Source organism: Talpa europaea, assembly GCF_964194135.1.
Source record: "Talpa europaea genome assembly, chromosome: 2".
In the NCBI taxonomy this organism is placed as follows: Eukaryota; Metazoa; Chordata; class Mammalia; order Eulipotyphla; family Talpidae; genus Talpa; species Talpa europaea.
In genome coordinates, this window is record NC_140068.1 from 94,280,692 (window position 1) to 94,352,780 (window position 72,089).

General features: G+C 44.6%; 2 protein-coding genes across 2 annotated transcripts; both read left to right on the forward strand.

Moving 5' to 3' along the window:
• Window positions 1-7,372: 7,372 nt before the first annotated feature.
• Window positions 7,373-32,558, forward strand: PXT1 (peroxisomal testis enriched protein 1; the record flags this gene model as incomplete). Its single annotated transcript, XM_084228353.1, is given in 4 exon segments — window positions 7,373-7,465; window positions 7,467-7,539; window positions 24,265-24,395; window positions 32,454-32,558. Coding segments are annotated over 4 exon segments (402 nt in total).
• An 18,809-nt stretch (window positions 32,559-51,367) lies between these two features.
• On the forward strand, window positions 51,368-57,974 carry ETV7 (ETS variant transcription factor 7; the record flags this gene model as incomplete). The annotated part of the gene is made up of 6 exons (XM_084227925.1): window positions 51,368-51,431; window positions 51,870-51,995; window positions 53,762-53,992; window positions 55,920-56,062; window positions 57,658-57,758; window positions 57,857-57,974. 6 exons carry the CDS (start codon window positions 51,368-51,370, stop codon window positions 57,972-57,974), a joined length of 783 nt encoding a protein of 260 aa, XP_084084051.1.
• Window positions 57,975-72,089: the final 14,115 nt, after the last annotated feature.

Here is a 72,089-nt window from a genome sequence, read left to right on the forward strand (position 1 = left end):
TGTGGCAGGTTTTGAGTCTCAGTGGTCCTGTTTAGGGCCAATGCTGTTTGGGCATTTACCCACAAAGGGATAGTTAACTTTGGGTGTTTGATGTGGAAACTATTTTAACTATATTCTTTCTCTTCTTTTTATTGCATACTAATTGTATTCGTTATTTTCTATTAAAGTCTTGTGGACTAGAGTGTGTGTTTTCTTGATGCAGCATATGGCAGAACCTATTTAGAGCAGGGAGGTTTGGGGGCCCTGGGGTGCCCCCTCACCCTGCCCTGTAACAAAAGATGAAGGTATCATTTTTTTTTAAAGATTTATTTATTTTTGTGTAGAAGAACTGGGGTACAGGCCAGAGGTGCAGGAGTGGGGGGTGAGAGGATTCACCAGAAACAGAGTGGGGAGCAGAACAGGCAGACTGACTGAAATACACTGCTGAGGGGAGCAGCAGGCGAGTCAGGAGAGGTCTGCTGCACCATGTGGACAGCATCCTGACTGGCCTGGATCTTGCTGCAGAGGCTTCAGATAGCTTCACCGTGCTGTGCTTAAACCCCCACGCCACCAGGGAGGCCTGATGAAGGTATCATTTCAGGTCACCTTGGGTGAACTTCATGGAACCATTTCAGCTTTGAAATTCTAGGCTTCCTTAAAGAGAAAATCCACACTTCGAGCTTCATTTTCCTGTTCGAAATGGTTTGGGATTCATTCTTTGAGAGTCAGTCATTAAATGCCAAGTGTGGAAAGGGTCTTAAAAATCACACTATCAAGTTTTTCACCACCTAAGGAGGAATCTAAGGTCCAAAGAGGATCAAGTCGTGATTTATTTTCTCTTCCAAATTTTTCCACAATATTCATTGTAACCTGATTCTATCTGGATAGAAAAAGACGTGGGAAGGCGAGTCAGGAAGTGGAATTTGACCTGGGTTTCAACAGTTTCCTAAAGATGACGCTTGTTATGTGTGTAAATATTATCTGTCCAAATAAGCAAAATTGCAAAGATTTGACATTCTTCCTTTTTATGCCTTTTTTGGAAAGGCAGAAAGGCAGAAAATAAGGGTGGAGAAACTTTTCTACCCAGAACCATTGAGCCATTGAAAAGTCAAGGAAGAGTCACACATAATTAAAAAACTGTCATTTAATAATACATTAATGTATTATTAAAATAATTACTTAAAATGAAGCACACCCATAGAAATATTTTACATTTCAAATTAATTTAAACTCTAAAGACAGGATAAATTTCTGTGAAGAATAAACTCTCAATAAACATAATAAAGATTGTTTTATTATAACTAAGTGAGGGGGAGAAACCCCATGGCAGAGAGAAGAAACGGAGCGGGGGCAATACTAACTTAAGGAGAAAAGGGTGGGGGAAGAAAAATGGTGAGAAACAAGAAAAAAGAGTTGGGAAGTAGGGAAAGAGAGTTATCCAGAAGAGCTTAGGGGAGAAGGAAGAAGAATAAGAGAGGGCAAGAAAAACTGGGCACTGGCAAGAAAAGGACTAAGGGCTTCCCTGGTGGCGCAAGGGATTAAGTCTCAACACTACGAGGCTCTCTACAGCCACCATAGCACAAGTTTGATCCCCGGCCAGGGAGGTGACCCACATGGAACAGCAGACTCTCCTGTCTCTCCTGCTGCTCCCCTCAGTAGTGTATTTCAGTCAGTTTGCCTGTTCTGCTCCCCACTCTGTCTCTGGTGAATCCTCTCACCCCCCACGCCTCTGGCCTACACGCCAGCTCTTGTATGCATAAATAAAATAAATATTATTTCTCTAATGATATTGAAGGAGGAAGCTAGGAAATGGGTATAGGAGGCCAGTTAGGAAAAGGGTGCCTCAAGCCCCAAGTCCATTTGTCAGCCTGATTGGCGAGTTTAGAACACCAACACAGTAACACAATGCTAGAGCTAGAGCAATGGACTACAGCTAGTGTGGGGAAGGTAGGTAATGAGGACAAATTCAGTGGGCCTGGGTAGTGTAGAACCCTGCAAACTCAGTAGCCTAGGAGAACACCCAAATTCAGAGAACCTAGGTAGCCTTGGAGACCCCTGTGGGCCCAGCCAATCAGCAAGAGACACAATGCAGAGACTCCCAAAAACCAAACCCCTATTCCTTGCTCATTGTTCCCGATAAGCACCTATTTTTTTGCCAGCTCTCGGGCTACTCACTCAGGATCCCTCTTTGCTAAAAGAGCTTTCCTGTCCTTCCTCTTATCTATCAATCTCTTGCTTTTCTGTGACTTCGGTCTCAATGTTGAAATTTTTCCTCACTGAAGATAAGAACTGAGAAAGAGCTTGCCTGGGGTCCTCAGAAGCCAGGACTGCTTCCAAAACCCTGATCAGTATAGCGACCTGGGAATCTGACCACTTATTAAACAGACTTTCAAACAAATCTGCCTCCTTCTTTAACTTCCTTCTGTGTTTGACCAGCTTCTGATTCCTGAGTCTTTTCAGAACTCCTCAAGTGACCTGCCTTGCTTCTCCTTCTGTCAGCAATAAGATCTGACCTTCCTTGGACCGGCAATGTCCTCAACTGTCCACCATCCATTTTTATAACCTGTGGTTTGGGTGACTCCCAGTTCAAAAAGGTAAAACCTGTGTTTCTGGTCTTTCTTCCCTTCCTTGTTATTTTGAGAGATGTGCAGGCTACAGGGAGAAGGGAGGAATGATATCAGCTATCTTGAATCAGAAAGTCTTCAATTTTTATTTTTAGTTCTTCAAATGCCTTCAATTCCTTACTGCCTTTGAGGTTTTTGCACTTAGTGTTTCAGCTGTCTGAGACATTCATTTTTTCCTCCTTCATCTTCCTTTCTGGCTATTTCCAAGTCAGCTTTTAGTTCTCAGCTTATACGTCATTCATAAGTGAGTCCTTCCAGACCACCCAAACAAGGTTAATTTCACTCCCCATGATATGTTCTCATGTCACATATCGTGACTCTAAGTCCATGTGCTTGATTCCCCTGATAGGTTGTCGCCTCCAAAGGGAAGCCACCATTTCTTGTTGACTGCAGTATTTCCAGGATCTAGTGCAATGCCTGGCATTCAGCAGGGAATCAATTTTTTTTTCATTGTTGATCAAACATATATTACTTACTATAAAGATAAGTAGTTACTTAAAATTCAACAATACTACTTATTATGATTATTAGTTATTATTATGGAGACACTGTACCATAATATGGATTCTTTTCTATCTCCAAACTTATTTTACGAGAACACTTTCAAAATTATACTGACAAAACATAATATATACTCAAATGAATATAATGTATATGTTTTCTATTGTGCTATAACAAATATGGCCTAAAACAACACACATTTATTATTTGACAGCTCTGGGGGTCAGAAGTCTAAAATGGACGGGCGGGACCACATTCCTTCTGGAGACTAGGGTTTTTTCCTCTTTTTCAGCTTTTAGAAGTTGCCTGTATCTCTTGGTTCACAGACCTTTTCTCACATCACTCCAATCTCTGCTTCCATTGTAACATTGCTGTCTATGGCTCTGGTCCTCCTGTTTATGGCTTATAAGTGGCCATTTTATTAGGCCAGGTCAGATAACTCAGGGTACTCTCCGCTTCTCAACAAGCTTATTTAATCATACCTACAAAAATCCATTTTCCCACATAAAGTGAAATATTCATGAGTTCTAAGGATTAGGATGTGAATACCATTATTTCGTCTACCATGTGTAGATAGCAAAATATGAACCCATAGAGGAATTAATTGTTGCAAGAAATGATAAAAACATCTGTAATACATTTAAACTTTTAAATTAGAACAACTGCCAAAGTAGATAAAAAATAATATGTCTCTCTCTATATATTGAAATAAGATACCAGTAAACCAGTGATTATTAAATAGATAATACACATCAGTTCAATAGTTGCTTAGGTAGACTTCCATGTGCTAATCCATTATCATGCTTTTGTGAATCCTGGGACTTCCTGGCATTTTCAGGTAGGAAATCCATTTTTTTTTAAATTATACATTTTATTTTTATATTCCCCATGCAATTACAACCCCCTTATTTTGGCCCCAATCCCTCCCCTTCCCACCTCCCACCCCCCATAGAGTGTCTCTGGTTCATAGTTGTTTGTTGATTTTGATTTTTACTTTCTTATAGTTATTCTTTTTCCTGGTCCCTTATTTAAGTTTTCTGGATTCCTGCTATGAGTGAGACCATCTGGTATTTTTCTTTTTCTTTCTGGCTTATTTCGCTGAGCATGATCCCTTCCAGCGCCATCCATGTTGCTGCAAATTGCATGTGTTTATCTTTTTTGAATGCTGAGTAATATTCCATGGTGTATATGTACCACATCTTCTTGATCCAGTCATCTATTTTTGGGCATTTGGATTGTTTCCATAGCTTAGCTATTATAAACAGTGCTGCTATAAACATAGGGGTACAGGTGCTCTTTGGAATCGATGTTTCTGTGTCCTTTGGGTAAATACCTAGGAGTGGAATTGCTGGATCACATAGAAGCTCTATGTTTATAGTAGGTCAAGAAATCTCCACACAGCTCTCCATAGTGGTTGGACCAGTTTGCACTCCCACCAACAGTGCAGGAGAGTTCCTTTTTCTCCACAACCTCGCCAACATTTGTTGTTGCTAGTTTTTTTAATATGTGCCATTCTCACTGGTGTAAGACGGTATCTCATGGTAGTTTTGATTTGCATTTCCCTGATTACAAGTGATGTTGAACATTTTTTCATATGCATGTTGGCCATTTCAGAGAAGTTTCTTTTAAGCTCTTCTGCCCATTTTTTGACTGGGGAAATCCATTTCTTAAAGCCAATTATCCAATTATGTTAACTATATAGATGAGCATAAGTGTTTTTCTTGTGCATATGTAAAAATAAATTTTAGATAAAAAGTAAGCATGCAGAATAAGTTGGAGGAAAATGATAATAAAAATCTATTTGGGGAAAATCAAATCCGACATTCTTTATCATTTATTTATTTATTTAATTTTTTAAAAAAAAAGATTTATTTATTTATTTATACAAGCACTGGGTACAGTCAGAAGCGCGGGAGGGTGAGAGAATTCACCAGAGACAGAGCAGGGAACAGAACAGGCAAACTGACGAAGTACACTGCTGAGAGGAGCAGCGGGTGCAGCAGGAGAGGTCTGTGCGCCATGTGGGACCCTCGCCGGTGGCTGGGGATTGAACCGGCACTGCAGAGGCTGCGGGCAGCTTTGCAGCCCAGCGCTCAACCGTTGTGCCACCGGGGAGGCCCTAACATTTATTTTAAGATGTTTCATTCTCAGTTATCCAGCAATGCCTCCCCAGTCATTCTGGGGAGGAAATACACACACACACACACCAGGAAGCAGAACAAAGAAGATACTCCATCTCAAATCCTCCTCAATGCCATGTGAATAATAGAACAAAATGACAGTTTTACATTGGACTGATGGTAAGACTGTCAACTGGCTCTTGCAAATAAGAACCTCACCAGGCAACTGCATATTGATTATCAACTTTACCCGTTTGTTAGTTTAATAATTATATCCAGGGCTGATATGGTTCTCCTGCATTAGCTGGAGAGCAGGTCCTTTTCACAATGGAACATTTACTTGAGAAATCAAATTAAGATTATGACCGAGGATTCTAATTAAAATGTCAGGCTGCCCAAGGCACCAAAAATGCTCAGGAACTCACAACCTTTTATCCCACAGCTCCCTCTCCCCTTATCTGGCCCAAATTACAGTACTTGAAAGGTTGAAGTAGCTTGCTACACTGGAAAATGTGGTGCCTTTGGAAAAAATGATGAGTTAGAATTCTATTTCCTTAGATAGAATTACTAGTCAATCTGTTTGATTAAAGAGAATTACATGTCACTGAGAAGTGGAAATTTCAAGCTTCTTGATAGGTTTGTGCTCTTCTACCAAATATGGTATTCATTTACCCCCCTCAGTTCATATAGTTGATGTAGTTACTTATTGACTTGCTCTCAAAGCAAGTCAAGCAAGTCAAAGCAAGCAATTTCCTTCCAGGTCTTGTTTCTTTTTCTAAGCTGCAATACAGCTTTACTGTACTTATGGCTCAATGGAGTAGCTATTAGCCTCATGTAATGACTGAGCACCCAGCATGAGGCTAGCTGGAGATGCACGTAAGTGTAAATACACCCTAAATTTTGAAGCCTACTATTAATGAGACTGTGAGATCATTCATTAATAATTGTTTACATCGATTACCTGTTGAAATAACATTTGAATTTATTTTGAGATGCAGTGGGTTAAATAAAATATATCATTAAAATTAATTTTAATTGTTTTTTTTTCTTTTTTAGTGTAGCTACTAGAAACCTTAAAATTACATTTATGGCTCATGTATTATTATTGGACAACACTGATCTAAGGCTCCTGAAGTCCCTGTTACCTTTTTCAATTGTCCTTTACAGTGTGACCTCTTTCATTGATTTATTCCCTTTTTACTAACTACTTAGACCTATAAGATAAAAAAGAAAGTCAATCCCTGTGGCCAGCCTTTAAGTCAAGAGAATCAAGTGCACAGATAGATAGAAATTCTTTGTTTGATTTTTTTCAGCTTATTGGTTTGATGCTACTATATTAGAATAAAGGGGGAGCAGGAGAATAGTCTTTTTTGGAGTCAGTAGAAATCGACTGTATGTGGAGGATTAAAGAGACTATTGAGTCATTCTGGGGAAGAAACACACACAAACACCAGAAAGTGGAACAAAGAAGATACTCCATCTCAAATCCTCCTCACTCTCTAAATTTTTGCTCTATTTTTCTTTTGGCTATACTAACTTGTACCTCTTTTTCTATGCGTACCGATTTAGACCATTCCCTTGATGGAATGTGACTATTGAAAAGATGAAGAAAATATGTTGGACATGAAGATAGAGGGTGATGTAGGAGATCTACAAAGACCAAGTAACACAGATAAATGTTTGTCTAAATTGATAAAGATCTGGGCCTCCCCTGGTGGCGCAGCGGTTGAGCGCTGGGCGCGAAGCTGCCTGCAGCCTCTGCAGCGCCGGTTAGATCCCTGGCCACTGGCGAGGGTCCCACATGGCGCACAGACCTCTCCTGCCACCTGCTGCTCCCCTCAGCAGTGCATTTCGTCAGTTTGCCAGTTCTGCTCCCTGCTCTGGCTCTGGCGAATTCTCTCACCCTCCCTTGCTTCTGACTGTACCCCAGTGCTTGCATAAATAAATAAATAAATCTTTTAAAAAAAAATAAATTAGTAAAGACCTTAGAGATTAGCCTGTTCCATCTTCCACCCAAATCCACAATCTTTTGATATATGGAATAAAGTCAGCTTATATGATAGCATCAATATTCAGCCAATAAACCAAATAAATACTAAGAAATGGGAGTAGTTCCACTGAAAAAATTTTTTTCAACAGGGAAAAACCATGAAGAAAAAGCATGATGCTATTGTTTATGAACTTAAAGAAGTTCTGAATCTTCTCAAAGTAACAAATTGTTGCAAATCACTGTGGGTGAAACCGTACTCTTCAGAAGGCATACATGACCCGACTTGTGAGCTCCCAGCAGGTTTCAGCCATGTCAACAGATCCAGGTAAGAAATTATTTATATTAAACTAAGATAAATGTTCTGCTTAGCAGGTATTTTTCTTGGCATTGAGGACATAAAAATTGTGCATTAAATAGATTAAATATTAACTGCAGGAAGATAGTGGTAAAACTGTTCATCAAAGTTTATAGGTGGTAAAGATCTAAAACTGACTCTGCTTCGTGGTATTAAATCTCTTAGTCCCTTTTATCCTTGAATCACTGATGTGACAACTATTCAAGATGATCCCAAACTGATTTAAACAGATTAAATTTATCTTTTAATAAAAATGTATCTTTACACTTGCCCTGATAATGTCCCAATTATTAAGGTAGGGAAAATTCAGTTTAGGTTCCTCTGTGGTTTTGCTAATATAGAAAAGAGTATGAAGAAAAGAGAAACTTGAAATTTTGCTTTGCAAAAATGTATGATTCCTAGATTTCCCAAAATGTTGGAAACTTAAAATCTTGTGTTCTGAAGAGCATTAGAATCAGGTTAAAATTTATGGGGTTTTGGACTTTTAGATTGAGAGCATGCTAGACACTTGAAAGAAATTACTAAAACTAGTCTCAAACTACATTCCAACTTTACAAGAATTACCTGAGAAAGCAGAAAATCAAGCAACCTGATAGTCTCTTGCCACTATACCAAATACATGGTATCCATATTTAAAAATAATTCAGTTGACTAAAAGTGTGAATTTTCACATGTGCAGGTGTCAGTTATTTCTGAAATCCTGAAATTCTGTTATTGAATACCGTCTAGAACATATATATATTGTTTTTTTAAATTACAGTGCAACTCATACAACATAAAGTCCAACCTTTCAAAGTACACAATTCAGTATTTTGTTTTTAAGATTTATTTATTAATGCATAGACCAACCGGGTTGTAGGCCAGAGGTGGGGGGTGGGGATTCACCAGAGACAGAGTGGGGAGCAGAGCAGGCGGATCTACTGAAATACACGGCTGAAGGGAGCAGGGGGCGAGACAGGAGAGGTCTGCTGCTCTGTATGTGGATTGAACTCAGACCCCAGCGGTGAGAGTGCTGACACTCAACCCCTAGGTCACCAGGGAGGCCCTACAATTCAGTGGTTTTTATATAGCCACAAAGTTGTGCAATCATCACCAGTATTCTAGAACTTAACATTTTATAGTAAACTTCCCAATGTTGTCTCATTCACTATACTACTTGGTCCTCACAGATTCCTTGTGAAGTTGATGGGTTATCATCTGAGATAGCGTCACCTCAAAAGCAGGGGGGAGAATTATGGAGCTATACCTTTGATTAGTGTTAACAGCCAAACAACTGACCTACATGTTTGTTTTCATGTCTAGAATCTCGTCTTACTATGTATGTAAGTTGTATTAGTTGTTGGTATTTTAGCCGTTGGCATCGATGACTTCCAAACTGTTAGAAAAACGGACATTTCTCCCCCAACCTCCGCCCCACCCCCCACCCCCCGCCCAAATTTGGAGGTGGTAGCCCAAACAGCCTCCCATTTCCTTCCCACCCAGGGGGCAGCAGCGTGTTTCTCCTCTAAGAAGTAGGGGAGCGCAGACTGAGAGGGGGTGTGAGAGGGATTTGGAGCTGTCATTAAAGCGTCAAGGACGCCAAAGTTAGGGTAACAGGAGGTGCCAGGCACTTTAAGGGGAGCACCCCCTATCCCGCCTCCCCGCCTCTAGATGTCGCGCGCCCCCGCCAGCGCCCGAGGCCCGCCTCTTCCCGGCGCGCCGTGTGCACTCCCCATTGGCCAGCGCCTGTCCACGTGACCTCCGTTGCCATAACGGCCCGCGCAGCGCGCTCTTTTCTAGCCTCGGAGGGCTGGGCTGCTCGTCGCGCTGGTGGGCCTAAGGTACCTGCGATCGCTGGGGACAAACTAACAGAGGAAAAAGATAGCTGCGCAAAGTAGAACTGTAATGAGGGAGAGGTGTCCCTCAGTGGTTTTGTTTCAGGGTGCGACACAAACTGAAAATGGAAACCACAACGTTATTGGCTGGAAAGTGACCCGCTGAAACCAAAATTTATCAGTGACACTGGGGAAATCTGCAGATGCGAGCATAACTCTGGCAGGGGAAAACCCATAAGTTTTTATACGGGGAACTTAGAGCTACTTTTTCTTAGAAAAGTTGAGGGGGTGGGTGGGACTTTGGGAAGTCCAAAGTTGTCGTCTGGATAAGGCTTTGGGGGAAATTAGAAACTTTTGGGAAAACAGCAGTAAAAGTAAAAAGGACACCTGTGCACCTCTAAAATGTAATAATTGATAGAGAAGGGCAGAATTAAATGTGCATATGTATGTGTGTAAGTGGTATAAATGGGATATGTAATTGTAGAAGTCAGTAGAATCCAGTTACTCTCCCTTTGAGAGGGCTTCATTTTTGTTTTGCCTTTTTTCCCCTTTTCTTTCCTTTTTTTTTTGTTTTTAATTCTAAGACCAGTTCTCCTTGTCTCCTCTAGTTGGACACATTCTTTTTTTTTTTTTTCATTCATTCGTTAAAAAAAACCCAAACACCCAAAAAACAAAAACTAGGGCCTACTTTTGATGTATTCTAGGCACTGTTCTAAATACTGGAGTAACAACAGGAAACAAAAATGGTAACAACCCCTCCCCTCTTGGAGTATTTCATCTGGTAAAGGAGGCTGATAGTGGTCAATCACACATATATGTTAAATAGAATGTGATAAATACCGAGAAGAGATCCAATAGTTATAAAGTTGGCTTTGTCCTCGCAGGGAGGTTACAGAAGATTTTCCTCAGATGTAACCCTGAACTGAGACCTGAGTGGGCAAAGAGGGCGGGTTGTGGGGTGTGGGGGATGTGTGTTGGGGTGGGAATTGCAGGCAGAGGGAACATCATATGCAAAGTAGAGTTGCTAGTCGCCTCCCTTTCAGGGACTGGCCATCCCACCTACTTCCACTACACATACATTAATCTTGCTTCTTAGTTCTTGGAAGACATTTCTTTTAATTTCAAGTTCTTAGGAATTACCTCATTGTAACGCATAATTGTTGTAGACAGTATGTATCCAATAGGCAAGTATATTAACACACTTTATATATATTATCTCTGATGTTTCACAAAATAAAAATATGCAATGATTAAAACAAAATGTAGAATATGATGTATATTATTAGAGCTAAAAGAGCTATATAGATGTTCCAGGTGGTGAGAAATCACATTATTTTGGAAGGCTCCAAAAAGGCATCTTAGAGAAAGTAATTTTTGAGATATGCTTTAAAAGTAAGATTTGGTCAAATGATGATAAAGTTTAGAGTATAAGGTTCAAGAAGAGTAAGAAAACTGGACAAGATAAGTTGAGATAGATTCCAAGAGCCTTGAAAATCAGTCCAGAGTTTATAGAAATTAAATAGAAATGTTTTAAGAAGTTTCCTGAGATACTTTCCCCTCCCCCTGCCCGTGTTTACCTTGGAAAATTTAAAATTTGCAAAATTTTTGCATGAATGAATGGCAGCTTGTACACCTTTCACATGAATTTGCCTTTTTTAGCCACATTTGCTTTATCTTTTTATCTCTCTTCCTGCGTACGTGCACACGCACACATGCGCACACTCACACTAATGCAGGTACAAATATTTTTCTTTGCTTCACCATTTGAGATACAGTTGCAGACATACTAACTCTGTTACAGGGCAACCCCAATGTGAAATAGGTTGCCTGACTGTGGGTCCTCACCTGTGTGCTTAAAAGGGACTCATTATGAGACTCAACTGCAGGCACACACAAAAAGGCTAATAAAGGGTTTATTTACAAAAAGGGGAAATGAAGGAAAGAATAACTCAGGGAGAAAGAGATAAATTGGTGAATGCGTCCTATCAATTCCGCTGAGCTGGGACCCCAATAGCATGCTGAAAGTCCCCCCAAAAAATAAGGAACCCAAGCCCCACATGTCTAGTTATATAGCCCCACATGTCTAGCTGCTTAACTCCACCCTTATTTCCCAGCAATCCTCCATTTGGTGATGACAACATTATGAGATTTGTAGTCCTTGGTGTCTTGGCTATCTCTGATCTGGGGTGGGGGTGGAGTCCATAAAACCTGTTTATGTGGAGTTTGTTCAGGACCTCCTTTCCCCCGACATCTCTATCTCTAAATCCTCATATTGTCTCCTAAGAACAAAGATATTTATTTGCATTACCACAATACAATTATGACACTACTGAAATACTTTTAAAATTGAATTTTGAATAAGAATTTCTGCTAATAAATAATGAATGTGTTACTAATTTTAAATGGCTTGCAATGGTGGCTGGTACATTATGAGTGCTATATAAGTATTTTAAAAAAATAGATTTTCATGGTTAGAAAGCTAAAGAATATGAAAAGGCATCTGGTGAAAAACCTCTTCTGTATTCCTGTTGCCCATCTATTCAGTTTCTACTCTAATTGCTCTCATTATAAGCATCCATTGTTCTTAGATTCTTGGGTATCTTCTACAGTTTCTTTATGCAAATGTGAACAATTATGAATATGGATTTTTTTAATGCCCCTTGTCTTTTAGACAAAAATAGCCCACTAAACACTCTCTTTGGAGATCTTTATGCATTAAAGCTCTCTTTCTGCATAGAGAGCTTCCTCATTCTTATTTACAGTGGCAAAATATTCTATTGTGTGGGTACATCCTAATTTATTTGCAAATGCAAATATGTTCAAGATTTTGGTTGTAGCATTGGTTTCAATATTACGTGACTGGAAACAATCCCAATACATATTCGGTCCATCCCCTTTGGGGACTACATCTTTATAATCATAATTAACAATATCCATTGAGTACCACCTATGTATATGAAATAGATACATGTCCTCAAGGATTTCACCTTTTAGTTGGTAAGCATGCACAATTTTTATATATTATATATTATTTTAATAAATAATATATATTATATATTATTATAATATATAATAATTATATTATTATGTTGAGTTTCAGAACACAAACACACCTCTTGCTTTTGGCACACTTAATCTTTTGTTGCATCCTTTCTTCAGAGCCTTTCTTCTATACTCCTTTGCCTATCTTATTCAGCTATCCACCAAGGCTTGTTGGTTTCCTTATGTTACCAGGCAATAAGGGGCCCTAAAGCTGGCCAAGGACAGTGCCCAAATAGTTTACCAGCCACTGTCTGAGTTCTTCACCTGCATGAACAATTGCAAGACCACACAGGTTCAGGGAATAATAATAATGGGATTTATTTAACAAATGGGGAAATAAAGAGTCACTAAGGCCACAAGTGGCTGACTATCTCACCCCAGCTAGTGTCCAGTGTTCAAAAGTTCTAAACAAAATGGCGTCCAAGATGGTATCTTACCGCTGCAGAAGAGCTGGAGTACATACTCCAAACAAAAGCCCTCACTACCAAAATGGTGTCCTCCTGCCACTGAGAACCTGAAACACATGGCAGCCAGAGACAATGGGCAGAGACCCACCTCTCCGTGAGAGCAGGAGATGCCACTAGCAGGACACCAGAGTCTCTGAGATGCGCCAGAGGCAACAGCAGACACTATCAGATAGACAACACTGGAAGCAGCAGCAGCAGCAGCCAAACAACCCGACAAACAGCCCACCTTCACACGGCTCAGCAAGGAGCCCGGATCCAGGCCCTCACCGTCCCCTCCAGGCTGTAATGGCAGCAATGCTGCCAATGGATAGCTGCAAAACGTCTCAACTTTTCTCCTCCAAGGTCGGCTGCTGGAAGCTTCTCCAGGTCCTTTGGAGGCCAGCAACAGCAGCTGACCTTGGAAGAGAAAAGTTGAGAAGTTTTGGGCATAGTGGAGTCTGGAATGGTTGACTCCGGGGGCTGCTTCTGCACATCCTTATATTCCCTATCAGAGCCTCCACCCTCACTGGTTCTTCCTTGCTTGGGCATGTTCCACCTGGCTCTGTTCATCCTCACCTGCATCCTCCTAAAGCAAATACTAGATTTTTTATTTCCTAAGTAACAACTAGTTTGTCAGTTAAACCAAGAGTTGTAACATTATACTTTTGGTTGGCACAGGCAGGACTGGCCCTAAACCCATTTTGAAGTAGGTGACATTTATCTGGAGCATCTCCCCACTTGGTTCCTCTTTTGTCTCTCTGGAACCTTCTTTCCTGATTAGCTTTTCTGAACCCTCTTGTATTCCTTTGACTTGCCTTTTTGAGTTTTCTTTAATGTCTTTGAGTTTATTATAGCAGTTCTGAACTCTTCCTCAGATAGGAAGATATAATCTTCAATCCTTTTGTGTTTGGATTCTGAAGAGTTGATCTCACCTTGTGATCTCATACTTTCCTGAAGTCTCACATTTCCATGTATTATATTTTTGTCTGCCCATTTTGCTGCTTGAGGGCTCCCTATATTATTATTATTTTTAATATTTTTAGCAATTTATTTACTTTTGTCTTAACTGGCTTCTGTATGTACCCAGACCTGTTTTGTAGTTGCTGATTAGGGTGAGAAGGGACTTTGAGAGATCCAGATGTTGTGTGCTTGAGTTAGGGTGGGATTGGCTTGTGTTTGTGGTACCCCTAATCACCCTCCTTTCTGGGGCTTGGGATTAGAGACTAGGCAGTCCCTGTGCTCTCAGTACACTTCACAAAATAAGTATCAGTCCCAAGGAGATAACTGTTCTAATATAATCTTTACCGGGGACCCAGTTTGTGGCGCGGCCCAGCCCCTGAACTGGGTTTTCCCCTCTTTTTTTGTGAGTATATCTCCATATAACCTCTCCTTACCTCTCTCCAGGGTCTCTAGCTGAGCTGACTGCCCTTCCACTGGTGTCCTCTACTCCAAACCACAATGTACATGTTCCTTTCTCTACCCACCTCCTGTTCAATGTAGCATGAATCTCCTCAGTGTCAACTCTGTTGAGATTTATACTGGTCTGCACTGACCAAGGGGAAATTAATCACATTCTTATTCAAGAGACTGTCCAATCGGTGTCCCTCTGGCTCATTGCTTCAAGGGCCACAGACTGTGGGGACCTGTCCCAGCAATTGCCCCTGTTGGGGGCTGTCATATCTGCTCCCCTTGGCAGGTACTGCTCCACTGCTTGTCTGGACCTTACTGGGTCTGTGCTGCTTCCAGGACTCACCCTGAGACTCCCTGTGAGCCTGCCCCAGGGCTCACTGAAGTCTGCCAAGGGCAACTGCTGGTAGGGCTACTTTCAGAATCTAGCCTAGAGTTTGCCGAGGTCTGCACTGATGTCTTTGGAGGCCTACTGTGGTGGATCTGCTTCCAGGTCTCATCTGAGGGCTCAGGGCCTGCAGAGGTCTGCCACAGGTACTCTACACAGGCCTTGTTAGTTTCACTCTGCTGTTTGCAGGGCCTGGAGGGTCACTCGGACTCACCTTGCTTGCCTGGGTGGGTGATGTGCTTGGCTATTTCCACTGGTTGCTGAAGTCCCCATCTTCCAGATGTTACTTCTAGTGGGTGCTTTAATCTTGTTTTTCCTTCAGGAGTTACTAGCTTTTTTCTGCTGCAGTCTAGCTGTGAGTATTTGGAAGAGGCGAGCCCCACATCTTCACACTGCTGCCTTCTTGCCCTGCCCTGACCCTCTTGAAATTTCATTGTGATCTAGAGGTGAGGTTTTTATTTCTCCATTTGTGGTCCTGAGGACTTGGTGGGGCATTTTTTTAGGTGGGGATGGGACTTTCTAATCTGAAGTTGGGTGTCTTTCAGTTTTGTGAAGTCGTGTTGTCCTGTTTGTTTTTTTATTGGGCACCCCCCAAACCCCCCCATCCCATTCCCTTTTTCTGGGACTCCTATTGATCAGATGCTTCTTTCCAAATTAGCCCTCCAGGTTACTTATTTTTTTCTCTCTTATATTTCAAATTCTGATTTTTCTCTGAATTATTTTCTTGACTTTATTTTTCAGACCATATTAATTTTGGCAATCATATCTTTAAAATCTGATTTTTAGGATTTTTCTTTTTTCATAGCATTGTCTTTTGTTTCATGAATGTACTATTTTCTTAAGTTTCCCTAAACATATACCTTAGAATTGCAAACATTCTTTTCCTTTTCCTGGATTACATATGCTTTCTTCAGGGTTACTGTTTTGTTTATCTTTCATGCTGTGGTTCTGATTTCCTGTTCTTTTAAAGAACTGTGGAATGGGTAGCTAGTGTGGGTTTTGTCTGATGTCATGTGAGTAGAACTATTTTTCCAGGTGGTGGCAGTAGCGAACAGTTATAAAGTGTTTATCCACTTCCAAACACCATCCTGTGTGCACTTTAATGTATTAGCTCATTTAATCATCTCAAAAACCCCAGTATGAGGTAGCTACTAATGGTATTTCATTAAGTTTAATATTCAATTAATCATAAGGTGCACCATTACTTTGTTTACTACTAAGAAGGTAAATGATGCTGTTGGACTATCACATGGCCATGGACTATAAAACACAATATGATTTTGGAGATTTTAAAAATATCTTAGGCTCAGTGAAATAAGCCAGAAGGAAAAAGGAAAATATCAGATGGTTTCACTTATAACAGGAATATAGGGGAACCAAATAAGACAGCAGTGTAAAAAAAAATAATAACAGTACGAAACACAGCAAAGCAAAAACAGACCATTTTAAATCAGAGACATCCTGGAGGGGAGGAGGAGGGAGAGGGATGAGAGGGAGGGAGGGAGGAGCACAGGGGACTGAGGTGATGGTGGGGGGGTGTGTTGGTGAAGGAAATTCTATGGGGACTACACCTGGGGAGGTGGGGGGAAGCAAATATTGTTTAAAAATGAACAGTGATGTAAAAAACTTAAAAAAATTTTTAAAAAATCTTAGAATGTTGAAATAATACATTACCATTCCCCTCTTACATTTGAAGAAACTGAGGCATAGAGTGATTAAATAACTTGCTCTAAGTCAAATAGTTTTATCTGTAGTGAATTTTATATTTGAATCCAACCGATCTGGCTTCAGAATTTTACCACTGCGCTGAACTGCCTCTCCAGAGCTCCGCAATTCAGAGGGAACTGAAATGAGATATAGAAGGCTCTGAATTGGGGGAATTTTGGGAGATAGGTATGAAGCTGGTTTTCTGGCTGCAAATCCCTCAAATGTCAGGAGAGGCCTTTAATCTAAGGCACCAACATTCATGAAGAAACTTTGGTTTTCCCCATAAGATTTGTTCTCTTCCAGAAGAAATATGATGTATTGTGTGTGTGTGTGTGTGTGTGTGTGTGTGTGTGTGTAGTGGGCTAAGATGTCAGAAGTACAAGTGGCACCTCCAGTCAATGGCATGTCTCCCTCTCCCAGCCTTGGGTTCTTGGTGGGTTAGCAGGATTCCAGATCTCAAGAATCCCTGTGAGGGGTTTGTGGTGTTTTTTTTCTACCTGGCTCACTGACTTGTCTTTATCTTGTATCATCTGCTTGCTGCCTCCTAGAAACCTGTGCAGCTCTCTCACCTGTTCTTGAGCTTGCCTCCCATTTTCCTCACTTTTTTGGTTTTATTCTTTTTCTGAAGTTCATTTTGGTGGGGTTTTGGGAGAAATGGAGATGCCAATGATTGTGCTTTATCTTGAACGAGAAGTTCCTAGACTTCTATTATTTAGTGAACAAAATAAAGATTATTACAAGGATGACCACCACATAATGAAGTGAAATATTCACATTATAACTGTTAGTGGAGAAGCACTTATAAAAACTTAAAAAAAATTTTTTTGCAAAGAAGAACTGGAGTGGGCCACATGTAGTTTGCGCTCTAGCTTGAATCAAACTCAGGCCACAGTGGAGGGTGGTGTGGGTGATAGCGCTGAGGCTTAACCCCTAGGCCACCAGGGAGGCCCCTTATAAAACCTTACAAGCATGTTTGCTTAAAAGTTCTAAATCCAACAGAAATGACAGCCAGTCAAAATCTCTCACTGGATTCTCAACATACAGGAATAATTTTTAAATTTCTAGTACACAGGGGCTTAATAATTGCTTTATAAAAGAATTATTTTGCAAAAGTATAACCTTGAAACTTTTTCCAAATTTCTTATCAGGCTATTTAAACTTTATATTTTTAGAACTGTGTGTGGACATATTAATATTCACCCACCTTTTCAGTATAAGGAGAGATACTTTTTCCCTCTAGCTATTAAAAAGTCAGTACTTGGAAAAGAATACAGTTACGCCTTTTTATTTCATTCATTTAATGATCTTGTCAAAAGACTTCTCATTTCTTTCTTACATGGCCACTTTAAAACTTTGATTTAATTGTTTCTTCCTTATGATCTTCTCATGTTTCTTATAAATGATGGGAGAGCTAATTGTACAAATGTCATGGGACAGCAGACTGACTTTCCTTAACCAACAAATAATGTCATCTATAGGTCAAGTATCAGAACTCCAATCATTTCGCAGTCAACTTTTATAAGGAACAGGTAAATGATCAAAATCAAAAACACAAACCACTAGTATGAGGAACTTAATTTTTAAATTTCACTTTCGAGTATGTCCTGAGGTCAATTTATAGCCAATACAATCTTATCCACATTGTCTGCTCTGGACAATGGTATTTGATATATCAAAAGATAATTATTTGTTGGATTTCAAGGAAGAAAAACTTACTCCATTCATCTCTAGAGCTGTGGAATTTGGTGAGGGTGGTTATGAAAAGGAATTGAACTTGCAAGGTTCAGGATCTCAGAACTGGCGTTCAGTAAATTTTTTTTTTTGAGTCTTGGCTTCTTACGTCTGCTCAGTTTATCTCTCTCAGTTGGCTCCTCCACCTCTCCGTTAAATGTTTCCTTCCCCTTCAAAATTTTTTTTTTTAAAAGAACATTTTATTCTTTTTTTTTTTTTTTAAGATTTATTTATTTATTTATACAAGCACTGGGTACAGTCAGAAGCGTGGGAGGGTGAGAGAATCCACCAGAGCCAGGGCAGGGAGCAGAACAGGCAGACTGATGAAGTACACTGCTGAGGGGAGCAGCGGGCGGCAAAAGAGGTCTGCGCGCCATGTGGGACCCTCGCCTGGTGGCCGGGAATTGAACCGGCACTGCAGAGGCTGCGGGCAGCTTCGCAACCCAGCGCTCAACCACTGCACCACCGGGGAGGCCCTCCCCTTCAAAAATTTTGTTTGCAAATGACCTTGACTTATTATCTTGGGCTCAAAATAATTCTGTGCAATTCCTGGTCCCAACTCTTACCTTAGTCTGCTGAGTCAATAGTCAACAGAAGAAGAGCCTTTTTCCTTCTTGGGACCAGATTCTGTGTTCTTGATTAGCGAGTGGATTTTTTTGTTCTTGGGTGGGCTGTCCATCTCTGATACAATCAACTGTGGTCTGGGGTTGGGGCAGGGACATGAAGGAAAGAATATGATTGTTTAGGCAACTGGGAAGATTCTCTTGGCAGGGGTGTGGGCAAGTGAGATAATGATTCACAACATTAATATAAGGATCCTGTGGTATGTTTTAGGATTCTGAATCATCACCATTGTCCCCTCTCCCCCCACACAATGTGTTATGTTCCATATACCATAGTTAACTGAGTACAATGCCCATTAGTACATTTTATTTTTTAAAAATATTTATTTATTTATGCATACAAGAACTGGGGTACAGGTCAGAGGTGTGGGGGGTGAGAGGATTCACCAGAGACAGAGTGGGGAGCAGAACAGGTGAATCTACTGAAATACACTGCTGAGGGGAGCAGCGGGCGAGTCAGGAGAGGTCTGCTGCACCATGTGGGTAGCTCCCTGGCCAGGCTTCGAACTCGTGCTGCAGAGGCTGTGGATTGCTTCATAGTGCGGTGCTTAAGCCCTTGCGCCACCAGGGAGGCCCTCCATTAGTACATTTTAGAAGGAAATTTTCAAGAAGAGTGAAAGATAGGAAACACCATTTTTCCTGGTTCCTCCTTGACCTGACTGATCTTTCTTGGTAATTTTTGTGGTGAACTCAAATTTTCTTCTTTCTCTTACTACTCACCTCTTCTGCCTTCTATTCCTGTCCTCTCCAACACCCACTCTCTGTACAGACGGATGGTACCATTACTGGTCCAGTCTCCTGAGCTGGAAGAGTAGGAATTTCCATTTTCTTACCACACCACTCCTGTTGTTACTGCTTTACTATTTGCTAAGCCAGGCAGATCTGTTTTTTAAATCCTGGCATTCATATTAACTGACTTTCAAATCCGAGGCAAGTTATTTGGCTCCTCTGAACCACCAGTCCTCACACTTGGCTACACATGGAACCATTTGGGGAGCTTAACAAATACTGATACTTGGTCCAACTGCCAGAAGCCAAGACCATAAAATGGAAAAAGGAAAGCCTCTTCAACACATGGTGCTGGGAAACCTCAATAGTCACATGAGAAAATGAGACTAGACCATTATTTAACACCATACACAAATATTCACTCAACATCGAGTGGGACCTGATTAGCAGTTTTAAAAGCCTCCCCAGGAGACTCCAGGTGGAGCCTTAATTGAGAAACACTGCTCTAAGCCACAGCTTTCTCATTTGCAATGCAAGGCAGTGACCTCTTGGGGTCGGTGGTGAGGTGTAGTCAGTGAGAAAATGCAGGTATGTTGTGGCATGTGGTAAGCTACTGTTAGGAAACTCCTTATCATCCCTCCACAGCACTTCATGGTAGCCACTAAACACATTTCCCACCCTGAGTCTTACCAAACTCCACTTGATCTGAGAGAACTAGCTAGAAAGCAAACTGATCATGTTACTTCCTGCTTAAAACTCTTTAGCTGGTCCCCTGCTCCACTTGATGGCATGCAAACCTTTTACTGTACCTTCTGATTTTGCTCTTGCCTACTCTATTAGCTCTGTCTCTCATTACTCCCTGTCTTTCAGCAATAGCTACTTAAGAGTTTTTGCACAAAACCTCTCTGTCTGTCACCCCCCAGGCCTTTGCATGATCCTTTGTCTGGAATATTACTTGCTACTCACTCTTGGTTTCTTTCCTCACTTCTCTTCCTCCTGCCCTTCCCCGCCCCCTGGCTTATTCTTATTCATCTTATATCCTCCAAGACTCAGCTTAGATCTCTTCCGGGTACTTCCCCTGACTTCTCTGCACAGACCTTGCCCTTACTGTAACATGTAGAATTGTAATTTGTGTCTTTCTCCCTTTTTTGTGTCTTTCTCCCTTTTTGTGTCTTTCTACACTTTTGAGGAAGGGCTTATTCTCTTGGGACAAAGTCTGAAAATTCAAAATTCTTAAATTTTATTGGATAAAGCAGGTTTAACACACGTGAAACTGTATCTGTGAAGACATACTTCTATTTTTTATTATTTTTAAGATTTATTTATTTATGCATATAAGAACCGGGTACAGGCCAAAAGTGCGAGGGGGGAGGGGGTTAGAGGATTCACCAGAGACAGAGTGGGGAGCAGAACAGGCAGATCTACCGAAATACAGCAGGAGAGTCAGAAGAAGTCTGCTGTGCCATGTGGGTCACCTCCCTGGCCAGGGATCGAACTCCTGCTGCAGTGGCTGCGAATTGCCTCATAGTGCTGATGCTTAACCCCTTGTACCACCAGGGAGACCCCATACTTCTATCTATTTTAACCCAAATTTATTTTTTCCTCCCCTACATTCTTGAAGTACTTGGGAATTGTTTCATCACCTACCAGTGGAGTGAAAGCAACTTAAGAACAGAAACCTTGTCCTTATTCTTTAATAGTTCCTCAAAGCACCCTAATAAATGTCCCCTAATAACATTGCTTAAAAACACTCATTCATTCTCCTCTCTCTCTTTCTCCCTCTCTCTCTCTCCCCCCACCTCGCTCTCACTCTCGCTCTCGCAAGCCCTTTCTCTCTCTGCATACTAATGAAAGATCTCTCACATGAAAAAAAAAAAACACAAAAAACACTCATTCGTTGCTGAAAGGAAAAAGGCTTGGAGGAACTCATTAGAAGATCATGGGTAAAAACCCTAAATGGAAAAATCTATTTTAAAAAACTATAAAGGTCTACAAAACAGCATGGTATTGGGACAAAAGCAGTCACACAGAACAGTGAAATTGAATTGAGAGCCGAAAATAACCCATTACATATATGGGCAGTTAATTTTTGACAAAGGGGCCAAGCTATACAATGGAAAAAGAAAAGCCTTTTCAACCAATGGTGCTGGGAAATCTGGGCAGCCACATGAAAAAATAAATGAATCTAGACCATTATCTAACACTACACACAAACATTAACTCAAATTGGACTAAAGACTTTATATAAGTCCTGAAATCATAAAATATATAGAAGAAATTACAGGTAATATACTCCTGGACATCAACCACAGAGTTATCTCAATGGCAAGAGAAATAGAAACAAAAATAAATAAATGGGACTACATCAAACTAAAATACTTTAGTACAGTGAAAGAAACCACCACAGAAACAAACAGAAATAGAAAACTTACTGACTGGGAGAAGATATTTGCTCACCATCTATTTGGCCAGAGCTAAATAGCCAAAATATAAAAAGAACTCATACAATATAACAAAAAACAACCCAATTAAAAAAAAATGGGCAGAAGCTTTGAATAGACACTTCTCCAAAGAAGATATGCAGACACATGAAAAAGTGCTCAGCTTCACTTATTAGGAAAATACACATCAAAACCACAATGAAACATCACCTCCCACCTGTGAGAATGGTCGATATCAAAGTGTCCGGTAGCAGTATGGGTTGGCAAAGGTATCCCAAAAAAGGAACTCTTGCTCACTCTTGGTGGGAAGATTAAATTAGAGCAACTCCTATGAAAAATGGTTTGGATATTCCTTCAAACACTACACACGGAAATACCATATGATCCAGCAGTACGTCTCCTACGTATTTATCTGAAGAATATGAAAGATCTAATTCCAAGATTTATGCACACCTATCCTCATAGCATTATTCACAATAGACACGATATGGAATCAACCTAAACTGTCATCAATGGATGACTGGATAAAGAAGTTGTGGTATAAGTACTTAATAGACATTGAAACAGACAAAATCTTGCCTTTTGTGACAACATTGGTGCACTTGGGATGATTATGCTGAGTCAGACACTGAAAGACAGTCACTGAATGGCTTCTTTTAGATGTGGATATAAATAATCAAAGCAAATGACTAATAAATCACAATAAAAACAATTGTTAGAATCTATTTAAAATATAGTGGTTACCAGGGCCTCCCTGGTGGTACAAGGGGTTAAGATGCAACCTATGAAGTTATCTACAGCCACTGTAGCATGAGTTCCATCCCCAGCCAGGGAGCTACCCACATGGCGCAGCAGACCTCTCCTGCCTCACCTACTGCTCCCCTCAGCACTGTATTTTAGTCAGTTTGCCTGTTTTGCTCCCCACTATGTCTCTGGTGAATCCTCTTACCCTCCACACCTCTGGCCTGCATCCCAGCTCTTGTATGCATAAATAAATAAATCTTTAAAAAAATATATAGTGGTTACCAGCGGGGTAGCAGTGGGAGAGGTGGGAGGGTAGAGGGCATTAGCCTAATAGCAGTTCACTAGAGCTCTGGTGGTGGGTTCGTGAAGATGTACCCCTGGAATTTATATAGTTTTGTGAATCAATGGTAAATCAATAAAATAAATTTAAAAAACTATCAAGATCTAGACCTGCACTAATGCAATAACTACTATACATTTGGTTACTGAGCACTTCAAATATGGCTACTGCAGCTGAGGAACTGAGGTTAAGTTTCATTTAATGTTAATTAAAGTTTAAAAAACAAATAATTCAATCATTGGAAAACAATTATGAATGTTTTCTACATATATATCAATCGTTTTTTACTGTAAATTTCATGAAATCTAATTCCAGATCAACATTTTCCAGTGAAAAGTTAGCACCTGAATTGAATGTGTTATAAGTATAAAATAAAAACTAGATTTCAAAGATGTGGGTAATAAAAAGAATACAAAACATATTGTTAAAAATTTTACATTGATTATATATTATAATGACACTATATATTACTAAAATTAATTTTATCTTATGTCACCACTAGGAAATTTAAAAAGAACATGTAACTCAAATTATATTTCTGTTGGGCAGAGCTGATATACTCCAATGCAAGGCTTTACTTTTTAATTGTTGCATTGGCAACACCACACTGATAAATCGGAGTCCTGGAGCAGGCTGCACAATGCACAATGCTGCTGAACAAGCAAGATCCTGGCCTTTTTATTGATAGACTAATCATATAGCATCAGTTACGTGGGGTAGGACAAGGAGAAAAAGATGGGTGAAACTAAAGAATGTCTTTGTCATTTAGGGCTTTGGGGGGACATGAGTCTACTGACCAGATAATTCTTATGTATTTGATGACCAAGTGTTGTAACCAAAATTGTAACCAAGACCATACTCCTGACCCCCAGCCATGGTTCTAATTTTATCGACAAGGCATTCCACTGATCAGCTTCTGGATCCCTTGTCATACATCAATCAATGCCATCCCTCCTCTACCCCGGGCATTCACAGTCATACCTCATGTGTGTACCTTCCCAGTGTGATCAAGCTTTCTGCTCTTGATTGATTTGAAAGGCATCTTGTAAGGTTTGGCTATGATTGATTGATGGGACAATTCTGACCTTGTATAGGAATGCAGAACTTCAGGAAACAAAGAATGGTGGCTGAACAGGCCACTCAAGTCTAGCAGACCCATATTTAATAATCATTATTTGGTGGAATGCCATCCCTCCCCGTGTCTAAATTATCAGTGACTAGTGATGAATGATTTATAGATAGTTAATGGAGTTAACTTTCTGAACTCTTTTCTGTCAATGCAGATCACAATCCACCTTCTCAGCCCAAGGAGAATAATATTGGCCAGAACCATCACCAGGAGGAAATAATCCACAGGTTAGCCATGCAGCTGAGAAGCATTGGAGATAGCATCAATCACAGGCTGGTACAAGAGGTGAGATTTCATTTTCCCTGGGAAAAACCTGCCAGGTAGAAGAAAGAGCAAACAGAATGGACTGCTGGGTGGTCGGGATGCCTAGGAATTAGCAATTTTAATAATGTCTAGATTTCTAAGCATTAGATCTAAAAATTGTGAACCTCAGTCAAAGTCAGTATTTGCTTTCATGCTTGCTACTCAAACTGTGGTCCGTGGACTAGTGTGGCATCACTTGGCAGCTGGTCAAATGTTCAAAAGCTCAGGCTGGAATCATTTCACAAGGCTGGAATCAGAATCTGTCTTTTTACACACACCTCAGGAAATTTGTGTGCACATTAAAATGTGAGAAACTTGGGCCTCCCCAGTGGCGCAGCGGTTGAGCGCTGGGTTGCGAAGCTGCCCACGGCCTCTGCGACGCCGGTTTGATCCCCGGCTGCTCCCCGGCCACCGGAGGAGGGTCCCACATGGCGCGCAGACCTCTCCTGCCGCCCGCTGCTCCCCTCAGCAGTGTATTTCATCAGTCTCCCTGCTCTGCTCCCTGCTCTGGCTCTGGTGAATTCTCTCACCCACCCACGCTTCTGACTGTACCCAGTGCATGTATAAACAAACAAACAAATAAACAAACAAATAAATAAAAACATGCCTCTATAAAAAAAAAAATGTGAGAAACTTTTCTCCATGTCTTTAAACTAGGAAGCTTGTTAGAATCAGCAGTGGAGTTTTGAGAATATAGATGCCCGGGGCCCTATCTCAAAAAATTCTGATTTAACTTACATGAAGTATGGCCTGGGCATCAGTCACTTTAACAGCTTCCCAGGTAAATCTAATGCTCAATCAGAGAAGAGAACTTCTGTCTTAGATTGTGGTTATCCTCCTGGAACCAACCCAGAGGTTATGGTCTAAGCCCCATTCTTGCTGATTTATTAGTTTCTCCTGATTATTATTTAAGAGATGATAAAGAAAAACAGAAACAAACACGATCACTGAAACCTTAGGGTGATGAAATCCATAGCCACCTTAGTTTTCCTCCAGAACAACCTGTAGTTGGCAGCAGTGAATGGTGACTTGAGGGGCTCCATTGTGGGAGGGGTGGCTGCCTGTCAGGCCCCAGCTGTGATGATTTCTTGGTAGTTGCTGCTGCTGCTGCCATGCTGGCTTCAGGGAGGGCCATGTCCTCCTTTATGCTCTGGCCCAAATGTGGACAATACAAGTTTTCCTTCAAATAAAATATTCCCCAAGACAAAACATGAATGGAAAGACCCAATAGCAAAGCTACTAAAAGTCAAAGAGTGCCTCCCTGGTGGCACAGCGGGTTGAGCACAGTGCTGTGAAGCTGTTTGCAGCCTCTGCAGTGCAGGCTCGATTCCTGGCCAGGCAGGGAGATACCCACATGGCGCGGCAGACATCTGCCTGGCTCGCTGCTCCCCTCAGCAGTGTTTTCGGTCCATCTGCCTGTTCTGTTCCCCACTCTGTCTCTGGTGAATTCTCTCACCCTCCCCTACCTCTGGCCTGTACCCCAGTTCTTGTATAAATAAAAAATAAATCTTTAAAAAAAGAAGTCAAAGAAAACAAACACAAATATTTCGTAAGCCAGTTTCACTCAAATACCGAGTGCCTACTGTACGCCAAGCTCCAGAGCAGAGAGCAGGACAGAAGATGAGGCAGCTCACACGGAACTCTTAGCAGGGGGGAGACAGACAGTAAAGCAGAGGGCCAATAAGCCATCTTGTCAGAAATGCAGGCTTAGAGCAGGATGAGGGGACATTGAGTGCTGGAGGTTGACTTTGGATGGGTGATCAGGGAAGACCTTTCTGGGGAAGTGATATTTGAGAGAATGGAAGTGAGGGAGCTAGTCACCTGGATTGAGGGAACAGCATGTATGGGCCCTTGTGACAGGAACAGGCTTAAGGTACAACTAGGAGGCCAGAACAGCTGGCGTGAAATGAGTGGGGTCTGGGAGTTGGTCTCTATCTTGGGTGTAAAGTAGGTGTTTGGGTTTCACCTGAAGCATAGGGAAGCTTTGGAGAGGGAGGGCAGGAGAATGCTATGAGCTGATTTGCATTTAGAATGGAGATTCCTGCGATGCAGAGTAGGCTGGCTGTGGGGGCATGAGGGACAGCAATCCAGAGGGGACCGTCAGAGGCTGGAGGCAATGGAGGTGATGCCTCCATTGTTACATAACTGCAGCTATCCTTCAGGTGGATTAGATGGGGAGCTAGGATGTAATGAATTCATTTCAATTTCAATATTGAAATTAGAGCCTGTAGGGTTGACTGATGGACTGGATATGGGAAGTGAGAGGAAAAGAATGGCTAACTTGACCGATTTTGTCCTGAGCCTCCAAATGGATGGTAGTGCCATATACTGAGACGGGGAGGACTGGGAAGCACAGGTTTGGGGGACAATGTAGATTTCTGTGGAGATTATTTAAATTTTATGTTAGGCATAGAGACTGTGACACAGAGATGAGCCATAGAGATTGTGAAGTGATGTAATTTTATGAACCAGGCTGGAGCTCAGGGGAGACATTGAGGCTCAGGTAAGGATTTGGATTATAAAGTATCATTTTCTCTGTGGGCTCACAGGTTTCATCACACCCTAGCTCCCCATCTCATCCACATGAAGGACAAACTACAGTTAGGCAACAATAATTAGTACTTACTGAGGGCTGGCTATTTGCTGGGGCCAACCCAAGTATTTCACTTGTGTTTATTCATTCTTACAACTGCCAGTGAAGCTGAGACTATTGCTGTTCTCACTTTCTAAATGAGAAGGTTGATGTTTAGAGAAGTTAAGTAACTTAATGTCCTGACAGTGTCCTAGGTTGCACATCTGGTAAGTGGTAGAGTTAGGAATTGAGCCCATGTTCACTGGTTCCAAAATCCACACATCATGCCACCATACTGCTCAGTATTTGATGGCTATCTCCCAGGAGCCACCGCCAGCTTTCTGCTCTCTCTGACATCTGGACCCAAGAGCATGCGGCCCAGAGAGAGGTGGGGGGGTGTGTGTGGTTTTTTTTTTGCATCTGTAAGTTGTCTTTATTGGGTCCTATGCAGAGAAGACTTTACTTGAAAGCCTTACCCTCTGGTCAGAATGGAAACCATATCAGAATATGACATTAGGAGTTGAACATCCATGGAAGACATACTTACATATGGATTCGACACTCATGGTGTATGAGGTTAGAAATGTGCCAGGTACAAAGCCACTTATTTACTATGTGACCTCACATAAGTTACTAAACCTCCCTGTGTCTCATCTGGAGGAATTTATCTTGTTTACTTATTATTAACATGGAGATAATAATAGTGCCTGCCTTAGAAGGCTGTTGTGTAAATTAAACAAGATCATCTGTGTAGATCACTTAAAACAGAGCTGGACCCATGGAAAATGATGAATAAATGTTTTCTAAATGAAAAAAAAAAAAGGTTTTTGCCTCTACCTTTTGAATATTCGCTGTGTATCACTTTTCATAGCATACTCATGGTATTTATCATCTGCCTTCATAGTACAGTTTTTTTCTGTAGAAAAGTTTTCACTAGTGATTCTACTTTTGAATTCTAGGAAAATCCTAAGTTTGGCTTTCCTGCTTCTTGATCAGCAAACTCTTTTTTTTCCCCCCTCTGCAGAGTAGATACTGGGCTAGGAAATCACAACCACTTATTTTCTACTTTTGACTTAACCTGTCAAGAGGTTATTGCTATGTAACTGCCTTTTCCATTTTGCCTCCTTTTTCCCCCTTTCCATTACCTTTTAAGTTGTAATTCTTAAACCTTACTTCTGCTGCCTAGTAAATCGACTCTGAACTGTGTCATTTTTCTTTCATTTAAAAAAATAACTTTACTGAGAAATAAAATTCACATAACTCTGTAGTATATAGTGCACCCATTTAAAGTGTTTAGTATATTAATAGAGTGGTACAAATATCACCGAACCTTTAGGACATTTTCATCACCCCAGAAAGAAACCCTGAAGGGAATTGTAGTGACTTTTTATTTCCTCCCACTTTTCCATCTAGCCTCACCAACTTACTTTCTGCCTCTAGATCTGCCTATTCTGAACATTTCCTATAAGGGGAATTACACCTTTTGTGTCTAGCTCCTTTTACTTAGCTTAAAGTTTTTTCAAGATTTATCCACATTGCAGCACATATCAATACTTCCTTTTTATTGCTGAATAATATTCCTCTGTGTGTGTGTGTGTGTGTGTATCAACCACAATCACATGTTATATTCATCAGTTGATGGACATTTGGGTTTGTAAGGGCAGGACTGGCCACAGTGCAGGTTTTCTGATCCCATGCAGACCAGGTAAAGGAGGAGTCAGAGTCCTTAGTGGGTTTTTGCAGGTTTTTTATTTGGGGTTCACCAGGCATATGGCAGGCAGGGGTGCTGGCTGGGGGACTGGGAGGCTGGCAGGCCTCCCAGCCCCCAGCAAGTCTTCACTCTATCTGGGCTCTCTGGCGTTCTTTCTGCTGCTTTTCCGCTTCGGCTTCTACTGCTGCTGCTGCTGCTGCTGGCTGGGGCTGCTGGCGTCCCCCCGTGACGCCGCCCTTAAAAGCCCAGTCTTAGCCCAGGTGAATCCCATCTACCTATGCCCACACCCTATTCCAGGTGCCCGCCATCAGGCATGCATTCAGGACAAGGATCCATCATCTATCCTGATGGCGGAAGGGCAGAAAAGCCTGACATTTTCTTTACCCTACAGGGTTGTTTTCACTTTTTGGCTATTATGAATAATGATGCTATGAACATTTGTGTACAAGTTTTTGTGTAGACATATGTTTTCAGTTCTTTTGGGTATATGCCTAGGAGGGGAAGTGCTGGGTCACATGACAATTCTGTATTTACCATCTTGAGGAACTTCCAGGCTGTTTTCCACAGTAGCTGCAGCATGTACATGTGGCTCACCTGCAGTATACCAGGTACTGGTTTCTCCACATGCTTGTCAGTATTTGTTGACGGGTCTTTTTAATTATAGCCAACTTAGTGGGTGTGAAAGTGTTTCATTGTGGTTTTAATTTACATTTCCCTGGTGGCTGATGTTGGGCATCTTTTTTGTGCTCATCCATCATTTTTATATCTCTTTGGAGAAATGTCTGTCCAGATCTTTCACCCATTTAAAAAAACTGGGTTATTGTCTTTTTATTATTGAGTTATAGTTCTGGATATATTCTAGATTGAGTTCCTTATCATATTCAGTATTTGCAAAGCTTTTCTTCCATTCTGTAGGTTTTTTCACTTTTGTGATGTTCTTTGAGGCACAAAAGTTTTTACTTTTGCTGAAGTTCAGTTTACTTATTTTTTCTTTTGTTTTTTACATTTTTGGTGTCATATTTGATCCAACATAAAAATTTATAACTGTTTTATTAAAAGATATGCATAGTTTTAGCTTTTAAATTTAGGTCTTTGAGCCATTTGGAATTAATTTTTATATATGGTGTGAATTAGAAGTCCATTATTATTTTTTTGTTTGTGGTATGCCATTGTTTCAGCACCATTTGTTGGAAAGACTATTCTTTCACCATTGAATTATCTTGGCACCCTTGTTGAAAATCAATTGACTATATATATTTGGGGACTTATTTCTGGACTCTCAGGACAGTTCCACTGATCTATATGTCTATCCTTATGCCACATTTTACAAAGCTGGCTTTGACCTAGACTTTGAATGATACCTTATTCTATACCACAAAATTGCATTGTAGAACTCTTTTAAATAGAACATAGCACATTTAAAAAATGTGCTAATCTAATCACCTTCATCTAATCACTTTTTGTACTCTCTGTAACCAAGTGGTCACATTGATTCTCCAGATATCTTCCTGCCTTACTTAAAGAACTTTGATTCTTGCTCTTGGAACACCCTCGTAAGGAGCTCACCAATTTATATTTTTGTGCACTGAATTGATTGTCCTTGAGTTGTACATATCTTGCTTTATTATTGTCTATTTTTCTATTTAGTTATATGGGGTTTTGTTTCAAGGACCTGGCCTCTTTCTCAAATTTTATTTTAATCCAGGGCATATAATTTCCTAAATATAAGGTATGTTTTAAAATAGTCTTTTAAAAAAACAAGAAAAAAAAGATAAAATACTCTTCATATCACTTTCAGGGTCTTCACTGTGTCTTTGAAATTTTCTCTATAGGAATCTCTCCTAGATTCTAGAAACTGTTCTCTCCCTGTCCCTACAGACTGAGGAGTGACAGCTCCACTGTTAGAAGCCCTGGGTATTGTACCACCCCTGGAGTCCCTTCTCCATTTTGTAGATAGTTTTTTAAAATTTAATTTTCCTTGAATTATCCTAATTTGAGTGGCCGTCTTTTTTCCCCTGGGATCCTCACTGATATAGTAATGCACAGGGAATTTGTGAGTTCTGAGAAGAGGGAGGGAAGCTAACGTTATTAATCTTCCAGGTACTCTTTGAGACACTGTTAGATGTTCCATTTAATTCTCCCAATAACCCTGTGACTTGTTTTCATAGGTGTTTCAGAAGAAGCAGTTGCGGTTCAGAGGGATTAGGTAACTATTTAAGGTCACACAGCAAATAAGTGGCAAAACTGGAATTTAAATCTGTGAGCCTCTGACTCTCCGTGCTCTGTGTATTTTCTCACCTGTCTTGCTGGAAGGAGATTCATTCAATTTTCCTAAATGATATTAACTATAAAAGGGGGGAAATCCTTGAATGACTTCTACTTACTGATCAAGTCTAAATTCTTTTGTCTGCTGTTAATGCTTTGTCATGCATTCACTGCCACTAATATTCATTGAGCACATTCTATCCGGTGGCTTCAGATAGAAGGCTCCACTTGGGTAGCCATTATCAAACAGACAAAACTCTCTGATCTCTTGGCGTTTATATTCTAGAAGGGAGAGAGACAGATACGAAAAGAACAAGTAAAAGTATATAGCTAATCAGATAATGATAACTATTTTGGAGAAACATAAAGCTAAGAAAGGGACAAGATGTGTTGGGGAACTTGTCATTTTAAGTAGAGGGGATCGGGATGGCCTCACTGAGCCGGTGACCCACAGGGCTGTGGGGGGAGCTGTGATCCGAGGGACAACACTGGAGAGAGACTCTGAGGTATGGGCATGTCTGCATGTCTGAAAAATGCTGAGAAGCCTGAAACTGAGTGAGGGAGAAAACAGTAAAAGATTTGGGCCTCCCCTAGTGGCTCAGTGGTTGAGCGTTGGGCTGCAAAGCTTCCCGCAGCCTCTGCAGTGCTGGTTCGATCCCCGGCCACAGGCGAGGGTCCCACATGGCACGCAGACTTCTCCTGCTGCCCGCTGCTCCCCTCAGCAGTGTACTTCTTCAGTCTGCCTGTTCTCTTCCCTGCTCTGTCTCTGGTGAATTCTCTCACCCTCCCGCGCTTCTGACTGTACCCAGTGCTTGTATAAATAAATAAATAAATCTTTAAAAAACAAAAAACAAAAAACAGAAAAGATTTGATCAGAGAGGTGGGCCAGGGACAGATTAGATAGATCCCTGAGATCTCTATTCTCCTGAGTTGAGCCCGAGGCCGCGTGCTGAGCAGAGGGACTTTTTAATCAGGCCACTGAAGCAGCTGTCTTGGAAAAAGTTTGCAGGAGGAGGGGCAGGGACTGGGAGAGCCACTTGTATCTGACTGCTGCCTCCTCCCCATGCTCCCCTTGTCAGCAGTGGTGTTAACGTACTGCTGCACGAATCCGCTGTCATGCTCATATCCTCTCTCTTCTTCCCCCACCCAAGTCTGTCCTACTGCCAACACTAAAGTCAACTTCCTTGCTTTTGAAAAGACCAACTAAGTGCTCTGGGAAGCCAGAGGAGGAGGGTATCATTGAGGTGTGCCCTTGAGGAACACCCTCATTGCTGATGGGTGAGATGGGAAAAGGCCTGGTGGAGAAGTTCACAAGGCAGTGTGCAGGAGATGGACATATGGAACAGACCAAGATGATCTCCTTCAGCTCTCACAATTCATAAAGCAGCCCTAGAAGCTGTTTCTGGCCTTGGTTGAATTAATATTAATAGTGAATTTCTTACTTTGGGTTACTCTATTGCTTAAAAAATTCTCTCTCTCTCCTCTCAAACAGGATCTCCAACAGGAAGCCAGAGATGCACTGGCTCATTTTGTCTTACTTTTCTTTGGAGGAATTGATGCATTGCTGCACTTTCTCTGGAATAACCATTTGATGTAAATGGAAGGCAAACATGGAATTGTTTTCCCTCTGAGAAACATGAATCCCATGGGAATAGATGGGAAGAAGGCCCTTCCCCACACCCCTCTTCTTACCCATCACTGATGGCTTGCGGCTGGTGTGTTGGAGTGCTATGACCTCATTGGCTCTGGGGTGCCTGTGATTGCCTCACAGTAGAGCCCAAGGGGATTTGGGAACCCGGGAGGCCTTGCCAGGTAGAGAACACCAGCACCGTGGCTGGCCCAGTGCTTCTTGTAAGGAAACTTTGAGCATTTACTTCCATGAGTGAAAAGGAACCTTGTCCTCAAACCAGAGGTCAAGAAATGGGTGCTTTTTCCTGGACCTCTCCTGGTTGTTAGACCCTCCCAACTGTTGGCCCCCCTCTTGTTCTGTGTCCCGATATTCAGGGCCCTGTTCTCCTTTTACCTTTCTCTCTACCTCATATGCCCTCTCCCCACATTTATAAGTATTACAAATATTGAGAAAGTTTGTTGTTATAAATTAAATTATAAGTTCTATATATGCATTTTGAGTTCTTTGTAGGAAAATGTCACTTAAAAACTAATAATTTAAAAAATGAAATAAATATTGTTATTTTATTGAGCATGAAACACCTGTGCATATTTCTTTTGTGAAGGGGGGATTCCCACTTATTCCTGCTTATATTGGTTCATTATTTTGCAGACTTCAATTGTATGTTGCTACATGTCTTTGTCCTTCCAAAGAGAAATGTCCCCATTTTTTAGTTTATCTCAGACATAACTGTTTATTTCCACCCTTACATAGGTTTTGACTTGCTGGCTGGAACAGTTCCAAAACTTCCTTATTTATTTTTTATTTCTCTTTTGAATGGGTTCTTTTTATGTGGTTCAAAAATCAAAAACAAGATGTAAAATGGTTTACAATGAGAACCCTTGCTCTTAATCTCTATTCTGAATCTCTTATATATTTTTCCAGAGTTTCTTTGCACAAATTACCCCCCACCCCCTCCTTCACACACACAAAAGCTTGCATGTAATACAAAGTGTACCTTGAGATTTTTGCTTAGATAATTGTAATTGTCGGGCAGTGTTCTAGGTGTCTTACAAATGTTCACTCATTTACTATTCATATTGACTTTATGAGACAGGTATTATTACTAGCTCCATTTTACTCTTAGGGATACTGAGACAGTAGTTAATAGAGGCTGTAGAGAGGTTGCCCATGGGCACGCAGACAGTGCAACAGAGCTGGGATCCCAAGCCAGGCAGACTGTCCTCAGAGTGCAGGACATAGCTGCTATGCTGTATCCCTCCCAGGCAGCCTGCTGGACCCACAGGGAGTGCCATCAGATGCCGCACTTCCTCTGTTATGTGGATGTACCATAATTTCTTTTATCAGCTCCCTTTTAAAGGATACCTGGGTTGTTTAGAATCATTTGATGTTATAAGTCACGCTGAAACAAATAACCACGTACATTTTTGATATGTGCAGGAATATTTGTTGTATAACTTTCCGGCAGTAGGATTGCTGGTAAGTGAAGGGTGAACGCATTTGTCATTTGCCAGATCCTCGCCTTCTGCCCTCCAGTGCTGGCACCCCTGCACCCTCCTGTGGACTGCCTGTTGCTCTCAGCCTCACCAGCAGATTGTATTTTTAAATTTTTAAATGTTGGCCAAATGAATGGGTAAAAAAATAAATGGTATCTCAGAAAAAGTTTTTATTCAAAATATCTTTTAATTCGATGTGTATCACATTGACGGACTTTAAAAATTGCATATGTTTTAAAATGAGTGCGTTGAGCATCTTTGTCTATGTGTGTGGGGGGGGGCATTCAGCTTTTTGTTTATGGAACGGTCTATTCTTATCCTTCGCTTTTTTCCTACTGGCTTTCTGGTTTGTTCTTATCGATTTCTAGGAGCATATGCTACATCGTGCTAAGCACTGCTTATAACAGCACCTGCGCCCTAAGATGTTCGGCAGAAGGTTATTACGGCAGCCGACAATCTCCCTGGGCTCCCCCTCCAGGTGGGGAAGCTGAGGCAGGTACACCCAGGAGGGCAAGTGGCGCCACACCTGGAGCAGCCATTGGCCTGGGAAAGGACCCGTAGTGTTCTCCTAGGTCAGGAAGTACACCCCTGCCGCTCTGATGGGGGCGCTAGGGTCCGGGACCGCGGGGCCTCCACCAGGGCAAGAGGCAGGTCAGCGGAGCCAGGGAGGCCACTCACCCGTAAGGGAAGGGCCTGGTGCAGAAGTCAGCGTGGGCAGCCCCCTCCCCTCCATCTGTGGAACTCACAGGGCGGCGTGTAGTTGGGCTGTCTCTGTGGGCAGCCGGCACCAGGGCTTCCCCCGGCTCCCCAGATCCCGCAGAATCCCACCTGCACCCACTTGGGCTCAAGGCCGGGCCGCCCGGGGGGCCAGGTGCGCGCTGGAGGATGCGCGCGGGAGGATGCGCGCGGGGCTGCAGGCCTCCCGGGGGGCTAGCGGGCAGCGTCCCGTGTCTCCGCTCCCCGGGGGCCCGGCCCCGGCCCTCCCGAGAGCCCGCCGCGGCGGGAGTGGAAGCCGGATCCCGCTCTTTCGTTTTCGTTTCCCGGAAGGATAGCGATTACCCGAGCGCGCCGCGCCTGCTCGCCAGGGACCGAGCGCACGCTACCAGAGCTTCTCAAAGCCATTTCCTCCCACGGGACCTTCCCCTTTACCCGGCCATTAAGGGTTTGGGGAAGAAGGGCGAGCTCGAGCGCGGGCCTAAGGCCCGGCAGCCGCAGCCCGTGAGGCACTCCCGGCAGCCAGCCAGGTGGTTCCTTCACCTCCACCTGTAATGCAGGTAAGAGCCTGCCCACCGCCCCGCGCGGGGAGCATGCGGAGCCATCTGCCCCCCATTCCTTCTCCACCACCTCAATTTTCATACCCATTTTGTCGTACCCTTTTCCTCTCTGGAGTCTCACTTTCTAATGCATTCCCAAACCTCATCATCTATCGGGCACTGCCCTTCCACTCCGGCTCCTCACTTTCTCTTCCCCACCCCCCACCCCCAAGCCCTCCTGGGATATACTGCTCCCTCTTACCTCCTCATCACCCTTCATCAATCTGATCTGAGATCCCTGGAGAGCCTGCATGAGTCAGGTCCTAGCACCTGGCAGCTCAACCTTGCAAGCCACCGCATGCCAAGCTGTCGCTCTCCTTTTAGCATATTTCCCTAGGAGCCTCAGACCCACTCCCTTCTCACCTCCAAGGCCTTTCTTCATCCCCCTCTGTCCAAGACCCATATCCATGTTTTCAGAGCCCTCCACGCTCTTCATGGTGAACCCAGCGTGCTAACTCTCAGCAGCTCCTGGGCGGACATTTCCCAGGCGGTCACATCCCTGGAATTCCCCATTCCTCATGTTTGGAAGATGGTGGAAAAGTCAAGGAGCTTCCTCCAAGTCCTAGATAAGTCCTAGGCCTTGAGTCCCTTTCTCTGGCCTGACAAGTCCCCACTGCCAGATGGCAGCTTTTGAGGTTGGAGTACTTGGGAAGTAACACTAACTGGGGACAGGGGAGCTGGGGGCTGGCTAGAAATGAAGAGGGGACTATCCCAGAAGGCCTTGAATCCTCTTTTGAGCAGCCAAACCTTCTGGAATTTGCTTTGTTGGGTCCAGAGCCACAGTCTTTCACTGCAGATTGCCTCCTCAGACACCAAGAGATGAATGTAGCACTCTTGAGGATCCTAGAATAAGAAAATGACGTCCTGGGATTGGTTTCACTTTTACTTTTTACAATGTGGCAGCCCGCAACTGGTCATGAACCCCAGCATCCTCTTGTTCTACAAAAACCTTGTCACTTTTTATCATCTTCTCCTCCTGGTGGATGAGCCAAATCCTTCCCAAAGAGCAACTGATCATAAAATTGTAAAGAGATCAGCCTCCCTTGGTGGGACCTTGAGGTTCAGAAATTTTTTCTTTCTTGTTCTCTTTTGAAAAAAGTATTTACTGTTCACTTCTTAATTTCTAATTTAAATCCTTTTTATCCTGACTCCTCAGGTGCCCTTTGTCCTCTCACCCAGCTTCCAGTGAGTATGCCTAGGCCCCCACCTTACAAATTAAGTCTTGTGGCAGACCCTTTTCATGGGGTTAGGCTCATTCTTGAAAAACTTGAATGAGAGAGATGAAGTTTTTATTTTTACTATTATTTTTTTTAAGGTAAGATCAGTTTATGACACTGTATAAGCTTCAGGTGTAGCTTTAATTGTCCCTTCTACCTGTCCCCTCCTTCTCCTCTTGTTGTCAGTCCAAGGCTTTGTTTTTGTTTGTTTATATTCCACAAATGAGTGAAATCGCGTGGCATTTGTCTTTCTCCTCTGACTTATTTCATCTAGCATGACCCCTTAGCAAGATTTCATCATTTTTTTAAAAAGCTGTGTAGTATTCCATTGTGTCCATATACCACATCTTCTTTATCCATTCATCTGTTGTCAGGCATTTGGGTTGTTTCCATATCTTGGATGTTGCAAAATGTGCTTTAATGAACATAGGGGTGCATATATCCTGAATGAGGAAATTGATCTAGTGTCCACTGTGTACAAGACACTGGCCATACCAAGTTGAAGACATAGTGGTCCTATAAGGTAGGTACAGTCTATCGCCAGAGATGAATGCACTTTCCCTTAGGAAAAAATTCTTAAGACATTTAAAGATGACTGAGCCTTCAGCAGGACGTTAGTCTCTCACTGCCCTTGTGTTTCCTCTCTAGGAGGGAGCGGTGACTGGTTCTCCTATGAGCCCAGCCGCAGCTCTGCCACCCTGCAGCTCCCGGGCCCAAGCCAGATGTGAACCTCAAGTGAACCTGCTGGGTGAGGGGGAGATCTGCAAGCTGCCAGGAAGACTCCGTGAGTAGAGGGGAGATTTTTTTAAATTTGTGTATTTTTACATTGTTCTTCATTTTTGTACAGTTTGATTTCTTCTCTTAGGTGTTGTCCCCATAAAATTACTACCACCAACATACCTGTGAACCATCAGCATAGACTCTTATTCTCTTCCCTCCCAATTTGATCCCTATCCCTCGCCCTTCCCTGATGAATGTCTCCAGTTTGTAGTCTGCCTGCTAGTTTTGTCTTTTTTTCCCCCTCTGATCCCTTGTATGACTTCCCTATGTCTCTCCTATAAGTGAAACCCTCCGATATTTTTCTTTTTCCTTCTGACTTATTTTAATGAGCAAAATCCCTTCCAGCTCCATCTATGTTACTGCAAATGGCATGAGTTTATCTTTTTTGATAGCTGAATAGTATTCCATTGTGTATATATACCACATCCTCTTGATCCAGTCATCTATTTTTGGACATTTAGGTTGTTTCCATATCTTACCTTTTGTAAATAGAGCTGCCATAAGCATAGGAATGTAGGTTTCCTTTCGAATTAATGTTTTTGTGTCCTTTGGGAGGATTCCTAGGAGTGGAATTGCTGGGTCATATGGTAAATCCATTTTTAGTAGTTTGATGGTCCTCCACACAGCTTTCTGGAATGGTTGGACCAGTTTGCATTTCCATCAGCAATGTAAAAAGGTTCCTTTTTCTCCAATTTCTTGTAAGCATTTGTTGTTGTTAGTATTTTCTAATGTGGGCCATTTTTGCTGGTGTGAGGTGATATGTCATTGCGGTTTAGATTTGCATTTGAGGGGAGTTTTTTTCTAAAAGGACAAAAAGGTGATATAGAACTCTTCCTCTTGCTATTTCTTGGCTGGGTTTTCTTTAACTTTTCCTTGGTGAGGTAGTCAGAGGAGGGAAATGTGAATTCTCCTTGCAGAGAATACAGCTGTTGCAGCCAAGTGTGAGGGGGACAAGTAACCACATTGATGAAATAAGAGGTGGAATCAGCTGAGCTATTGGGTCCCTTTCAATCTAAAGACAATGAATTGGGGACCTTGACAAAGAGGAAGCCAGATGGGGTTAAGCAGTGAACAATTTTATATATGTCAAATCCTCTTTTAAATAATTATATTTAATTTTTATTGTTACAAAAGCAGCGTGTGCTTATTGTCAAAAAATTGGGAAATCATAGAGAAGCATAAGAAAAATATATAGAACAATCAAATCCAAAGAAAACCATGGGAAATATATTGGTCAAATTCAATCCTTTAATTTTCCCAAGTAATCTCTTGCCTGAGAAATCTCCTAACCACAGATCAAGCTGTAGATGAATGTATTTAGGCCAATGTTTCAAAAGCAAAGCTGGGTGGTAGAAAAGCTAGGTAGCAAGCTCAGGATCACACAGGCTCTCCCTCTTAAGGCAAAACCTTGGTCTTGCTGCTAATCCTCTAAGAGATTTTTAAATGCACCTCCTAAGTCCTGGAAACCAAGGCTAGGCAGCCTTGACTGCTGCGGGATCTTTGGTCTGGGTGGTGGTTTTGGGGCAGCAGTGGGGAGGCACCTCGGAGCTGGGGTATAAGGCATCCAGGTCACTTCCTCCCTGGCTAGTCCAGTGGCTGGAATGCTGCTTTCTGGATTTCACACCCTTCTGATTTCCTGGCCACAACCTGTTTTTTGAGCTGCTAAAAGAACTGAATAGAATGTGGGGTGTGATTTTACAGGCCTTTGGAGCCTATTGCTTCCAAATGTCTCTGCTGTCCACTGCCTGGTATTCTTTAAGGGATACAGCGCCCCTCTTTCCATGGGGAAGGAGAGGCACTGAGACGTGGTTTGGGGACAGGTTTTGTCTCTCACAGGCAGGAGAACTCTGGCGTGTGGAGGGGGCCTGGTGCCTCAGGGCAGCAGTGGAGGGCAGCAACAGCATGATTTGGGGAGAGGGGCAGAAAACTCTGTCAGGAAACTCTGTTGTCTTCATTTTGTCCAAATGCCAACTCTGACCATTAGTTTGGATCCAAGGAGATACTTGGCAATAGTTATATCGAGGGTAGGACTGGGTCTCCATTCCCTGCCCAAGTTAGGGTGAAGAAGAGAAACAGGACTTGGGGACAGACTTGGAGACCGTGGGTGTTGCTGCTAAGGATCTGGGGGTAATCTAAGCTGGTTTCCTCATGACAGCTGAGGACACTGAGTTTCAGAGAAGAAAGGGCTGCACTGCAGGTCCCATAGGCCTGTAATGTCCCTCATTTCCTCCCCTACATTCAGAGACCACCACAATCATCTCCTCAAATCCTAGAATGTGGATGCTGGTAGGGACCCTAGGTATCCCCTCAGGTAACTTCCTCATATTCCAAATAAGGAACCTGAGGTTCAGGGAGCTGTGTTCTGCCCAAGGTCATATAATGTTCAGCCTTCTCCCTGCTACTGAGTGTCCAGTTTGAGGTCACTAGGTGAGAGGGTGCGGGAGGAGAACAGGGATTTAGAGAGATTACTCACCACCTGGGTAAATACAATTATGCAAGTCTTTTAATTTTTGGAGGCCCTTTGGTGGGGCTCCTGAGGTGGTTCCCAAGTCTTCCTGCTCACTTCTAGTGACAGGAATTTCCTCTGCTCTTGAGTCAGCCTGTTTCCTGGTTACTCAGCTTAGGGTGCAGGATCATTGTGACCTAGTTAGAGTTCCTGAGGTACTAGTCCTATTAGGTCTCCCCAGAAGCAGACCCCGAAATACCTCCCTACTGTTGAGTAGGGGGGAGAGAGAGGAGAGAAGGAAATCCAAAAGATTGTTCCATCAGGCCGGCTAGTGCTGTGGGCAACTGAAGAGCCTTGGGATATGGGGGGTGGGTGGGAGGAGGCAGAGTGAGAGCACACTCTGAGTAACCCCAAACCAGGAGAAGGAAGTTGGGTCTTTATCCATGTGGGGAGAGGGCTGCCTCCAAGTTGCCCTGTACACTGGCCGAGTCAGGCACTGGCCTTGGGAGTGCAGAGGTGAGAGCCGAGGGCCACAGGCAGGCAGCACAGTATCTTCTACACGTCCATATGTTTCATCTCAGATCCCATGACTCGCATATAAAGAAACTTCTGAAAATATTCAGATAACACAGTTCTGGCCTGCAGTAAATATCTGAGTGTTGAAAGATAAGGCAGGCTCTGTGATTCATTTTCCTGTCAACAGTGTCCCAAATAAGCAAAACTTCTGACACCAGTGAGGGCCTTACCTTCCAGATGGCTGGGGTGAGGTCATCCCCATTGCTGACATTTTTGGAAATTGGGTTTCTCTTGCTTGGCTTCTCTCTGACATTTATTCCCAGTCATGCCCCCTCCACCTTCAGCTTCAGTCTAATCCTCAGGGCTGGCTTGCCTCAGCAGACTGGTGGACAAACAACACAAACCTTGCCTAGCTTTGTGATTTGGCACTGAGTGGAGCACAGGAGCCATTTCCCTGTACAGCTCACCTTTCTGTGTTTATTTGTCTGACAAAGACATGTAGCAGAGCAGGGGAAAGTCCGCCCTTCGGGTGCCTGCCATGTCCAGCAACTGGGGCGGTAGTGGGGGCACCTGGCTCTCATCCATGAGAGGATCTTCCCACTATGCTTCCCTCTGTGGAAGTAGATGAAAGAGGACTCATAGTCCTCTTTCCCCACCCCTCAACTCCACGAGGATCTGCCGAGGTTGGGGGACGGGAGTGCCAGGAGCTCTCAGGGCAGTGCAGGCCCTGGGACCACAGGGGAGTGAGTGTGGGCAGAGGTGATGTCACCTCAAGGAACGACTCAGGATTTTGAGAGATGGCAGTTTAGAGGGAGCCACCTTCATGGTCTCATTCAATGGCAGAGAAACAAGTCCAGTGATGCAAGAGTCATCTACAAAGCTGCTGACCAGCTGGGCCTCAAGCCCAGGTCCTAGTGCTTGGTCCTGAGGCGCTTCATCTTCCAGGAGCTTATTCCCTAGAAATGTGTGCACAACATATCTTCTTCTCTAGAAAGAGACTCTGTGAACTTGCCTCTGTTGGGTGCAGGGGAATTGAGATAATGTTGTGTTTCAAAATTGCTTTTCAAAGCTCCTAAGTTGCAACTAAGCCACAGGGGAAGACATACAGAGCCACCTCTAGTTTTCAGGTATCTTGGGCTGATGGATGATACCTGTCTGCAACCTCTTGGCTGTGTAAGATAAGGGGGCACTCCAGCAGAGTTTCTTGGGCTCCTGCTCAAGTTCATATCCTTCACTTACAGGAAAATCTCCAGGGGACTTATTTGAATAGATCCATTTCTTTTCTTTTCTTTTTAAAAAAGATTTATTTATTTTTATACAAGAATCGGGGTACAGGCCAGATGTGCGGGAGGGTGAGAGGATTCACCGGAGGCAGAGTGGGGAACAGAACAGGAAGACTGAGGAAATAACACTGCTGAGGGGAGCAGCGGGTGAGACAGGAGAGGTCTGCTTCGCCATGTGGGATTCTCGCCGCCAGCCGGGATCGAACCTGCGCTGCAGAGGCTGTGGACAGCTTCACAGCACTGTGCTCAACTGCCTGCACCACCAGGGAGGCCCATTGAATAGATCCATTTCTAACAAAGGTGGCCTCTTGGCATCCTAGGAGCTAACAAGCGCTTCTCAAATTTTTACTTGCACACCAATCACTTGGGAACCTTGCAGAAAGGCAGACTCTCATTCCTAGCCTGGAGTAGAGCCTTCAATTTTGCATGGCTCATGAACTCCTGGGGGCTGCTGCTGCTGGTGGGAATGCATTTGAGGACCTGATTTTATGCAGCGAAATTCCAACACTGATTTTCAAAGTGACCGGTCAGCATTCATGAAGGGGGTGAAATCCAGTTAGTGGGTCAAGATAAGTATTTAAAAAAAATCCCTAGAATCTACCAGAGTCCATCATAAATAGTAAAGGTAGCTGTGATTTCATGAATAGCTTTGTTCTGGCTATTTCTGTATTCATGTGAGTGTGGGTCATGATATAAAAATGCAGGTTTTCATTGACTGGTGGTGAGGATGGCTTTGAGAAGCACTGTCTAGCTGGTGGCCTATTAGAAGCAGTTAATTAGGTGGGTGCAGGTGTAAAACAGAAGGGGGGGTGGAGAGGCAAGGATGAAGGTTAGAAGTGAATATTCTGGAAACTGTATTGACAGTGATACCACCTCCTGACAATGAAAGGGAACATTGTAAATAATACACAGAAGGGAAAATCCAAAATCTAACAATAACTCAGGGTCTGGACTGCACACATCTTCTTGTGAATGGAAAGACCCCTCATTTGGGAATAAGCCAAGCCAAGGCCTGACTGCTTCACCCCTCTTTCCCAGTCCTTTCTTCACATGGCCTTTGTGCAGGACTCAATACAACGGCCCAGTAGCCCCACCCTCTCCGCCTGGTGATGACATAGATTAAGTGTGTTTATCAAGGAAAGCAGCCCAGATCCCAGGACAAGCTACAGAGTGAGGGTTTGAGGGGACTCTGGACAGTGACATGCAATAAAGTAAGGACAATAGTAACTGATAAACCAGCCTTCAGGGCAGAGAAGCAAGCAGTGTCTCTGTTTTCAGGCAGGCTCCACCAAAGGACACTGATAACTGTAACAAAGGGCGTTCGCTTGACTGGGCATCGTGCTGGGTGTACAGTGTACACTGTCTGATTAGAGACCCTCAGTAAGCCTAGGAAGGAAGCTGGTTCTTTCATTATATATATCTTAAAGATGTGAAAGCTGGCCTTAGAATGAGGCGAATTATCTTGTCCATAGTCACCCACTGGAGTGGGTCAACCCAAATGGAGTTGAGGCTCGAACCTGCCTTCCTCAGATGCCGCAGCTATCACTCACTCAGTCACAGCCTCTAGCTCCAGGGGTTGACTGTTCCCCTTTTTAAGGAATTGGCCAGGCACTTTACACTGTCTCTGGTGCTCTTCCCGGGGCAGGTAGAAGTCAACTGTTAGTTCTGATTTGGTTGCTAAGGGTTGGGCCTGCTCGGTTGCTCCTCTTGGTCACTTGACCTGGTGAACTGCACACTTGGTGAGGAGTTTTGGGAACCAGTTTGATCAGTGGGGGAAGCCAGCTCAAGGGGTTCTTGAAACCAGGGCAGAGAGGTTTTGACTTGATGGGTTAATAATTGGGGGAGCTATGTTCATTTCTTTCTTTCTTTTTTGGTTTATAATAGTGTGTGTTTCAGAAATACAGTTTCACACTTTCACATCTGCACATCCCACCCCCAGCCCCACCAAAGGTATAGTTACTATTTACTGCCATCCAGTTGATCCCCTGTTTACTCCATCTACCCCCCAACCCCTCCCCTTCTTGTAACCACCATTCTGTTGTCAGAATCTAAGTTTGTTTCTGTTTTGTTTTGTTTTGTTTACTTGCTTCGAGTATCTTCCACATTTGAGTGAAATGATAATTAATTGTCCTTCTCTGTCTGACTTATTTCACTTAGCAGTCTCCTCAAGGTCTGCCCATGTTGTTGCAAATGACAAGATTTCATCTTTTTCCCATTGTGTGTGTGTATGTGTGTGTGTGTGTGTGTACATCTTCCATTCACCTGTCGATGGGTACTTTGGTTGTTTGTATATCTTGGCTATTGTGATTAATGCTGCAGTGAACATAGGGGTGCAGATATCATTTTGGATTGGTGTTTTTGTATTCTTTTTAAAAAATTTTTATTTATTTATGCATACAAGAGCTGGGTATAGGCCAGAGATGCAGGAGGGTAAGAGGATCCACAAGAGACAGAGCGGGGAACAGAACAGGCAGATTGACCTTGACCGAAGTACACTGCTGAGGAGAGCAGCGGGCGAGACAGGAGAGGTCTGCTTCGCCATGTGGGTTGCTCCCTGGCCAGCCGGGGATCGAACTCGTGCTGCAGAGGCTGCAGATTGCTTCATAGTGTGGTGCTTAACCCCTTGTGCAACCTGTTTTTGTATTCTTTGGATAAATTCCAGAAGTGGAATTGCTGGGTCTTGGGATAGTTCTGTTTTCAATTTCATGTTAGTTTCTTGGTCCAGGTGGGGCTGGAAAGGGGGTTGGTCAGGACACCTAGAGGCCTTTCAGGCCCCACATTACTCAGCTCACTCAATTGGGTTTTTTAGTTTATTAAGCAATGACTATGTGCTCAGCATTACTCTAATTGCTGAAGAGGCAGCAAAGTCTGTGCCTCAGGGAGCTGGCCTTCTAGTGGGAGATGCAGTGACTGCATAAGGAAGCACCAGGCCCTGGGATGAGGACAGGATGAGGGGAGCCTGGTCTTGGGTAGAAATGGAGTGTTGAGTCTTCAGGGAGACACCCAAGACTTCCCACTGTGTCCTGGACAGACTATTCTTCTGGCTGCCTCCACTGGGGGAGGGGAGACTATCCATATTTGTCCTAGAGCCTAGGAGCAGCTAAGCTGGAAATCCCCGGTGAGCAAGTCCTCCAGGCAGGGAGAGGAAGGTGATAGCAGGCTGTAGTCTGGAGATGGTTGGTGTGAAGGAACTGAAAATACTGTGGCTCATGGCTGAGAAAGGGCGATGCTGTGGGCTGGGCTACAGGTGAAGCCCCAGAGGTTTGGGTGGATTGGTAAGGGGAGATCCCATGACGCTTATCCTGGTAACCAGAGCAGGGGGATTTCTAGGGAGATTGGATGCCTTAGATAACACTTACAGGCATTTGTTGAGCTCTAGGTGTTCTGGGCTCTACACCAAACATTTTACATGTGTGACCTCATTGAACATCAATTTCAGCACCTACCTCCTGTCAGACACTGGTCTTTAAATTGATTATCTCATAGAATTCTTGAGACACCAGCTCTGTGTGGCCAGTGCTATTCTTGTCATTGTTTTGTTTTATAGATGAGGAAACTGAGATGTCATCGTCTATTTCATATCATTTACAACTGGCCTGGCACTGTCATTGGTTCTTTTTGGTTTTTGTTGTAGTGTGTTTATTATTTTCACTTTTCTTTGAGGTATATTTACATACAGTCATGTGTAAAATATCAACTGCCCAGCTCCTCAAACTTTTATGTATGTGTGTCCACATGTAGCCACCATCTAGATCAAGAGCTGGACCATCTCTTGCCACCCAGAATGCTCTCTTGTGCCTCTCCCCAGTTGAGTGACCATTATTCTGATTTCTCACCCTAGATTACCATGGTCTAGTTTTTTAAAAAAGATTTATTTATTATATATACAAGAACTGGGTACAGGCCAGAGGTGCAGTGGATAAGAGGATTCACCAGAGAGAGTAGGGAACAGAACAGGCAGATTGACTGAAATACACTGCTGAGGGGAGCGGCGGGTGAGACAGGAGAGGTCTGCTGTACCATGTGGGTAGCTCCCTGGCCAGGGATGGAACTTGTGCTACATGACTGGTGATAGCTTGATAGCACTGTCTTTAACCCCTGTGCCACAAGGGAGGCCCCACCATGGTCTAGATTTTATTGCAGTTTTATGTCTGCCTTCTTTCCCCTAATGTAATGTAATTGAGCTTTATCCATGTGTTGTGTGTAGTAGTGTTTTGTACTTTCTGTTTGAGGCCATTGCATGAAAACATCCCACCTTGTCCTTTTGAAACAGAGCTAAAAGCAGCCATCTCAGGGGCTGCAACGACAGCGTGACAAAAGACAACACCAAGGTATTGGACAGGTCATTGTGTATGGGTTCTCAACCGTGTGTAACAATTGTAAGAACTCTCAGGTTCAGGGAACAATGACAATGGGGCATATTTTACAAAGAGGGGAAACAGAACTTCTAAGGCCACAAGTCGCTGGCTTCTACCACAGTGTTCAGAAGTAAGCCAAGTGCTGGTCACCAGTCAACAGCACTGGACAGTAGTGCTAGTCACCACCCCCCCCCCCATCACCAGGAGGCAGTGTCAGAGACACCAGATGTTATCAGCTCTCTGTGAGTTGTTGGCCTACGCTAACAACAAACACCTCTTTGAGACACCAGGCCAGGACCTTTGGTGCTCCGTTCAGGTGATGTCAGAAGCAGGGGCAGAGACAGGAACAGTGGCCTGGTTTCTGGGAAGGTTTTGGGCTTCTTTTATGGAGGTTGGCTGCTGATCCTTTCTCTTTCTTTGGAAACCAGGAACAGAATTCCTTAAGCTCACTTCTGCCTTGTATTCTCTTTCAGGCTTCCTCACCTTATAAGCCTGATTGGACCTTTTCAATCCTATACTTTGATTGGACCATTTAATACCAATCAGCTCATTTATCACACCTGAGTGGCCCATTCTGTGATGCAGGCACCAAGTATAAAGGTCTGCTTGCACAGACCTAACCTGCTGTGATGTCAGGGCAGTATCATGGGCTGGTGGGCTATAAGGTGCTACTGCCAGAGCCAGCCGCAGTGCAGGGAGGCACTCTGCACCCAGTAGCCCTTCACTGGGGCTGGGTGTAATGATGTAGAAGGTGGGGAGTGCGGTGGAGCTGGGTAGGAAACCAACACTGTTGCTGCCCCTGCCTTCAGCATCAGGTGCTGCTGCCTAGGCGGTGGGCCATGGCAAAGCTGGTCAAGCTGTGGGGCTCTGGTTTCACTTTCTCTGGCAGATGAATATTTGGGATGTTCCTGGTTCTTTTCTGTTGTGAACAGAGCCACTGTGGACGACCACACATGTGTCTTTCAGGGCCTGTGTTCACCATTCACCATGTCTCTTGGGTCTTTACTTAGGAGTGAAATGCTGGGTGGTATAGCATCCAGCCTGGACTCTACCCTCTGTACCACACTGCCGCTCAAACGGCACAGCAGGCCAGAGAGGTAGCACTATTATCCCATTTCACAGAAGGGGAAAAAGGCTGAGAGGTTTTGAGTGGCTTATCTGAGATGACTTGGTGTAATGGCAGGAATGACACAGGGCAGAATCTCTATGATCCGAGCAGATGGGGTAAGGAGAAGACCTGGAGCCCTCGGTGGCTTTTCAGGCTCTTATTGGGATTTATCAGGTACATGGCAGGTACAGGTGCTGAACATCCCCTGCCAGGCCTCCCAGCCCCCAGCAAGTTTACGCTCTGTCTGGGCTCTCCAGCGTTCTCTGGTGGTCTCTGCTTCTCTTTCGGTCTCTTTTTCTCTGCTTCTCTGCTCTCTTGGTTCTGCTTCTCCTGGTGTCCCCATGATGCTGTCCTTATAAGCCTAGTCTTAGCCCAGGTGAATCCCATCTCCACATGCCCACACCCCACTACAGGTGCCCGCCATCAGGCATGCATTCAGGACCACAAGGATCCATCATCAGTCCTAATGGCGGGAGGGCAGAAAAGCCTAATATCATTTTTACCTTACCCTACACTTGGCTAACAGGTGCTGAGTTGGAACCTAGGGCTTTGGCCCTGAGCTGGGTGACCCATCCAGTGAGTGGTGATTTCACTGGTGTGAGGGGCTTTGACCCTCGGTTTGATTAAGACCTTGGTGGGTCTTAATCTTGGTGGGTTTGATTAAGACCTTGGTGACTGACCCTGTGTGTGAAATTTGGTCCTTCCCTGGGGCTTAAGTTCTACTGGACTGGAAGTGCTGGCAGCAGTGGGAGAAAAGGTGGAGGGTAAAAGTGAATTTGAGGTCATGAAAGAAAGGCCAAATTATACTCCGGGAAGATGGCAGGTTTCAAGTTTCAAGTGGGCTCTGTGGGACCTCAGGGTCCCTCAGAGGCAGGTTGGAAGTCTCCTTGGGAGCAGGAGCACCTCTGTGGTTGGCAGTGTCTGCAAGTTCACGGTTTTCCCCTGTTGGTGTAGTTTAAGTGTTTTTGTGGATGTATAACAGCCAGATGACTGCAGAAGCCATCCTTCTGGCCACACACAGGAAGACATACCCCTCTCACTCAGGAATCATAGTTTTGAATTTGTAGGAGTATACCCTCAAATGTCATGAAAGAGGGAACCTCATAAAAAATTCAGTTGGCGTGGACTCCCGGAACCCAGCAAATCTGGCTGGTTTGTGTAGACTTGCCCCAACACCTGAATCTTACCATCGTGGTCTCCGAATTTTACACCATTTGGTGCTTGGCGTCTCATCTCTGTTTAGCAGACTGATCTCCCATGGAGGCTCCACATTCCTGTGTCCAGCAGTGCAGCCCTCCCCGCGCGTGCCTGCCAGGTGTAGGTGTTATCTGTAAATGATTGCTCATTCTTCTCTGGCTATCTCTGACCACTGAGGTCACATGTCTTGCCACTTGTTTCACCACTTGTGGATTCGCTCCACTGCAGAGGCTCTCCACTGGTAGCAATTCTGCTCCCCTCCCCCTGGGACATGTGGCCAGTCTGCAGAAATTTTTGCTTGTCACAACCATGAGCTTGGGTGGGCGCGGGTGGAGGTCAGGGAAGCGGGTCAGCATCCCGCAAAGCTTGGCAAGGCCCTCACAGCAAGATATTATCAGGCCCAAAGCATCAATAGCACTGAAGCTGGGAGACCCTCTGCACTGTGAATTATTGGAAGATTATTTGTCTTTAAAAAGAAAATTACTTTAGAGATGTTCTTGACTTATAATTGATATTAGCTCTTTATCTCTTATCTGCATTGCAAATATTTCCCTCCAAATCTATCCTTTTAGTATGGTTTATTTTTGCCACATATGCAAAAATTAATGAGGTCAAATGTGTGTTTCCTTTTTATTAAAGTCTCTGAATTTCCTGTTATGGTCGACAGTTTAGTGCACATGAATTTCTATTTCTGCGTCTGTTGAGGTTTTTATTGTTCTATTCATTAGACTTTTAATCCATCTGGAATTGATTTTTATGACTGGTGTGAGGTAAGGATCCAATACATCTTTTTTTCATGTGGCAAGTCAGTTGGGTTTTTACTTTATTTTAAATTAACTATCCTTTACTGCTGAATTAAAACCCCACCTCTGTCGTGTATTAATTTGTGCGCACACACACACACACACACCCCCCACTCTGGGAATCTTCCTTTTCCCCAGTGATACATGTCCATCTTAATACCATCAGATCTGATTCCCCTGCTTTCTGGTTTGTAGACCACAAAGGCCATTTGTCACTTTTATTATTTTTTTCTCTTTAAGTAACTTTTGGGCTCAATTTCTGACATTTCTTCTTTTTATTCATTCTTAGGTCCCAAAATAAAACACGGGACTCTCCCTTCTTCTCATTTGGGCCACGCTGCCCTGCTTTCTATCTCTGTAGCACTTTCGCCCCGTATGGTAATGAGGGATGTTAGGTGGCCATTGGTGGGGTCCCCCCCCATCACTGCTAGTCTGGGCTGTTCTGTGTCCCCAGCAGGGACATGGTGCCTGGTGTGTAGCCAGTCAGGGTTCATTAGTTATTGGCTAATGAGTAATGCAGAATTTTTAAAAATGAAAACTAGTTTTGGCTCTTGTGTTGTTTTGAAACAAGGTGGTCAGAGGTTGACATAGTCTTTGTCATGGCCAATGTGTGGCCTTGGACAATTGCATCTCTCCTTTGCCTCAGTTTTTTTACCCTTTTTACCCAAAAGACCCAGGGATCCCCGACCTCCTTCTCTCATGTGGCTGGGATTCTGAGAGGGATGAGGAGTTCTTGGGCGGAAAGGCACCACACAGTTCAGAATACCAGGCAAGTTCATCCATCCATCCAGTGGACATAGTGCTGGGGACCCTGATAATTTTAAGGATTCAAGAAAATCTTCTACTTTCCTTTCTCAGGAGGAAAAAAGAACATTTAGGTAGAAAGAAATGTCTTTAGGGGCCTCCCTGGTGGCGCAAGGGGTTAAGCACAGCACTGTGAAGCTATTCGCAGTCTCTGCAGCACGAGTTCAATCTCCTGCCGGCCAGGGAGCTACCCACATGGCACACCTGACCTCTCCTGTCGCGCCCGCTGCTCCCCTCAGCAGTGTATTTCAATCAGTCTGCCTGTTCTGTTTCCCACTCTGTCTCTGGCCTATACCCCAGTTCTTGTATGCATAAATAAATAAATCTTAAAAAAAAGAAATGTCTTTATATCTAACAATACACTCATCTTTATACAAATGCAATCATAAAATCTAATCATAAGCATCTTTTTAGTGGAGGAAGGGCCCATGAAGGCAAGACTGGCAAAGGCCCGTGAAAATCTAAATGTGCCTGTGACCATGGATTAGTGAAGTGTAATTGGTCCTAGGAGCATGACAAGCCCAGGCAGGCTAGAAGTGTAGGAGGAAGAAAAGAAAGCAGCCACTTGTCCAGATGTTGGCAGAGACAAGGACACGTGAATGAAGATGGGCTTGGGAGATTCCCTTTCCCTCCATTGCTCAGGCCCACTGAGCAAATCAGGTTCTGAGTTGGCCCCACAGAGTGGAAAACGACAGCTGCCAGAGAGATCTGAGTTCCAGACCTGCCTGTACTTCATGCTACCTCAGTGACCTTGGACTTGTCATTCTGTGGGAGCCTTGATTTCCTCATTTGGAAAACTAACACTCACACCTTCACTGGGCTGTTTGGTCACTTGAGCGGTCATTCAGCACATGTTTATGGAGCATCTGCTGTGCTCCAGGCACTGTTCTGGGTGCTGAATTCACACAGTAGTGCGCTCCAGCACGTCCGTCCCACTGGCTGGCTCATAGCAGGTGCTTATTAAACATTTGTTGGATGACTATTTGGAAAACAGGCCAGCAGGGGAGGGGGTGAAGAGGTTGTCAAAATAAATAAGTGAATTCATATGTAATTCATAGAAAATGATGAACATAAATATATCAAATGTAAAAAAGTATAATTACAAAGAAGGAAGGTGCTGGGAAGGAAAAGAACAGGACACCTTGACAGAGAAAATGACCAGGGGTGGAGGGTGAGGAGGGGGGTAGGGAGATGGAGTGTTGAGGGTGGGCTTCTGTGAGGAGGTGACATTGAAGCGAGGACCTGAAGTATGAGGGTGAGAGATTGACGGGCCTGGGGAACGTGGTGGGTGGGGAGGGTGAGGTGGGTGGTCCCCTCCCTGTGTCCTCCTCCAGCTGGTGCCCGGGTGTTGCAGGCATCCAGCCGGCGCTCTGGAGCAGGGAGGACGTGGTGCACTGGCTGCGCTGGGCGGAGCAGGAGTACTCTCTGCAGCCTACCGGGGAGCACGGGTTCGAGATGAATGGCCGCGCCCTCTGCATCCTCACCAAGGATGACTTCCGGCTCCGCGCCCCGAGTTCAGGTCTGGGAAACTCATTGGCTTTGTCTGAAACACTGGAATGGAACGTTGGATGGAAACTCAGAGGCTCAGGGAGGGAGATGGAGGCTCAGGGAGATGGAGGTGAGCCCCTCTTTGGGGGGGGATCGTGCTCACCCACAGGCACTGCCAACACCCCTCCCTCCATAGAGGGTGCTCTGGTGATTCTTAGCTCAGGCCACCTGCAGTGAAGGGGGTCAGCTTGTCTGCAAGGCTTTGGAGCTGCGGGCCTACTGCCCTCTCCGGCCTGCCTTGGCCTCCGGTGGCCCGTGTCTCCCCTACCCATTGCCACTCCATCCGCGCTCTGCTATGACAGGCCGTGCCTGCTCTCACCTGGGGGACAGCTGAAGGTGGGGGACCTCTGTGCCAGTCCCCTTGTCCCCCACCTCTGCTCAGCAGCCGGCCCTCTGCCTCCACCCCCAGGTGATGTCCTGTATGAGCTGCTCCAGTACATCAAGACCCAGCGGCGAGCCCTGGTGTGTGGACCTTTTTTTGGAGGAGCCTTCAGACAGAGGGTGCCCACGGGGCACTTCCCCTGCACCCTGGAAGGTAAGGAGGCTGGCATCAGAGACTGTCCCCCAAATCTACTTCCTCGGCAGGGTCTCCTCAGGCAAAGTAATGGGGGAGGCAGAGGTGTGTATGGGCTCCCCAACTCCTGCCTGCCTCTTCACCCTCACCTTGTGCCCGCTGGGACACTCCTGGCAGCCTTGGGTCTGCAGGTGTCTCATCTCCCTTTGCTCTGCTCTCCCTTGCTGCAAAGAGTTGTCTGGCAGGTGTCACGTTGCCTTTCCCCCTGCCCTGCCCTCTCCCCTACTGCTGCATTTGTCAGGGTCTCCAGGGACCAGAGCATAGAGGTGTCCACACCCACGGTCACCTCTTACTCACCATCACTCTTGCAGACCTCAAGCCAGGGCATCACCTCCCTCAAATCCCTTCTTCCCTTGGCTTCCAGAACACCCCCCAAATCACTCCTCAGTCTCCTAGTTTCTCCTTTTCTCCCCTACTTCTAAATGTTGGGGCCACCCAGAACTCAGGGACCTCTTCTCTGCACTTAGACCCTGAGTGATTTCATCTAGTCTTGGGTGTTAAATACCATCTAGTGCTGATAACTCCTGTACGTACCTGGGCCTCTTGGATCCAGACGTGCCTCCACCAAGATGACTGATGGGCATCTTCACCCTATTAGCTTCACCCTATTAGCAGCTGCCTGATATCCGTCCCATCCCTCTCTCCCAACCCCACTCCTCTCCAGTTTGCTGTCTCTCAAACTGCTGCCCCATCCTTCCAAGTGTTCAGGCCAAAATGCTGGGGGTCCTCTGTGATTGCTTTCTCTCCCACCCTCATCCCACCTGCACACATCCTGTCGGCGCCACCTTCCAGATCACCCAGAATCCACCATTTCACACACCTCCACTGCTTCCCAGGACCCACCCCCATCACTTCTGGAGAAACTCCTCACTACACTCATTGCCCTGTCCGTAACCTCCTAAGACCTCTTCTCGGCAGGGCAGCAAGAGAGATTCCTAAGTCAAATCATGTCACTTCTCTGCTCAAAATCTTCTAGTAGCTCCCACCTTATTCAAAACTACCATCCTCACAGTGACATCCCAGCCCTGCACCCTCCAACCACATGGCTTCCTTCTTCATTGAACAAGCAGAGACTTTCCTGTCTCAGGGCCTTTGCACCTGCTGTTCCCTCTGCCTGACCTCACAGCTCACTTTTCTACTTCCTGCGGTGTCTGTTCAGATGTGAACACATCAGTGAGGCATGCCTAAAATGCAACCCTTGTGCTCCCTGTCTAACTTATGGTGCTTCAGCCTCCCTGCCCCCCTGCATGCTGCTCCTATTTCCCCGTTTATTTTAGCCATCTATCTCCCTTCCTCACTTTCTGCCCCCAACTAGAATATAAGTTCCATGAGAACAGGACCCTTTGTAGGGTCGGTGAAATGTCCCCATGAGGCTCATAGAAGGTTCTCAGTGAATAACTATTGGGTGGATGGTGAGGAGGTTGGACTGAGAATCAGGGCAATTGGGTTTCTGGACCTGGTTTGTCATCCCCTGGCTTTGGGAACAATTTTATAGATGAGGGAGCAGGTTTGAGAGGCTGAGTTTCTTCTCTGGGAGCTGGGGTTAGCACCTGGACTGCTGGCCCTCGCCCTCTGCCCTCCCTGACCTTCTAACCAGGGGCTGGATGGAGGGAGAGTATTAGAGAACCACTGCTCCCGCCCCTCCTGGGCTCCCATTGAGGGGATGTCATTGAGGGGCTCTGGGTGGGCAGAGACTCTGGGTCCACAGAATCAACATCTGCTTGCAGAGGGGACTGGGCCCTCTCAAGTGGCCTCCCAAAGGGGCCTCCTGCAGCAGCCGCCAGACCTGGGACTTGCCAGCAACTTGAGCCACCTGGATGCCCCTGGCCTGGCCCGGTGGCCCCTCGCCAAGGAGGACTCCCTCACCTTATCTCACTGTGCAGAGCTGGGCAGCAGGACTGAGGGAGCCTGCTCCTTCCCCACGGTGCCACAGAGCCCCATCGATGGCAGGATCGCAGGTGAGTAGGGAGTTGTGTTGCCCCGCTGGAGGGAGGTGTGCTAAGGCCAAGTCCTGGAGGAGTCATGGGTGATGAAGATGAGGGTGATTTTGATCTAGAGAATGAGAAGGTGCCGGGGAGACTGACCTGTGTGGGCCACAAGGGGCAGCGCTGCAAGGGATCGCCATACCCACCCCCTCTCCAGAGGACAGAGGGAGATGGTCAGATGGTTGTACAGCTCCCCTCCTTTAAATCTCTTTTTTTTTTTTTAAAAGATTTATTTATTTATTTATATAAGCACTGGGTACAGTCAGAAGCGCAGGAGGGTGAGAGAATTCACCAGAGCCAGAGCGGGGAGCAGAGCAGGCAGACAGACAGAGGACACTGCTGAAGGGAGCAGCGGGCAGCGGGAAAGGTCTGCGCGCCATGTGGGACCCTCTCCCTGTGGCTGGGAATGGAACCGGCACTGCAGAGGCTGCGGGCAGCTTCGCAGCCCAGCGCTCAACCGCTGCGCCACCAGTGAGCCCCCTTTAAACCTCTTTGTACACAGTCAAATGCTTATTATGTGCAAGCGAGCCTGCTTTGAAGGTGTTAATCCCATAGCCACCCTCTGAGGTTGGCATATGATCATTCCCATTTTACAGATGAGGAAAATGAGGCACAGAGAGGTTAATCACACAGCAGGATCACACAGCAGTAAGTGGTGGAGTTGAGATGTGAATCTGACTTCAGGGCCTGAACACTGAACCCCTTGTACTCTGCATTCACTGTTAAAGGATTGACTATTAGACAGACAACCAGATAGACAGGCTAATAAACTCCCTTCCTTTCCAAAAGGTGTTTTCTAGCGGTGACAGGGCCACTGAATTTATTCAAAGACAATACAGGCGGGCCTCCCCGGTGGCGCAGCGGTTGAGCGCTGGGTTGCGAAGCTGCCTGCAGCCTCTGCAGCCGGTTTGATCCCCGGCTGCTCCCCGGCCACCGGAGGAGGGTCCCCCATGGCGCGCAGACCTCTCCTGCCGCCCGCTGCTCCCCTCAGCCATGTACTTCGGTCCTTCTGCCTGCTCTGCTCCCCGCTCTGGCTCTGGTGAATTCTCTCACCCTCCCGCGCTTCTGACTGTACCCAGTGCATGTATAAACCAAACAAACAAATACTAAATAAATAAATAAGACATGCCTCTAGAAAATTAAAAAAAAAAAAAAACAAAGACAATACAGGGGATGCAGAAGCCTGGCTTCTGGGTTAGAATCTACTGGGAATCAATAAAACACAACTATTTGATCTTTTTAATATTGATACTTAACATCCTTGAATGTTTAGTCAGTACCAGACACTGTGCTCAGGTATTTTTTTCTTTTCTGCTACTTAATCCTCACATCACCCTGTGTGAGGAAACTGGCTTGAGAGAGACTGAGTGGCCTGCCCAGAACCAACAGCCGAGCAACTCAGGTCGGGAGACTTAAGGATTTGCTCCCAGGCTTCTCTCTGCTGCTTGGCTCCAGAGGATGGATGTCACGGTCCTGACTGAACGGCTCCAGAGGGGCTGAATGACTGGGCAGGGCCAGAGAAGGATCTGGAGGCAGGATCTCCGGCCACTGCCCTCTGCCCCAATGCCTGCCCCTGAGCGGAGCGCGCTGTTTGGCTTTGGTGTTGGGCAGAGCTGCCTGTCACTTAGGAGCTGGGCAAGTTGGGCTATGTCCTAGTGTGTACTTCTTTGAAGCCAGCCCTCATCTCTTCCTGGAGATAAAGATAGATTTCTCAGCCACCTCCAAGATTAAGATGATCAAATGAGACAATGGTGAGGACCCCAGGGAGTGGCTGTTTACTTAATACCAGGATCCTCTTCCCCTTCCTGATCTGGGCTTGGCTTCGAGGGCCCCAGAGCTGCGTTCCTGTCCTCACAGCTCCAGGAAAGCGCCCGTCCGCACCCCCTCTGCTCACTTGCAGACTGCAGGCTGCTGTGGGATTACGTGTACCAGCTGCTCTCTGATGCCCGGTATGAGCCCTACATCAGATGGGAAGACAAGAATGCCAAGATCTTCCGAGTTGTGGACCCAAATGGGCTCGCCAGACTCTGGGGAAACCACAAGGTGAGGCTTAGCCAACAGGCGGGGGCATTTGCAGAGGAGACAGGGGCGGGTGGGCAGAGTGAAGCCTTAGCACTAGGGTGAAGCCCCTCTGCTGATGGAGAATCTCAGGATGGTTTTATTTTGGAGATCCTCAAGGATAGGCAGTTTCCTAAATGGGGGTCTGCCAGGGGACTTAGGTGGTTGGCTCCAAATTTTAAAAATTAAGTATTTGTTTTTAGTAAGAATTAAGATGAAAAATGTAACTGTCCTATCAATCTCATGATTTACCATGGTGATATTCAGCAAGTGTCCTTCCAAAAATTTGTCTATATTAGAAAACTATTAGCAATAATGATCATCTGCAATATACAGCATTTCCTAAAGTGGTAGGACATTTGGTTGCCTGGCCCCCGCTCTGAGGGATTTGCCTGTGTCCACTCACTTATCCTATCAAATGCCTTGTGAGGTAGGTATTATCAGATGGGGAAACTGATGCAAAGGATGGCTTATCAGCTTGTCCAAGAATTTGAAGCCAGTAGGTAGCAGGTCAGGATCTAGACCCCAGACCTTGTAATTCTATTATTTTTGTTGCCTTTCAGTAGCGCTGGTGACTAGTTTGGGAGTGTTGTTCTGGTCCAGTTCCCGTACAGTTCAGTAACTCCATTTAATGAGCACATACTGCATGCCAAACCCTTGCTAAGAGCTCTCCAGGATTAGCTAATTTAGTCCTCACAATGAACCTGTGAGATGCGTGTTTTATCCATGTTTATATAGCTGGGGAAACTGGTTCTGAGAGGTAAAGAAACTAATTCAAGGTCACACAGCTGCCAAATGGTGGACCTGGGACTTAAATGGACACCAAAGCCCAGTCTCTTTTTCCCTACTCTACACTTCCCATCCTCCCTGACAGAGAAATAAAGTCCCATATTTGGTGGCAAGGCCTTCACCCCTCCTCTACCCCCATAAGCTATCTCTGGGGTTGGGTTTTAGACCGAATATATATATATATATATATATATATATATATATATATATATATATATGTATATATGTTTTTTTTAAAAGATTTAATTATTTATTTATACAAGAACCGGGGTACAGGCCAGATGCGCAGGAGGGTGAGAGGATTCACCAGAGACAGAGCGGGGAACAGAACAGGCAGACTGATGAAATACACTGTTGAGGGGAGCAGCGGGCACGACAGGAGAGGTCTGCAGTGCCATTTGGGACCCTTGCCGGCTGGCGGGGATTAAACCTGAGCTGCTGAGGCTGTGGACAGCTTCACAACACGGCACTCAACTGCCTTTGCCACCAGGGGAGGCCCCAATATATATTTATTTGTTACCACTTGTGACACTCGCTATTTAAAAGCAACATGTGATTGCCTCGGCCCCCTGGTTCTCAGCCAGGGAGGTAAGAGAACCATCCCATTATTTACAACCCCCTATACTCCACCCTTCCCTGCCTTTCTACTTCCAAAATCAAGAGAATGTTCTTTAAACCCTCACAGAATCCTGGGCTGAGGGGTTTAAGAAACCATCCAGTCCAGCTTGCTCCTTTCCAGGTGGGGAAACTGAGGCCAGGTGGGGGTGACATGGGGCTGCTTTGCCTTGCAGAACCGGGTGAACATGACTTACGAAAAGATGTCACGTGCTCTGCGCCACTACTATAAGCTGAACATCATTAAGAAGGAACCTGGGCAGAAACTCCTGTTTAGGTGAGTAGCCTATGGGTCAAGGTGAAAGGGGAAACAGGGTTGGGGGAGCTGGAGGCCCCTTTGGTGAGGCTGATTTGCAGCTGGGGCCTCAATTGCAGATTTCTGAAGACCCCTGGGAAGATCAACCAGGACAAGGGCAGCCGCCTGGAGCAGCTGGAGAGCCAGGGGCAAGGCAGGGTGGACTTCAAGGAGGAGATGCTGGAAGTCTCCCCGTGAGAAGCTGGTGGACTCTGGACTCCTGGCATCGAAGAGGCAGTGACTGTCTCCCATGAAGGCAGCTAGCTGGGTGGTGGCCTCCTCTCTCCTCCCAGGCCAGCAGGGATTTGCACTCAGGAACATGGCTGTTGTCTCAGGCCTCACAGCTGCCCAGGGCTGGGCAGAGCTGCGAGCAGGTGGCCTTACGTCATATTGCTGGGTAGGGGGCCTTGTGCTTTGGGTTGGGCACCCCTGAGGCTATGTGGGGCACAGAGTGTGCACCTCTCCCTGTCCTACCTGCCTTATCTACCCACATGGACTCTAAGAGACCACCCAGCCCAATCTCTTCAACTTACAGAAGATGGAAGCAGAGACCCCTCACTGAGCCTCAGCTTTCCTCAAGGGGCGTACTCAGGAAAACTCACAGTTGGGGGGCTGCTGCAGGAAATGGAAAAAAGGAGAACTACTAACTGATACTGAGGTGCTTACTGTGTGCTAGGCCTGTGCTAAGGTCCTACCTGTATTTTATCTCCTTTAACTCCCACACCGAGCCTGAGGTTTAAAGAAGGGGAAACCGAGGTTTGCTGAGCTGGATGCCTCTCCACAACCCTGTGCTGTTTCCTGTTTTCTTTGATGAAATGTACAGTTGACCCTTGAACAACTTGGGAGTCGAGGGGGCTGACCTCCTGTGGAGTCAGAAATCTGTGCCTAACTTGACTCTCCCAAACTTAACTACTAATAACCTGCTGTTGAGTGGACACCTGACCCACCACATGAGCAGTGGATTTATGCATAGGTTGTATATTCTAGGTACTGTGTACTGTATTCTTACAATAAAGTAGGCTACAGAAAAGAAAATATTACTAAGAAAATGCTGAGGAAGAGAAAATACACCATACTGTATTTACCACACTGTGCTTTTATGTCGCTGCGTACCAGAAAATCTGTGTATAAGTGGACTCCCGCTATTCAGACTCTCTTGTTCAAGGGTCAACGGGATGGGGCACTTCTCAAGCAGAGGCCCTGGCCCTACCTTGCTGTCCTCTCTGTCCTTCCTGGACGATTGATTTTATTTAGTCCCATGGCCTTGTCCTCAGTCTCCATCCTGTGGTCCTGTGACTGACCACGTGTAGATCACCTAGCTGCTCCCAGCCCCCTGAGCGCCTCTCCAGTATCTGCTGGGGCCCAGGCACATGCTCCACCTCTCGGGGGCCTCAGGCTTCTCCCCTGAAGAATGGGGATGCTAATCCTGAACTGACCTCATGGTGCTGCCAGAAGCTCCTGTAAGTCCATGTTTGTAAAGTGGTCAGTAAGGAGCACTAGACTCACGTTACCCAAGAAAACCCTGCAAACCAGAAGCTGCTCTCAAGAGGCATCTCCTGCCTGCTTCCCAAGTACTCCCGAGGAGTGAGAACCTGTCCCCTTGCTGACCTTGCAATCCCCAGGTAAGGTTAGGGGTGAAAGGGAAGGGAGTGTTTTCACTTCATTGAAAATAGAACTTCTTGGATTCGCATCTTCTTTCTTGGGAGGAAACCACCTTTGCCTTTTGCCTCTAGCAGGTCAGGAAACCCCCTGTTGGCTGAAACCAGCTGGCCTTGAGTCACTTTCTATCAGAAGCTGATAAAGGTTCTTGGACTTTGGGACACAAATGTGACCGCTCATGAGCAGGGAAACTCCGGCTTAGTCTCATCCAGGGCCCTTGATGATCCCACACCAGAAGGGGCCAGGAATGTGGCCTTGGAAAAAAAGGCTCAGTAGAATAATCCTTGACTCCTTCTATCTCTGTGGAGACTTTTCCATCTCTTTGGCTTTGCTCCACGATGGCCCCATGCTACATAGCTGTTTCTCATCCAACCCAGAACTACAAAACTGGACTGGGAAGGAGGAAATCAACTTGTCAAGCCTTTCTTTTTATACATAAGGAATCTGAGACCAGATAGGGGAAGTGACTTGCCCAAGGTCACACGGCCCAACTCAGCCTGCTGACCTTTAATGTTGTCTGTTTTTTTTTCTTGTCTCATACTTTGTTCATGGATCCAAGATGCAGAGATTTAAACAAGAGGGTGTAGTCATAAATCACTCCTTCCAGGTGTGACCTTGGTGTTTGCCTGGTGGGGTGTTAGTGATGGTCAGTGGCCAGGTGTCTCAGGACTGTGTCTTCACCCAGGTCAATGCCTCTCACTGGGATCATCGAGGTCTAGGGTCTCCACTCAGCCCTGGAGTGAACCCCACCCATTCCCATCTCCTTGGGCACATTCAGACCTGGTTGGGATGGGCACTGTGGTGCCAGGAGTAAAGGGGTTCACTCAGCCCTTCCACAAGCATTAATCAAGTCCTTGGCACCAGGTGAGGATCTGAGTTTATAGCCATACTCGACAGTTATTCCTGAAAAGTGGTGGGTTGCTAAAAACTATGTCAAAATGGACTTCCTCACAAATACTTTTACAAGGAGGAAATACATGGTCATCGTTTGAGAAAATAGACATTTGTGCCCTTCCCTCCGATTACATTAATGTCAACAATAAATACAGAGCTTATTTTTAAGAAAGTGATTGTATCGATAAGGTCACTCATGAAATAAGGGGTACAAGTCACCGTCTCCAGCCAGCCACCATTCACAGTTTAGCCCGGGAGAGCAGGGTCCGTTATTCCCCATCTTCTTCATTATATGGACTCAGCTGGGAGAGTCATCCTCTCTCACAGTAAGTCCCAATTTAGCATCCTTTGCCCGCAGATGTATTGAGAAATGATTGACATCTAACATTACTATAGTTTAAAGGTTACAACATCTGGCACCTTCTGTAATCCTGGAGGCCCTGCCACATCATGGGCTGGTCCTCAGGGCCCTGGGCTGTGGTCACAATCCCTCCTCACCTCTCCCCCACCCCACCCTCCCTGCTTGCAGAGAGAAGAGTGCCTATTGGGGACAGTGGTGGGGGGCCAGTGGCACTAAGAATCCCCCTTTGGGAGGCACCAGAGAGTGTCCCTAAGGAGGATGTAAGGGCTTCTGCTCTGTTTTTCTCCGCTCCTTGTGGAGACGTGAGATCTGGAGGGATGGGGGCTGTGCACCTTTGATCCCAGGGGTCAGGGAGAAGCAGAGGACAGGGGGTACAGAGCAGGCCTGACTGCAGAGGGAGGACAAAGCAGTACCGATGCTCACGCTCCGGTCCGCCTGGCTCACTATGGTCAGGAAAGTAGATAGATCCAGACAGACCCTCAGGAAGGTGAGGAGGGCGCCTACCGGGAGAGGGTCTGTCGTGTGTCTGACCCATGAGGAGCAGCAGGGTCAACAACACCAACTGCACTAACGGGATGCTGTGAGGAAGGAAAAAAGCACTTGAAGTTAGCCCATGAGCTATGCACCTCACACACTTGACCAAGCAGCACGACCAAACCAGGCTCGTGGGTTCTCTTCACAGGAGCCTGGTTGACCTCTGGCACCCAAGGCTAGGCGTGAGATGAACTGTGGGTTCAGACCATGTCCTTTTCTCAGAAATGAAGTGAAACGGGAAGGAGAAAAGGCCAGAAGAGCTGCTGCCTGGGACAGGGCTCAGCGAGCGCCCACGTGTGGTTCCCTGGGGGCTGCTAAACCCTGGTTTCACCTCCCAGAGCAGAAAGTCTGGGCTGGGATCAGAGTTTATTTTGGTATTTTAGGAGGGCTGAGCGAAGCCCAGCATTTACCTGGTGGGACCTGAACTTTCCAGTACCTTCATTTTTGCTTGAATTAAATGGACTCTGTGTGGCTGGGCTAACAGGTGAAACTCAGCAAGGCTTCTAACTGGCACTTGCAAAGGCCTTTGATGAGAATAATGATATAATAAGATTAACATACACCAAAGATATCAAATATAATGCAAATATGCCCCTGTTAGACACATCTTTCAGAATATGATGTCCATGGGATAAACACAAAGGGTTGGGGGGTGGTGTTGGGTTTTTCTGTTTGGTTTTTGGTGGTTTCATGGAGGTCCATGCAGAATTGAGCTTAGTTGGAAACTCAGTTATCTCTGGTGAACACAAAAATTCAGGCTGACTTCCAAATACAAAGACTAAATAAATGAGTCTCCTCCTGCCTTCCCATGGCAGCTTCCCAATTTATCCCAGGAATCTGGAATAAAGTTTGGGGGGGATGTGTCTACTCCAGCCCTAGGACATGCCTCAGCACTCCCTGAATCCTATGAACAAATCCTCCCTGTAATAATGATCTCTCTGAATCCTGCTGGTGCTTAGCCCAGTGCAGGGGTCCTGCTAAGCTGTCTGAAACGGGTGCACGTCCTTGAAAAATTGCTGGAGCCTCTGTTCTGACTTCGGGGTCGTGAAGCATCTCGCCCGGGAAAGACTGCAGTTTGAAGCTCTGTCCACCAGGTGGCGCAAAAGCCTCTTCTGTGTTGATGGTGTCGCTCCCTCCCCTCCCCACTTTCTCTCTAATGCTCCCTTCTCTCTAATGCAGCAGGTCTGCCTCCTCCTACTAGAGTGTGAGCACAGCTGTCCAGCTCAGGCATGTTCCAGAAGTAGCCTTGGCGGCTCTGCTTGAGCATTTCAGTGAGGTGGCGCTCATCACGGCAGCGGACAGTAGCAGGTGTGGGGAGGTGTGTGTGGTTGGGGGGCGGGTGTCAGGGTTATCGAAAACTACTTCTTTCTCTCCCAACCCAGAGGCTACTGGTAAATTGGGAAATTTCTATTTTCCCAGTTATTTGTTGGTAATAAGTTCTTTCTTTTTCTTATCACCTTATCTCTAAGTAGTTCATCAAATTTCTGAACAGAAGTCCAGTTGAGTCCTTTTACTGGAACACAGGCCTGGGCATGTCTAAAGGTTCTCCCCTGGCCCCCCTCGGACTCCCCCCATCCCCACAGAGCCCCTGATTAAGAATAAAAAAGGCAGGCTCTCTTAGTTCCCTCAGGGCTTTCCTGAAGTCAACTTTCTGGGCCTTACTTTCTACATCTGTGAAATGAATAACAGAGTCTTTTGCCCTTCTTGCCCCATTAAATTGTTGAGAAACTTCAATTGAAATAATGAAGTCATTTACTTAACAGCTAGTTGAGCATTTCACGTATGCTAGGCACTGTTCTAGAACAAGGGAATACAGATAAATGAACAATAAATACAGCGTATGATGTCAGTGGTGATAAGTGCCATGAAGGAAAATGAGAGTCAAGTGACAGGGCTGATTTTATTTTAATTTTTTAAAAAAGATTTATTTATTTATGCATACAAGAGCAGGGGTGCAGGCCAGAGGTGTGGAAGGTGAGAGGGTTCACCAGAGACAGAGTGGGGAACAGAACAGGCAGACTGATTGAAATACACTGCTGAGGGGAGCAGCGGGCGAGACAGGAGAGGTCTGCTGCACCATGTGGGTAGCTCCCTGGCTGGGGATGGAACTCGTGTTGCAGTGGCTGGTAATGGCTTCATAGGTTGTGTCTTAACCCTTGCGCCACCAGGGAGGCCCAGGGCTAATTTTAAATTGATCTGCCAGAGATGTGAAACAAGTCCATTCACCCACATCCATAGGAACAAGTCCATTTCAACCACATCCATTTCTCCCCCCTCAACTGTCATCACTTATCACAAGAAATGCAAATTAAGATGACAATGAAATACCATCTCACACCTATGAGGTGGCCTGTATAGAAAGGACCAGAAGCAGCAAGTGCTGGTGATGATGTGGAGAGAAGGGAACACTCCTTCTGCTGGTGGGAATGCAAACTGGCCCAGCCCTTATGGAAAGCAGCACAGAGGTGTCTCAAAACATTAAATATGGATCTGCCATTTGGCCCAATAATTGCACTCATAGGTATCTACTCCCCCAAAATAAAAAAACACTAATTTTAAAGGAAACTTTCACTCCCATGTTTATGGAGTGCTGTTTATAATAGCCAAGTTATGGAAACAACCTAAGTGCCCAAAAACAGATGAGTGAATCAAGAAGATGTGGTATATATACACAATGGAATACTACTCAGTAATCAAAAAAGACAAAGTCATATCATTTACAGCAACATGGATAGAGATGCAAGGAATTGTGCTAAGTGAAATAAATCATAAGGAGAAAGATAAACACCAGATGGTGTCACTAATATGTGAAATATAGAGAAACCAAAGACAGGCTTAAAAACTAACCCTTGAGGGCCTCCCTGGGGGCGCAGTGGGTTGAGTGCCGTGCTGTGAAGCTGTCTGTAGCTTCGGCAGTGTGCGTTCAATCCCAGCTGGCCGGTGAGAATCCCACATGGCTCAGCAGACCTCTCCTGTCTCGCCCGCTACTCCCCTCAGCAGTGTATTTCTGTCATCTTCCTATTCTGCTCCCTGCTCTGTCTCTGGTGAATCCTCTCACCCTCTGTGCCTCTGGCCTGTACCCCAGCTCTTGTATAAAAATAAATAAATCTTAAAAAAAAAAACAAAAAAACTAACCCTTGAAAGCTGACTATAGAACTGAGGCATCCAGAGGGGCCAGGAAGTGGGAGGCGTAAGAACAAAGAAAGAAGGAAGCAAAATGGTCTATAATGGTGGAATATGAGTGATTTGCTGCTGGGTGCACTATGGTGCACTATGGTGGCAATGCCTGATGGGGGTATCCTAATATTGCCTCAATTAAAAGTAAATTAATTAATTAGTAAGAAAAAAATATTTAAAAAGAATTATGATAAATACCTATTTTTACTATATGCAGTCTTTCCTAAACATTTCCTTTGCCAGGGAACTTCTCTCAAGTGTATAGAAAAACTTCTTTTTGGTAACCCCTTCAATATCAATAGAGATGACCTCATCAATAAACCCTGAGTCAATGTAACCAAGAAACAATTTTTTAAAATGTTTATTCATTGAGGAGACATTGCTTTATAACATTGTTCAATGCGGATAAACCAGTGGCTGGAAAAAAAAAAAAGCCAACTGTCTGTCCCCCTTCTGTTTGGTCTGTGGTTCCTGCCATGAGGTCATGTCTGAGACAGACCCTGCTGGGAGTTTCTGTCATGTGCCATCAAATGCAACTCTATAGCTGTGAATAATGTAGGCAGAAAGTCTGGGAGAAAACCAGCTTGGCCCAGAGCTATTCCTCTCTATCTCCCTTCTTTGGCTGTTGGGGAGACACAGGCTACAACCAATGAGATCATAAAGTTAGCTGAACCAACAACTCTTTAGGTCGGGTCCATCTAAACTTCCCAGCTCAAGGAAGTGCTGTGTACTGTTGAAAGTATTCTGGCTGGAAAGTCCCAGAATTTAAGATATGGCTCTTGAAATCCCAGCAATTCTGAGCAGGAAGGGATTTCTCCTTGCTAATATGATCACACACTCCAGGCTGTGACACACGCAGGTTCCCAGCCTGTGGCATGGAATGGGGATGCATATCAGAGTTTTAGGGAACAGATGGTTGGGGGTGGCTGGACATGGTGTGCAAATCTCCAGGGAGCTCCTGAAGCACCTGACAAAGGTGATTTTCTCCCCACCAGATTTCATGAGCATTGTGATCTGACCCAGTTTTGGGAGATGGGAAAACAAGATTGAAGTGTCAAGGGGAGCCAGAGGGCCTGGGACTCCTGCTTTCTTCCAAAGATGTTTGCACACTTTGGGACAGTCCAAGCCAACTCCAGCCCTCTACAAGCACAAACGTGATTTGCAGTGGAGACTATTATGTTTTCCTGGCTGGACAGTGAGTAATTCACCAACTTGGGTCTTCATTGGCCACAGAGAAAAGAGTCCATGGCGAAGCAGGAGATCTGTACTGATGGCAACAGTAGAAGGTCCTCAAAGAAATAACAGAAACCTGGTAGCTTAGCCACATCCTTAATTTGAGAAAGATGAATGCATTATGCATATGCATTCATTTGACTGTACTGTGAGGTAGACATGCTTAGATCAAACTAAATCCACTTCCTCTTCCAAGGGGACTGGTTGCAACTCTTCTGTGTCCTTTGTATTAGTTAAGGTGGCATTAGCTGGAGATACACACTCAGATCTCAGTAACTTAACATGACTTGTTTCTTGGTCATGCAAAAATCATTTGGAGGAGCAGGGAGGGGCTTGTCTCCATGAAGTCATTTGGGACACAGACCTAGGGAGGATGTACAATCTTCTTCATGTGGTTTCTACATGGGGTTTGACCTCTAGTCAGCAGGTGCAGGGAGAGAAAAAGAAGACAGTTCCAACTTCTAGGGAGGGTGTTCTCATGGGCTAGACCAAGGCAGGAGGCATCCATCATTTCTGCTCACATTCCATTGATCACAATGCTTGTGAAAGCTGGTGGGGAGGAAATCACCTTTGTCAGGTGCTTCAGAATCTCCCTGGAGATTTGCACACCATGTCCAGCCACCCCAACCATATGAATGGAATGTGAGCAGAACTCAGGCACATGGCTTACCACATTTCCCTTACTCCTTGTGGATGATGCTTCACCTTTCTTCCTGCTCTGTGGCCAGGAGACTGGCACATATGAATGCACTTGTGGGCTTTGTGGTCTTCTGCCTCTGGCTTGGCTTGTCAAAGAAGTCACTGACAGGAGACAGAGGGAGAGTGTGGCCAAGGTATGTATTTCACCCAGTCCTTCCTTGCCATTCCCATCAGTTGGCTACATCCTTTGACTAAGGCCACAGTTCCTGTCACAGCTCAAAGTCTTCTAAAAAGACCAGGGAATGTTTCCAAACACATTTTATGAGGTGAACATTACTCTGATACCAAATGTAGACACCGGCATCACAAATCAGTATCTCTGATGAACATCAATGCAAAAATACTCAACAAAATTTTAGCAGATCAAATTCATCAATCCATTAAGTGAATCATACATCATGACCAAGTGGAATTTTTGCAGGGATGCAAGAATGATCAACATATGCAAATCAATTAATGTAATATGCCACATCAACAAAAGAAAGAATAAAAATCACATAATCATGTTAATAGATATAGAGAAAGCATGAGAAAGAGTCAACATTTATTTATGATAAAAATTCCAACAAAGTCAGGATAGAAAGAACATACTACAACATAATAAAGGCCTATGACAAACCCATTGCTACCAGTATACTCACCAGTGAAGAACTGAACACTTCCTCCAAAATCAGGAAAAAGACGATGCTGTCTACTCTTACCTCTATTGTTCAACATAGTATTGTCCTAACCAGTGCAAGAAAAAGAAATAACATGAATTCAAATTGGAAAATAAGTACTGATAAGACTGTTACTATTTGTAGATGACGTGATAATATATATACATAGAAAACCCCCAAAATCCACTAAAAAACTGTTAGAAACAATAAATCAGCACAGTAGGCAGGAGCTACAAAATTTATAAAAACTTTTGCTTTTCTGTATGCAAATGGAAACTAGAAGAAAAGGAAATCAAGAAAACAATCCTATTTATAATTGCATCAAAAAAGAATTACGGGGCCTCCCAGGTGGCGCAGCGGTTGAGCGCTGGGTTGCGAAGCTGCCCGCGGCCTCTGCGGCGCCGGTTCAATCCCCGGCTGCTCCCCGGCCACTGGAGCAGGGTCCCGCATGGCGCGCAGACCTCTCCTGCCACCTGCTGCTCCCCTCAGCAGTGTGCTTCGGTCCTTCTGCCTGCTCTGCTCCCCGCTCTGGCTCTGGTGAATTCTCTCACCCTCCCGCGCTTCTGACTGTACCCAGTGCACGTACAAACAAAAAAACAAACCAAACAAACAAACAAACAAACAAATAAATAAAACATGCCTTTATTAAAAAAAAAAAAAAAAAGGAATTACGCACCTAGGAATAAACTTAACAAAGGAGGGGAAAGACCGGTACACTGAAAACTATAAAACACTGTTAAAAGAAAAAGACAAGAATAAGTGGAAGGATATTCTGTGCCCATGTATTAGAAGAATTAACATTGTTAAAATAGCTGTCTTATCCAAAACAATATACAGATTCAATGCAATTGCTATTAAAATTCCAAGGGTTTTTTTTTTAAGGAAATATGACAAACAATACTAAAATTTATATGAAATAACAAAAGGTTCCAAAAAGCCAAAGCAAATCTGAGGGAAAAGAAAGAGAAGTAAAATGAAGATAAAAATCTTCCTAACTTCCTGAGGTGATAATAATCAAAACAATATGGTATTTGCATAGAAACAGACACACAGATCAGTGGAATAGAATTGAGAGTCCTGAAATAAACCCACACATCTATAACTGATTTCCAGTGAAAGTTCCAAGATGTTTCAATGGGGAAAGAATAGTCTCTTCAGCAAATGATGTTGACACAAGTGGGTATCCACATGTGAAAGAATACGTTATAGCCTTGCTTTATACCACTTGCAAAAATTAAAATGTGTAAAGAACATCAATGTAAGACCTGAAACTATGAAACACTTAGAAGAAAATATAGGAGTAAATATTCATAACCTTGAATTGGGCAATAGTTTCTTAAATCTGATATCAAAAGCACAAGCAACAAAAGAAAAACTAGGTAAGTTAGACTTCATCAAAGTTAAAAATTTTGGGCCTCCCTGGTGGTGCAAGCGGTTGAGCGCCGTACTGTGAAGCTGTCCACAGTCTCTGCAGTATGGGTTTGATCCCGGCCAGCCTACGAGAATCCCACATGGCACAGCAGACCTCTCCTGTCTCGCCTGCTGCTCCCCTCAGCAGTGTACTTCATCAGTCTGCCTGTTCTGTTCCCTGCTCTTTCTCTGATGAATCCTCTCACCCTCCCACGCTTCTGGCCTGTATCCCAGTTCTTGTATAAATATATAAATCTTTTTAAAAAAAGTTAAAAACTTTTGATTTTTGAAGGATAACACCATCATCAAGAAAATGAAATATAAAATACAAAAAATGGGGAGAAAATCTCTCCAAGTCATGTCTGGCAAGGGTCTTGTGGTCTTGTATCTAGCATATATAAAGAACTCTTTCAATTCAATAATGAAAAATCAACCTAATTAAAAATAGCAAAATGCTTGAATAGACATTTTCCCCCAAAAGATATACAGATGCCCAGAATGCACAGGAAGATACTCAACATCATTCATCATTAGGGAAATGCAGATCAAACCACATAACTACTAGGATGGCTGTAATAAAAAAAGATGGATAATAACAAGTGTTGCAGAGAATAAAAGGAAATTGGAACTCATACATTCTGGTACAACTGTAAAATGATGTAGTAGTTATGGAGAAATTGTTTAGCAATGATAGGAAAGATTTACCATAGGCTCCAGAAATCCCATACCTAATTACATTCCCAAGATATTTGAAGATAAATGTCACAAAAAGTTTGTACACAAATGTTCATAGCAGCATTATTCATAATAGCAAAAAATGAAAATAATCTGAATGTCCATCAACTGATGAATGGAGAAACAAAATGTGGTATGTCCATACAATGGAATATTATTTGACCATAAAAAGGAATAAAGCTCTGACACATGCTATTAATGGGTGAACCTTAAAAATATGCTAAGTGGGACCTCCCTGATGGCTTGGGGGTTGAGTCTCAACACTATCACCAATCCCTGGAAGGGAGCTAACCCACATATGGAACATCAGAACTCCCCTGTCTTTCCCTCCACTACCCTTAGCAGTGTATTTCTGTAATTCCACCTGTTCTGCTCCCCACCCTATCTCTGGTGAATCCTCTCACTGACTGAACCTCTGGCTTACACCCCAGTTCTTCCATGCAAAAAAAATGCTAAGTGAAGAAGTCAAACACAAAAAGCCACATATTGTATAATTCCATCCATAGAAATAGACAGTAGAATTATGGTTGCTAAGGGGCTGGAGGGAGGGAATGGGAATGACTGTGAATGAGAAGGGGGTTACTTTTCAGAGGGATAAAAAATGCTCTGGAATTAGTGGTGACTAGGACACATCTCTGTGAGTATACTCAAAATCATTGAATTGTCTGTTCAAAAGGGTAAACCTTATGACATGTGACTTAAATTTCTATAATTTTTTTTTTTAGAGGCATGTTTATTTATTTATTTGTTTGTTTGTTTGTTTATACATGCACTGGGTACAGTCAGAAGTGCGGGAGGGTGAGAGAATTCACCAGAGCCAGAGCGGGGAGCAGAGCAGGCAGAAGGACCGAAGGACACTGCTGAGGGGAGCAGCGGGCGGCAGGAGAGGTCTGCGCGCCATGTGGGACCCTCCTCCGGTGGCCGGGGAGCAGCCGGGGATTGAACCGGCGCCGCAGAGGCCGCGGGCAGCTTCGCAACCCAGCGCTCAACCGCTGCGCCACTGGGGAGGCCCGTCACTTAAATTTCTACAAGGCGTTATTAAGGAAAAAAGAGTTTATGAACAAATAGTTCTGGGTAGGGTGGCAGTTTCCCCAAAGAGGGCAGTTGGCCAAGAGCACCTTCCTAGGACTGGACAAATGGGATGCGGCCTCAGGGTTAAAACCCACTTTGAATCCTGATGGTTGTGGGTTTGAATCCTGCTTCCAATTCTTAAGAGTTGTGGACTACTAGGAAATTGACTCAACCTCCTGAGCCTCCCATCTGTAAAATGAGAATAATTCCTACTTTGTAGGGTTTGTATGAAGATGAACTGCTTGGTAGCTTAGAGTAGTCAATAAATGATAGCGATTATTATTATTATTTTCTCTTGGACATAGAGGAAAGAGGTCTCTGGAAGGAAACTTTGGATTTGGACAACAGGTGGAAAGAACAGCCCAGCTTAAATGAGTAGACAAATACATTTTAGGTTCTGGCTTGGGTTAGAGGGACTTGGGGGACCCTCTCGGGTATAGGAGGTGTCAAGGTGGGTTAGGGAGGGTGACTGGAGAAAGAGTACATGTATTCAACCTCCCCATGGTATGACCAGGTGTGTGGGTTAGAACCAGAAGACAAATAAGGAATTTTCTGTTCTGTTGCCACAACTTTTCTCCTTACTTTTGGGAAGGGCCTGGGGCTATCCTGCAGCCTCACATTATATTATGTGTGAGCATCCAAATCAACTCAGACTCCCCTGGGCTGAGCCAGTAACTGCATTCAAATGAACAGCAGCAGCTGGTAGGTTAGGACCAAAATCTCAGTGGGGCTGTTTTCTTCTTAATATTTGATTCTTGCAGAATAACAGATGATTTTTGTTTCATTCTTTGTGCTTTTTTCATACTTTGCAATTCTTCTACAGGGATCAGGTATCTGACTCAAGGGCTATTAGGCCAACATAATAAGCGTGATTAATGTTAATGACCGCATTGCCCTCTCTGCTTTTCTTTCTCGTATCTCACGTAGCTCCATAGAGATAAGTATTTGTGAGCTCTATTAGTCAGTGTCTCGAGGGTAGAAACAGAAATTGCATTAGTTAATTTTAGCAGAAAAGAATCAGGGCTTACAAAGTCTTTGGGTGCATTTTAAGTGGTACCTCTAGGAATGACCTGGGACACCCCTTCATTTGTGATTCAGATGGGAGGGGCTACCCTGGCTCCATGAAGGAGGTGCCACGCCCTTCTCTTGACCTGGTTTGTTCCAGCAGCAGATGAATCCACAAGAAGAGACCCCCATCATTCTTGCTCCTGCCTAGTCTTGGGTTAGGGCCTCCAATTGTCAGATTCTAATCCACACCTGAAACTCAGTGCAAACGAGTCTGGGAAATGCACTTTTCACCTTCCAGCCAGTGGGTTGAGAAAAGAACCTTGGAGGCAGTGGAGATAGATGTAAATGGGGTCAATCCAGCAGGACCATCAAGAATTTAATATTTAAGGGCCTCCCCGGTGGCGCAGCGGTTGAGTGCTGGGTTGCGAAGCTGCCCGCAGCGTCTGCGGCGCCGGTTCGATCCCCCGGCTGCTCCCCGGCCACCGGAGGAGGGTCCCACATGGCGCGCAGACCTCTCCTGCCGCCCGCTGCTCCCCTCAGCAGTGTACTTCGGTCCTTCTGCCTGCTCTGCTCCCCGCTCTGGCTCTGGTGAATTCTCTCACCCTCCCGTGCTTCTGACTGTACCCAGTGCATGTATAAACAAAAACAAACAAACAAACAAATAAATAAATAAATAAGCATGCCTCTAAAAAAAAAAAAAGAATTTAATATTTAATAAAATTTAAATAAATTAGCATTTCAGTTGACTCAATACTTATTTGAACTAAAACTCGTGTTTGTTTGTTTTTCTGTTTAAAATTTGGGTTTGAGTGTGAAAAGACTTTTTTCACAGCTGTGACATTTGTAAGTTTACCTCTGAAGCTCTCAAAACCA